This window comes from Crocodylus siamensis, chromosome 4 (genome assembly GCF_052110815.1).
Source record: "Crocodylus siamensis isolate JL-2025a chromosome 4, ASM5211081v1, whole genome shotgun sequence".
Classification (NCBI taxonomy): domain Eukaryota; kingdom Metazoa; phylum Chordata; order Crocodylia; family Crocodylidae; genus Crocodylus; species Crocodylus siamensis.
The window spans coordinates 96,900,535-96,969,109 of NC_143398.1; the positions used below are offsets into that span (position 1 = coordinate 96,900,535).

Consider the following 68,575-nt stretch of genomic DNA (forward strand, 5'->3'; position numbering starts at 1 on the left):
GCAACAAGCTCCACATGCCCAGGCTTAATGCAATGCAAGCTGAATTTTGCTCCTTAGGTGCTTCAGGGGTGTGTGTGTGCATGTGTATGCATACGCACATGTGTGTACAGAGGAGAGGCATGGCTCCATTGCTGGAAGGTGAGGGGTACTCCCAAAGTCTCCGAGTAACCCATACCATACCAGAAGAGCATAGGAAGGACCCTATCTTAGACTTTTGCTTTGCCCATGGAGAATGCTTTTTAGGTTGGTGGCAGCTGACAAGTCACATGGCCTGTGGGAGGCAAAGCAGCTGCATTAGTAGGGTAAAGCATTGTTTTTTGTTTCCGTGATGGGAAGTCCTCAGGGCCTGCAGGTAGGTTGTCCCGGTTACTACGGAGTGGAAGAAAATGGCCAGGCAACCAGCTGGGGTCAGTGACTGTCTCTTCTCAGGTTGTATTCATGTCTACATGTATTCACATACATCCTCCTGGCCCCAATCCCAGATCCAAATGTTTCATAACACATGCAGGTTAGAGTTACAGAAGTCTTCAGGCAACTCAGGCAGGTATGCGGGGACTTGATTTACAGATGAGCTGGAGCAGACTAAACATCTAAATTCCCACTGATTTTCACCATTGTAGATTTGGCTTTTTAGGGTCCATCTACACAGCTTCATTCCCAGCTGTTGGACTTGCCCTGGCAAAATAAGCCCTGTCCACTTGCTCCTACTGGGTGCACCAGAGACAGGAAATTAGACTAAGCAGATAACTCAGGGGCAGCTCCAAGTGACTTGAAGCAGACCTGAGACCTCTTCAATGCCCAATTTTAGGCTCTCCTGAGACACAGAGCCTGACCTTGGGGAGCATGCTCATGGCTACTCTAAAATGATTACTTGGCCTACTTCTGGCATGCCCAGCAGGAGTGAGCTGGTGGTGCTTATCCTGTCAGCATTGACCCCAGGCTAAGGAGAGAAGCCATGAAGACATGTCTGTGTCCTAGGGAGAAGCTCCCATTCCACACCCAGGGGACTGGAGTTCCCTGGTCACAGACACAGCAGGGAAAGCACAAACAGCAGGATTAGGAACTCCCTGTCTGCCACTTCTAGGCTAAAGAAGGCAATTCTCCATCCTCTCTGAAGCCTTTCAGCTGAGTCTGATACGAATGAGATTGTGGTGTGGGGGTTCGTGCATCCTCTGTCTGATGAGCTGGGTTGAAAACAGGTGATCACAAACCACTCTCTGATGTATTTATCTGCCTGGAGAAGAAAATCACAGATTCCTAGGCCTGAATGTGGCCAGGGGACTAACCCTCTTAGGGCCCAAATATAGTAGTAGTAGTAGTAGTTTATAATTATTAGCATCCATTATATAGATATATAAAACATCAAAACAAAAGTTCTGATATCACCACTTTGCTGCTTCTACCTCCAAACAAGTGGCCATGTGCTACCTCATCACAATCCATTGTGTCTGCAAAGGAGGACTTACCCCAACCTATACGCCTGGTGCTGCAGGTGGTCATCTCATAATCCTTTTCTATACTGCTTTGCCCTAGGTATTGTGCAACAATAGGAGACTGCGCAGTGGGGTATGGACCATAAAGTAGCTGGAAGTCTCTGGAAGTCTCAGCAGCTAAAAACCTCATGATTCCTCATGATCTCCTTTTCTAAGAGCTTGTGGCTTCTTTGCCTTTCTTTCTCTGATTGAGTGCACTTCCTGCAGAGACCAGCCTCCTCACTTCCCTCTGACTGAAACTCAATCCCATGGAGATAACAGTCATCATGGGGACACCACGACCTTGATGCCAAAAGCGCTCTATTGACTGCTCTAGTAACACCGAGACTCCGTGATCAGCTCCACTCAAATGACAATACCACTTTTAGCTGTTAATCTCATTAGCATGCTTCACATTGCATTAATATTAATAGTAACTTCCTTCAGTTGGTTCACGAGCTGCAGCGTCTGGTTTCACTTCTATGCTCCTAATCTGATTTTATTTTCAATTTGCCTCAGCGACTGTTACCCAACCCCCATACTGCTCATTCTCTGCCTCTGGTGCCTACCACCCCTCCTGTCACACTAGATCCTTTGCCTTTATCTCCAGACTGCCTACACAGGAGACAGGTGGTGCCATTTTCAAAGAATGGCACTAGCAACGTGGACAAGTCACATCTCTGCCTTGCTGGACCAATAATGGGGAACACACTGCAGAGCTTGCTGTTGTCTTTGGCATCCTGCCACCAGGCACACACCACCTCAGAAGTACAATGAGGAGTTTCAGCTGAACTTTGTGCTGTGTCAGCAGCAACAGTTTCAGACACATGTGCTTCCCACTACACAGCAAGTTAAGCCCCTGAGCAGTCTGAAAACAAACCAAGATGTCGAGTGTGAGGAAGGCAAAGCCAATGAGATTCACACTCCACAGAGCATCTGTTCTGGGCCTAAGAAGCTACAGAGGCAATGCACCAATATAAGACCTCCTTTGCCAGTGGAGAAATCTGTGGCCACAGCTGTCTCGAAGCTCCATCTCTGATGGTTCCTGGTCTGTTGCAAATCCGTTTGGTGTAGGCAAGTTGCCCATTAGGGTTAGTGTGATGGAAATATGTACCACCATTACAAAGATACTCCCGCAGCATTTAGAAGGGATGTAAATCCTCAGGCAGTTATTGAAGTCTTCACCCATGTGGGGTTCCTTAATTGCTCTGGAACAACTGATAGAAGCCATACTCCCATTCATTGTCCCCCTCCTCAAGCCTTGGGGCTCATAAATTGGAAGAGATAGTCCACCACTGGGCTCCAAGGCCTAGTCAATCGCTGTGGGCAGATTCATTAATGCTAATGCAGATTGGTTTAGAAAAGGACATGGCATTCAAATTTGCAGGAACTCTCCCCTGTTTTCCCTAACAAAGGACATTTTTCTGGGATTGCAAAGCACATGGCTATTAACAGCATGAGCTAGTTTTAAGGGTGAACAACTGCAGTAATTGCATGAGCCTAAACCCTGTGGTTGAGATTAAGTTAGAGCAAGTCACCTAATATGGGGAGGGGGAAAGGGAGAGGCTCATGCCTTGACCTTTGCTCAGGGCCACCATAAATCTAAGCCTGGCTCCAGGGGACCCTGCCTACTCTCTCTTGCAGTGGTTGAGAAAATCTGACAGTGGTCTTCTGGATGTCAGAAAAGAGTGGAGAAACTATTGCCCAAGCAGCCGCTGGATGACGGTACAATGCACCTTTTCAGGAGATTAATAGCTTGGTGCAAGCCTAAGGATGGGCAAGCAGCTCCTGATTGGGATTTGAACTGTGCTGTGTTCTGCACAACATCCTTGGGGCCAAGTCTAAAGGTTTCACCAAGGCCTGGCAGGCAGAGACATAGAGACCTACACAATTGTTAAAACACCCTGAATGACAGCTCACAATGGGATGTTGGCCAGGAGATCTCATGCTACATACCCGAAGGAAAGGACCTAATTGTCAGGGGTACAACCAGGGTATCAGCAGTCCAAGCTTGACCTCGGAGGGTCACAACTCAGGGGATCAGGAACAGGCAAAAGTCAGGAATCGAGAGTCCCCAGCTGGACTTAGGGGGATCAGAAGCAGGTGTCAGAAAGCCATGGTTTAGAATGGACCAAGATATCGGCAGTCACCCTGGATAGAGCCACAAACCAAGGGGGCCAGGAACAGGAAGCAGGAATCCAGACCAGAGCCACTAGCCAAGGGTCCAGAGCAGGAAGCTATCACTGTACAGGACTAAGTTATGGACAAGCTCCAAACTCAAGTCACAGGTCAGGAGCCAGTTGTCAGAGGACAGGGTCTAGACTAGACTCAGGAGTAAAGATAGCAGGAACCAGCAAGTCAGTTTGGAGAAAAGGGGTCCAAGCTGGAGTCTGGGGAACAAGGAGCCAGCAGCCAGAAACCAGGAAATTAGGAACAAGGACTATTTAGTAGCCTATTTAGTAGCCTCCTGGGCACTGAAAGAGCTACTGCTTATAAGCAGGCAGCCATGCCCATGCAGGCAACTGGGGCCAGCTCAGTTAGGCTGCTGACAGCCAAGTCCACACTGATAACTGAGGCCAGTCTGGGGGCAATGCAGTTTGCCTACTGCCCTGGCTCCTGGCACTAATGGTTTGATTTGGTGTTTGTGGAACTGCAGCCTGGGGATTCTGCTTTGGGAGCCCTGCAGGCAGCCATGAATGTTAAGCATCACGGTACCTCCCTTTCACCTTGGGGTTTCTATGCAGGGACTGCTGTGACTGGTTCCTGTGGGTTTGATAAATGCTGGGTATCTTCAGACCAACATTAACTCAGGCCTGTGTCCACCTTCCAGCTGGGTGAGGCCTCTGGTCATGGAGCAAGTAGAGGTCTATGAGACTGGAGCAGGTTAGAGGGCTGAAGAGGTAAAGTGGCTATTCTTATGGCTCTCCAACACAGTGGTGGACAATGTGAGGGCACAACGCTCCTCTCAGCCCTATGCAGTGTCTGCCTATGCCCCTGTTGCACACATTTTGCAATAGTGAGTTGCACCTCCATCACAGAACCGGACTGCTTTGCCTGTTCTGTCTGCTTGCCACTACGTCTGCATTTCTACTCCCACCCTTTCCCCTCCTCTTGCTAAGACTCCCATGCTACAACCAAGGCTTTCTCTAGGGATCTCCTTAGTTAAGTTGAGCCCCCTCTCCTCCAGCTTCCTGAATTTCAAGCTCTTGTTCTTCTCCTCCATGGAGAACTTTCTTCTTTCCTTCCACCCCACTCCTACATCTCGTCAACACCTTTGCAAGGCCCCCTGAACACCTCAACCATGTGCACTTTCTGGGTCTCCAAGCTCACCAGATGGTAGGCCAGCATCAGCCTGGAGCTCCTTGAAAGTCTGGAGGCTTCAGGTGCTGACCCTGAAAGGCTCATTGTTCAGTGCCCAGGTTCTCAGAGACGATGATTTTTCCACCTCACAACTTTCAGGATGCTTCTCCCAGAGCTTCTTCCTGGCCTTGGGAGCCCTGGAAGATGGGAAGAATTTATTCAGCTCCTTCTTTGCCTTGGAGGTGCATCAGATTTTACAGCTACTTTGAGCTGTGTGGGGCTTGACCTGCAGGTTGCCTGCTGCTTTACCATGTGTTTAATGTGAGGAAGTGGAGGTTACACTACTACACAAGGGGCAGAACTCTGGAGCTGGCCTGATGTGCACCACAGCTTTTGTGTAGCTCGGGTGACTTGGCAGACAGTTGTTTAGTTCTTATTGCTGGTATGGCATCAGCAATAGGGGCAAAGCTGAGCTGGCAAAACCTGGGTAGAGACTGAGTCTTCACTTCCATAGGCAGGCTTGAACTTAGAGAGCATGTCGCTGCTCTGTGTGACAAAAAAGCAAAGAAAATACTTTTGTGTGATGTCAAAGGGGAATCCTGATATGAGCATACTGCTGTTATTTAACAGTATGAGGCCTCCAGAGGTTGGGGGAGAGGGGGCATGGACATGAATAATATTCCAAAATTGCTTGGCCTGGTGTAAAATGGCACTGGATTGAACCAGACACAAAATGCCCCAATTTACATTAGATTCACCTAGATTCAAATGGATGCATAAAGTCCCAGTGGACACAACTTTTTTTGTATTGGGACAACTGGGTTTACTTTGGGGTAAGTTTATATAGCTGAGCCCTAACCCATCTCCAGTGGCTAGCTGGAGACTTAATGCAGTACTTTCAGGAGTTCATCTACCCTGCTCTTTCTGTTACTCAAAGGAGGGTTTGTCACTGGAAAGCAATGCAAGGTTTCCCCCTTGCCCCCCAAGCCTGCAAAGTTCCCACAAAGCCAGTAGAGCAAACGGTTAAGGCAGAACCTCCTTTTGGGTGTTGCCCCTAGCAGGAGGATGCTTTGCAGACTGGAAGTACCGGTTACGCATCTGAGCAACTGTTGCCAGAGCAACTGCATTTGTGGTATGAAGGAAGCCAACCCTAAGGCAGCAATGGAAAGCCTGCTGTGCCTGCAGCCAGGGTGTCCCTGTTACTGCCAAGTCAGTGTGCCACGTGACACGCTGTGAGGGAGATGTGCCCCATCTTTGCCAGTGTTGCAACAGGCCATGTTTCTCCTACCTCTCACTGCTCAGCCCTGCTGGAACTGCTTGTCCTGCAGGAGGAGAAAGGAGCTCCTTCTCTCTTATGCATTGGGTAGTTGGTCCTGATGCTAAGCAGCCCCCTTCCTGGCAGACTCAAGGGCTTCCAGCAATCTGGCTGGAGTGGTCAACCCATTTCAGTCCTGGAAGCAGGAGTCCTCCTAGAGCCTCCACAACTGCCACAGTGCAAACCTTGGCAATGGAAGAACAAAGTAGGCCAAGGTGGAGACCTCCCCTCAGACCCTCTTATTATGCACAGATGAGTTATACTGGAGACACCACCAAACTAAGGTTGAGCAGCAGCCCTGTTCTTTGCCCCATCTCCCCCTTCCTACCTTTTCTATTCCAGGCCTCAAGTTGAAAGCAAGTATCTACCTCAAGGGGAAAAAGTATGGCTGCTGCTTTTGGCTGAGGAACAGGATGTACTTACTGGGGATCCCACCTAGTCTGACCAACTGGGGAGAGGCTACAATGAGTCCATGGAAAGTCAGGCATGGCACCCTCAGCTTGTGCACATGCAGCCCTTCACCATGGAGGATGCAACACAACTGGAAATCTGGGTTTCAGAGCAAGGACTGCAGCAAGACACCACTTCGTGGACCAGCAGCAGCTGTGAAGCAACATGGCCTGCAAGTGGCATGAGTGTAGAATCCCACTGAGCTAGCAACAGGGATCTCTGTTACACTTGTTGAAGTGACATACAGTAGTCAAACATTCAAAACCTAGGCAGAGGTGGGCAGCCTGCAGCATGCATGCCATAGGTGGCATGGGCAGCCTGTGTGCACATGTAACAGATTGGGTAGGGAACAGAAAGCAGAGGAAGGGGAAGCCTGTTATGTGCACAGGCCTAATTTGTGACATGCCTCCTAAAAATGTTGATCCCTATTACCCTTGGACATGCCAGGATGCAGGTTGCCTGTACCTCAATCCCTTCCCCTCCTCTCATGCGTGTTATCACAGTCTTTACTGACTTGTTTGTACATTGCATCTCCTATGGAACCTTTGCCTCATTCAGGGCCCAGGATTGATTGTGCTCTGGGGATGCATGTGAACTAGGTAGGACAGGACACTGTCATCTGTGGGCTCCCTGCCTCATTAAGTGGCTCTTTTTCAATTTATGTAAAAAACAACAGGTAGGATTGCTGAGAAAGGGTGGTCTCAGTTCAAGGCAGCTGAATGTGGCTGTGAAGAACTAGCACTCATCTCTGCCTCTGCCATACAGCTGCCATGCATGCTGGGAACTTTTTGCAGGGGATCACCAAGTACATATGCCTCATTTATGGGGCTGACAACCCTGTCCAATTTACAGACGTGCTCAGCACTTAGTTTCAATCAAAGGGAGCTTGCCAAGTGCCAGGAAGGAGGCTATATTAAGATAGCACAGACAACCTCACTTCTGTCATTTCCTGACTTCCTAATGCTTGATTTTGCAACCCTGATGTTCTTACACGGCAGCTGTGTGTGGGATTTTCTAGATCCTTTTCTTTATTAAGGTAAAACTGAAAAACAATCCAGGAATTTCATCACGTGGTATCCTATCAATACTGACATGGGTCATCTGCTAGTTTGGAAACTTTGGAGCTCCACAACTTGAACCAAAGGGGTAGCCGATAGCAGTACCCTACACATGCTTATTATTAAAGGGGGACAGGATGCTTCAAATATTTGTAAATAAAGTATTTACTGATGGCAGTGGAATGGTGACTCTTAGGTTCCCATCCAGGTTTTGGAGAGGTGTACTGCAGCAGGCACAGACTTCTCCCCTTTCCCATCATACTTAACCTACATGCCCTACTAGTGGTCCCTGTCCTGTGCGACCTCCTCATTGACTCCAAACCCTAGCCCTGTTTCAAGCACCTTGTCAGCTCCAGGGCTGCGTAGAGCAACTGTTGAAGAAGTAAAGCGCAAAGATGATCAGTAAGCAACATGAGCAGCCCTGAAAAGGTCATTTCCAAGGTGAGGAAGGCTCAGGCTCCTTCAGTTTTGCACAAATGTTTAAAAGTAGGTGAGAAAGAATGTCTCAGAGATTTACTTAAGGTGTGGTAGTCCCCTTCCTTAGGATAAGTCAGGGTTTACTCTACCATGTCTCTGCCCCAGACTAACAGTTGGCAGAGTATCCACTTAGTGTAGTCATGCTTCCACAAAGCCCCAGATGCTGCAGTAGAGCTTCTGAACCAGGGTGCCATTGTACCATGAGGAGCTATGAGATTCACTGAAGGGGTTCCTTGGGGTGCCACACAATGCTGGTGCTGTTAGGTGTGCAGACACCTATGTGATTCACAAGACAAACCCAGAGATTTCAAAATGAACCTATCCTGTCAAAGACGTTCTGACCTGCTATGGTCTTTCTGAATTCTCTGCAACAGAAGAATTGCTCTATTAAAAAAAACAGAAAAAAGTGAAAGCTAAGAGCTGGTATTTTCTGAGGGGTGCCCTGACAATGAGTTGTGCTTTGACTCTAAAAAAGATTGAGAACCAGCGTTAGTGTTTGATTGAGAATAGCAGTGTTTCTCAATCTGCAGGTTACAACTCAAAAGTGGGCTGCAAGAATATAGGAAAGCGTTGAGAACAAATTTAAAAAATGGATCAACATCTCCTTTAAAGGAGAAAAACGTGGGAAACCATGGGTTTTCTCTTGCAGGCCATCAGAGTTCTAGGCTGCAAGGGACTCCTTGGGGCCTCCCCCACCCCACACACTGGGGGCAGCGGGTTAGGAGGGGTACTGGGGTGGGACTGGCCATTCATATTTACAAATGGGTCCTGGTACAAAAAAGGTCGAGAACCACTGGTCTATAGCCTTGACATTGCCTCAAACTAAAAGGCCAGAAAGAACCAGGAGACAAGCTGCACAAGAGCATAAGCAACCCACTCGACCTTGTAGACTGCTGCCTCGCAAGCTGGCCGAGCTCCAATTCTCAGATACCTAGCAGCGGTAACAAACAGTACCAGAATGAGAGGGGACAGAACCCAAATGGCATCCTGAATCCAAGCAATGGCAAATAGCAGCATAAACTTCCAAAGTATCATTGGGTATGCTTTGCTTGGTTAATCTGCAGAGACAACTTTCCAGAGAGAAAGGACTTCCCTTTTTAATTAAAGAATAAAGGGCTATGGAGAAGGAAGTCTGTGCCCCAAAGAACTATTTTGGCTAAGTCATCTTTGGCTTCCCCTTTTTTCCTTCCCCCACCAACAAATCCAGCATAACCACCCGCTCCATGCCAAGATGGCTGAATGAAGGAGGCCAATTCCAACTCACGCTCGCTCGCACTTTATTATCTCCAGAAAGACTGCGAGTGTCAGAGAACAACAACATGGGACACGAGTGGTGAGAGGCCCAAGGGCACTGTCCCTCACCCCTGGGACAACCAATCAGCATAATTTATACAAACATTTCAATAAATAAATAAATAAATAAAACTGTACGGACAAAGCAGCAAGGAATGATTTTCTGGGGCTGTGGCACATTCACAGCACTGACAATACCAATGCTACTCCACGCACAGCCATCTAGCAGCAGTGGGACAGGGGGACCATGGACCCCTCTCCCATCATCTCAGTGGCCTGGCCCAGAGACAAAAAAAGCTATACAGTTCACTACTGATGTGCTTCATTGTCTAGTCAGAAAAGCCCTTTCCCTACATTTTCCTCCCACCCACAGGAAAGGATGTTTGGAGATTGTTACTGATCTGCTATAAGTAGTTACAGCAGGTCTGGCTCATTATGGCACAGGTAAGCTAGGACAGGCTCCTGGTTCCTCATCCTCAACACCTCTACAAACACCAAATTAAGCTGGTGCAGTGACAAGAGTCAGAGCTGAGGACAGTCCCTACAGAGCAAGAAACCATACTTGTCTTCATTAAAAGGGCAGGGCAGACTCTCTCATTCATCATCCCACCTGACTCAGGTGCACTCCCAACTCTTTCTGGGTCCTAGGTGGGAAGCCCCACCACTGGGCACAGGGTGGGGGCAGGAGAGGTAATAAAAACAGCACCAGCTACTCCCCTGGCAAGGACTCACTGTGGGTGCCCGGGGGAGCACAACAGCTGCAGTTCAAAAACCAGTGAAGGACATAGCAGTAAAGGCCGCCACTGGTCACGTAAGAGAGAGAAAATAAGACATAACACAACTGGTCCCCACCCCAGGAGCAGGGAGGAGGGCAAACGGACACTGGTTTGGCCTGTAAATGCTACTCCCACCCCGTGCACACAAAAAGTTAATGAAAGACTCCCAACTCTCCTTTAGAGTCACTGGTAGCAGACTTGACTGAAGGGACAGGGTTTTATCAGCAAAATTCAGTACCTGGCAGCTTGGAGGAAGGACAATTCATACCATGCCTCTCCCCTCAAAACCCAAAGTACTGGTATGCAAAGAAACAGGAATGGAGGAAAAAGGCAGGGAGAGAGAAGTAGGAATGAGTGATGAAATGGTGTGGGACTAAGCTCCCTTCCCCCTTAAACAACTCTCTAGTCATCCAAGCCCGGTATTAAGTCTGCAATGCTGTCCACATAATAGTTGGGCACCAGATCCTTTGCAGCAGGGCTATCGCTGGCCATGTAGGCCTGTGCCTCCTCCAGACGTGACACGCCTGTCAGGGTCAGGACAGTGGCAAGACCACAGTTCTTGCCGAAGAGGATATCTGTCTCCAAGCGATCACCCACCATAAGGGTGCGGGAGGGGTCCACGCCAAAGCGCTCAACGATGCAGTCAAACATGTAGGTGTTTGGCTTCCCCACCACCAGCGCTTTGCGTCCTGATGCGGTTTCTACAGCAGCTGTGAGGCTCCCTGTCCCTAAAGGGAAGGGAAAGAGAGATGCCTGCACGTCAATAATATGTCAATGACTAAGTACCCTACCAACCAAAGCCAAGGCAGAAGTGCAGCAAAAGCACCTGTGGTGTTCCAGGGAGTGGGACGAGCTACGGGCCCTGCAGCTGGAAATCTCCTGAGGATTGCTGGTCCTTACACCCAGGATGCAGAACCACACCTCCTTTTGGGGCATCTAACTTTGGAGAGCAAACCCCACACAATAGGCACCTGGCCCACAACTGGGGATCCTAATGCCCCAGCCCTTATTAAAAGCAGGAGCTGCTAGTCTGGTGCACTGAGGACTACATTAGATGTGCTTTGCTCAAAAGCAGGGTGCCAGCAATTGAATCACTGGAATCTTATGAGGGTGAGAGGCTGCGTGTGGGTCCCTTGATGCTTTGGTGGGTAAGTGTTGCCTGTATGTGTTGAGTGTGGGTACAGGGGTCCGTATGTGAGGAGCACTGGGGTGAGAGGGTCAACAAGGAGTGTGTGGGGGAGTTCATAGTGGTGCAGGGAGGCTGGGAGTGGGTGTAGGGATGAATAGGGAGAACATGTAGGGAAGGGTATAGGGAGCATGTGTGGGGGGGAGGGGGTGTTGGGAGCAGCTGTAGGAATGAATAAGGAGGTGTGAAGGGAGCATATGTAGGAACAAGTAAGGGATGCATAGCATGGGGGCAGCTATGGGAGCATGTGCATGGAGGAGGGTGTGTATAGGAACCATGCGGGGCATGTAAAGGTGTCTGTGTGTGGGGAGGAGGTGCACATGTGCATGGGGGGGGCAGCCCCAGACCAGGGGGATATGAAGGGCTCCTCCCCCCCACCCGGAGGGCCCCAGGGCAGCAGCTCAGGGCTGGGATGGAAGTCCACCTGTGTACATGAGGAGAAAGTGCAGGCTGCAAGCGGGCCTCCCTCCCCACCCATCCCATGCAGCCCCTCACCCGGGGTGCGCTGCCCATCGCTGAGTGGGTGCCAGGGGTCGGGGTCGGTGGCCACCAGTAGGCAGCGCGGGTCACGCAAGTAGGTGCAGGCCTGGGCCAGCTTGGCGAAGGTGAACTGGTCATCGTAGCCCACCAGCACGGCACGCACTGCCGCCTCCTCCTCCGCCTCCTCCTCCTCCCCGGCCAGGCGCAGCCCGGCGGCCCGCAGCTCCCCACGTAGTCCCTCCCCGCCCAGGACGAAGACGCGGCCGGGCCCGGCATCCCCCGCAGCCCCGGCCGCGGCCCCGAGCAGGCGCTGGCGCAGCAGCAGCGCGGAGCAGAGCGCGGAGCTGAAGACGTGCTCGGCGCGGACGCCGCGGAAGCCGAGGCGGGCGAAGCGCCGCTCCAGCTCCGCCACCGAGCGCCGGCTGTTGTTGCTGACGAAGAGCGCGGCCTTGCCGCTCCGCCGCAGGCGCTCTAGCAGCTCGGGCGCGCCCGGCACGGCCCGCTCGCCGGCCCACAGCACGCCGTCGCAGTCGAACAGCACCCCCTGCGCGGGGCCCAGCACCTCGCGCAGCCCCGCGCCGCTTAGCCGCCGGCAGCCCGCCATACTCGCGCAGCCAACGGCCGCCCGGCGGGGGGGGGGGGGGGCCGGGGCCGTGGGTAGGGCAGGCCGGCCGGCGGGTTAGAACGCCTAGCGCGGGGCGGAACCATGACGCCACGCGCCGCCCCGCCCACAAGCGGAGAGCCGTGGGCCAATGGGCGCGCAGAGAGCGGGAAGGGGGAGGCGGTGAAACGCCGGGACCCAATCATTCCTGAGAACCTGTTTGATGGACACGTTGAGCAGCCTATGGAAGAGAAGGGAGATGAGGGGAGCAGCTCTGGGGTCTTGTGCCCGCTTTTCGGGGAGGGAGACTGAGGAACTGTTTGATGGACATCTGAAGCAGCCTATGCAAGGGAAGGAAGGCGGGAGCAACTTTGGGGTTTAGTGCCCGCTACCTAGGGAGGGAGGCTGAGGAACTGTTTGAGGGCCAGGGAGCGCGGCCTATGGGGGGGGGGGGGCGCGGAGAGGGCTATAGCCTATCACGTGCTGCCAGGCCGTGAAGTGACGGACTATACGTGGAAATGGCCAATGAGAGCGGGATGCGGGGCTAAGAGTACGGCAGGACGGCTGCCCTGTAAAATGCCTAGGAAAAAAAAAGAGGCGGGATAAAGAAAGATTGGTGGGCTGTCATAGAAGGCATAATGTGTGGCAGGGGCCCAAGGGCAGTGGGAGCCCACCTGCTCAATCTGCAGGCAGACATGCCCACCCCCCACCCCTGGGGCAGTTGGAAGTGGCAAAGTCCACAGACTGGAGCAGGAGTGGGAAACATGGCAGATACGGCCAGTAGCTGAGCTCCATTTCCTAGCAACCCCTGCCCCTCCCCCACATTGCTGTAGCCAGTTTCTGTGGAGACCCCAGTGGGGGCCCTGCAGTGACAGTGCAGGGTCAGGGTTTCCATGGAGACCAGCCCCAACAGCACCAGCAGGGCACCTGGCTGGGCAGGGAGCTGCTCCATGGACGGGGCAGGGATCTGGTGGCGGTGACTGGTTTGGAACAGGGGCACAGCCATGATCCACCCTGGGCAGGAGGGTGCAGGCAGCAGACCGGGGCTCTGCCCTGGCTCCAGACCACTCTGTCACCACAGCAAGATTGCAAGCCCAGCCATGGAGCAGTTCTCTGCCCAGCTGCCCACCCTGCCTGCCAGGTCTCCATGGAAACTGGCTGCAGCATAGCAGATGGGCTGCTGGGTAATGGAGTTCACAGAGGGAAGAGAAGGTAGCAAAGGGAAGTAAACAAGCCACCCTGTGAACCTTTGGTACGACAAAGCAGAGACATTTTCCTTAAAATAACATGTATTCATACAAGTATCTTGGTAAAGAAAACAATCCTGCAAAACACTAAAAATCAAAAACAGCATTTTACACTGTTCTCTCAAGTACAATTTAAGAGCCAAATTCAGCCACAGCAGAAGCAGACATAACCCGCTGTGCTCACTTTGATCCCCATTTTAAAAATAACTTATTCACAATATATTTAAAAAAACACCAGTTGTACCACAAACCTAACCAGACCAACGTCAGAGATTCGTACAGTGGGAGGATTTTTTCATGACTCAATTTAAAGTACTATTGGCCTAAAACAAAAAATGGCTGCTTTGCTTCTGTAGATGGTACAAACCTATGTACACCAACTTGTCACTCACGCGAGACAGTTCAATAATGGGCCCTTATGCTGTTGGCATAAATATGTTCCACATATCTGCTTATGTTAGGGATGACCCCAAAACATTTGGGATACAGCACATGATACTGTAAACCCCATTTTTAAAAAGGAGGAAGAGTCTTGGGAGCCTCAGTCCATGGATTTGAGGAGCCCCTTGAAAAAGGGCAATTGAAACCTCAGCTTGATTGAATGAGGCAGAAATATTCAGGGAGCTGAGGGGGGAAGTTGTTTGCTAGGCAGGAACCCAGAACCCAGGAAGCGTTTCCAGGAGCTGGAGGTTCATGTGCTCATGAAAAGTTTTTGGGGGTTGGAGGGTAAAAGGTAAGGAGCTGACTAATGATTCTGGGAAGACTGATAGGGAATGAGGTTTCAGTCACAAGGGAAGAGTGGAGCCACTGGAACAGTTGTGTAGCCCATGAGGGACAGGGATTGACAAAAATGAAGATGCACACAAAGGCTACCTCCAATTAGGTCTCCATGGGTGCTATTGCAATGCAAACAAGGAAAGCACTTGCATGAGGTGGGGAACACATTAAAGGACAGGCTGTGAACTACTTTCCCAGGAAGCAGAGTCCCATGTCCCAACCTGGCACGTCTTCATGAGATCCCACCTGAGCTGCTAGCTCCATGGTGTGCCAGATCCTGGAAAGCCACCAGTCCCTGTTTCCTCTTTCTCCCTGGACCCGTGGCAAGCAGACAGGAGATCTGACAGCTCCGAAGCTCTCTGTGAATCTCAGTCATTCACTGGAGCCTGGACTGCTGGAGGGGATACAGCTGGGGAGCAAGTCCCTTGCAGAGAGGATGGTTCCTCCTCTCCTGGGATGCAATCTGCAGCCATTTCTGTGTTGTGACCAGGTGAGGGAGGCGATTCAGCTGCACAAGCCTCTTCCCCCTTGGCATCCAATGGGACCTTGGAGGACAGCTGCATGTTGCAGCTCTGGCGTCTGGCTGGCTGGGGTGGAAGGGGAGGTGGCATGGAGGGGGCACGTGTGGGAGTACTTGCCATGCGGCGAGGCATGGCTTTGGGTCCACTGGAGTTCTCAGCCCCCTGAGGTGGGTTTGTAGGCATTGGTGCTGAGGTGCGAGGCTGTGCTTGTGGTGGCAGTCCTGTGGGCCGGGTGGGTGCAGCTCGCTTCCCTGTACAGAGAACAAGGAGGCAAAAGTCAGACCTCCTTGAACCATCTTTGTTTCCCATCCCCATGCAGCAGATCTGCCCTCTTGGTTTTCCCATCTTGGATCACCCCAGCCTGAAATCACAGCCCCTGGCCTTTCCTCCAAGGGGAACAAGGTAGGATCCAGCTCCGGGATGTATTTGTTTAGTGCCCCACTTCTGTGGCCTCATTACAGACCCCAGGGCTGCTGCAATACATATAATGATGGGGCTCCCCTGTGGCAGCCCTGGCCAGAGGCAGCAAAGGCAGAGTGGCAGGTTCTTCCTCACACCTGTGGAATGAGCCTTCTGCTCCCACAAGACTGAGAAAGGGGAGAACAGAGAAGCTTAAAGTAATTAAATCCTCACACAGCCAATGTCTTTGTTTCAGGAGGTAATTAGGGATTTCTGTGGCCTCAGGTTGCTCCCAAAGGCTGGGGCACAACCCTCTCACTACCCAGCCAGAGAGGCTGGCACTCACCTACCCTAGCTCAGTAACCAACCCTGGTTCTACCTCTGGATGGGATAAGATATCCCAAAGTCCTCCAGCTCGTGTTCCTTCCCCATATACCTGGGTCACAGTCTGAGGGACTGTTCTCACTGCTATGAGCTGCTAGTCTCCCTTTTATTCACAGGGCAAGCACAATCAGTGAGGCAAAGGCAGTTTTGCAACTGAAGAAGGGGTGTTGGCACCACCCAGGCAGTACCCTTGTACCAGCATATCCTGCTGAGGCCCTCACCACGGCTGAGATATCTTCCCCAGCAGAATGGTGACATCAGGCTGATGCTCCATCAGCAGTATGATGGTGACTGTCACATACCCCAAAGGAGAAGGTACACAGCAGACCAGGTGCACCAAGCAGGGGCTTACCTTTGGGGGCAGGGTCATCACTTCGAGGTGCGGCCAGGGGGCGATATGCAGCTTCAGGCAATGTTCTGGTCTCCTTTGGGGGTATCTCAGGGTCCTTCCTGCTTTGGAAAAGGTCAAGTCAAGGTCCCTTTCCTCACTTCTGTTGGCTATTAGAACCAAGTGCCACAGATAAATGCATCTGCCCGAGACATGTCTTCTATACGGCAGATGGGGCTCCCAAGGGCAGCTGGCACCTGGGACCACAAGCCTGGTGCCCGACCATGCCATTAGCTGCACTGGTCTGGATGTACACAGCTACAAGGTAAATGGTTCTAAGTGGGAGGAGGGCTTTGGGGCAGGGGGGATTTTAGATGAAGTTACTGAAGTCAAGTGACTGGACAGAGGACAAGCAAGATGGCCATGCCTCGCTCACTGCTAGTCACTTACGCTTCTCCAGCTGGTAGAGAGGTAGAGCTGGCAGGAAGGGACTCTGATGAAGGCTTCTCTGCTGAAGGGGCTTCAGGGAGCTTAATCTCCTCAGGGGGAGTGAACATGCCCGAGACATTGAAATCTATTGCTAAATAAAGCAAAACACCACAAATTAACATGCTGAAGAAGCTTCCTCTGCACCTGTTGTTCTCAGGCTGGGGGCAAAGGCATCTCTCAGAGCATGAGGGATTGACCCACTAGTGCCTGGCTCCAGTAGGCTTTGGAGGCCCCCTGTAAGGTCCTCCAGTAGGCCCCTTGACTCCAGTAGGCTTTGGAGCAAGCACTAGTGGAGAACAAACCAGCCTGCAGAGCCAGAGCACCTACCACAGTCACTGCAGATGGGGCTCCCAAGGGGTTTCTCTCTGTCCTTGGCTGCCAGATTCTGAACAGTGCCTCAGATCCCACAGTGTACCCTAGGGATCTCCTAGCCCCCAAGGTGTGGAGTGGGATTCCCACTGTATGCTGTCAGGAATTTGAGGACTAGTGATCTATTGCCTTGCTTTATATGCTTCCTCATGCTCTTGCCTTGTAGTTGCTAGCAGCTGAGGGGGAAAAAGACCTGGACAGGACTTCCCTCCTGGCCTCTCTGGGTCAAAGTCTCACCCCTTCTTATCTCATACACAGGTGTGCCATATCTGAGTCTGCAGGTTGCTCAGTCAAAACACCTGGCCATGCCTCTGACCTCACTGGCCTTGATCCAAGGGAAACTGGAGTGTGGCCTGCAGTACAGATGGGCCAACCCCTTACCCCCAGGGAAGAGACTGTCAGCATTCTGTATCAGGGCTTCCACGACTCCTACCACCTGGATGGAGGACACGGAGGCCAGGTCTAGTTGCAATGGGTCTCTGAGACAGGATGGGAGAGAGAAATAAAAAAAAAGCCATTAGGAGTGTTGTAAAACAGGAAATGGAGATATACAATTAGTGCAGCTGCTATCCTGCTGGTTTACTGGTCCCTGAAACCAGGATACATGACTGTCTGCCTGCCTTCTAAATATGGTACCTCTTCGGAGAGAAATCCTGGAGGACACTAGGATTAACTCCTTTTATGCTTGCTGTTAGTGAGGAGAGAGGCTCAAAGCAGAAGGCACAGCTGTATGGACCAGTGCCAGGGTGGGAGTGCACTGCCCTTTTATCTCTAGTAGCCTGGATTCAAACTCTGCCTTGTGTCATACATGCCATGAGTGTGCTGGGTGTCAGCCTGTCTTCAGGAAACATTTCCTCCCTTTTGCAAAATGCTGCCATATAGCAGCAGAATTATGGGGTCAGGAAGAGTGTATAACTGGATTAGGTCAGGACTGAGATGAACTGGCTGACCTGTGTGACAGGGATACTGGAAGGAGGTAGAATAATTTGGGTGGAGCCACACCAGGGTTGAAGGGTATTGGTGGTGTGAATGGTGGCACAAGGTGGGAGGTGGGTGAATTACTGAATACTGAGGTGCACTGGTAGAGCCAGGCAGGGGATACCTAGGAGTGGACTGGCAGTACATGCTCTAGGTTTAGGGAACAGTGCATTAAGGGAGTGGTGTTTAAGAGCAATGCCATAGGGGCCTGCGTGGACAGTCAGCACTAACAAGACCCTCTTAAAGGAAGTGCTCCAACTGTATTTGCTTGGTCAGCAAACACTAGCCAGGGCTTGTGATGAAAACACTCAGGAGTTTTCAGGAGGCAAACACTCAAGTACAATGGTGGAGAGGAGGGTCCCATCCCAACACAGGTACCCTGGGAAGCCCATGTATTACCCTGTGTTCTGCTGTGACCACAGCAGGTTGGGCCCCAGAACGATGGCAATGTTGCTAGGGCTCATTTTATTCACTTCTTGATGTTCAGCCAGCTTGGCTAAAAACTTGATCAAATACCTGTTGGAAAAAGGAGGCAGTGAACAGCAGGAGACCACACCTCCTGGGCACCTACAGAGCTAGCACTCTGCATGGCCACATGGAGATGGGAGAGCTGAGACTTCCTTCTGGGCCTCTCCCCATCAGACAAAGCAGAGCTGGTAGGAGTGTGGAGGGCAGGGCCCGAGTCCCAGAGGTACACTTTGCACTGCAATGAGGAGGCAAAAATTCCTTCCTTGGTCCCTCTCCTGCAGTGAGGAGCAGAGGGCACAGTGAAGGCTGGTCCCCCTTGTCTAAGGGATTTGTTTTGTGAACACCACTGCCTAAGATTTCCTGTCCTGGTCTATTGCTGCTTGAGAGTTATGCAGGAGTCATGGTCTTGGTGTTTTGGGAGGGGACCATTCTCTGCCTGTAGCACTCCCACAGCCTGGGTGGTGGGCATAGTACAAGGCCAAGATGCACTGATCCCTGTGCCAGACCTCAAGTTGTTGTAGCTGTCCTGAGGGAGCCGGCTGCAGGTGTCTCGGAGGCTCTGCACACGCTCCTCAGGCTCCTTGAAGCTGAAACAGAGGAGAGGGGAAAGGAGACAGTTTGTCTTGTATTTTGCATGGAATGAGGGGGGAGGCAACAGAGGAAGAGAGGTGAAAGCTCCCAACTCTTCCCCATGTTGAGGCAGGCTGAAGCATGGGTGTTGGACTTGCTGGGAGGAGAGGGCCAAATGTTATGACAAAGGAGGGCCTGTAGGTTGGATACAAATCCAGGACAGTACCCTCCCCCTCACCCAAATGGGCTGCCCACAGATGCCAGCAGAGGAAGAGTGCAGGGATCAAAGGGGAGACTATCAGCTTTGTACTCTTTCCTTTCCCTGTTCTTGTGAGTCTCCTCTGGTCTTTCCTCTGTTTTTAATTTGGATAGCACCTCTCAGGCTCAACCCAGCATGCTCCAGTCCCACCCTCATTCCACCCCCTGCAATAACAGCAATTGAACAATTGTGTGCTGATACTGGAGTCACTGCTGGGATGATCCACCAGTCAGGATAACAGGGGGACATGAAGTTCATCTCTCTGAAACCATCTCAGGTTGCTGGAACACTCAATCAGAGGCCACTGCATGGCTCATGCTCAGTCCACAGTTGCATGCTATCTCTGGAGCTAGTAACATTTATTGCTATAGCTTGACTTAGGACATCTGCATCACTGGCTTCCACTTACAAAGCTACATTCAGCCAGTTGTCATAGAGGTCAAAGGTCATCAGGGGCTGGGGCAGCTCTCTTAAGTAGGATTTTAGTGCACCTGAGAAGGAAGCAAATTGATGTGCTTTAGAAACAAGGTAGTCGGCTCCACCCACTGCATCCAGCTGGTGCCACAGCTGGTCCCCAGCACCCCTACCCTCTCCAGAATCTCCAGTACAGACCAGCAACAGCATGTGGGTCTGAGTAGAATTCCTCTAGGGCACTGGAGCCATTGGCCAGGCTGCACTTCAGCTTCCTTAGCATGGAGGCCCCCGCTGCCAACCTGAAGAGCCCCTAGAAGGAAGAGAGAGGAGAGAGAAGTTACAGGAAGATGGACTGTGATTTTCATGGTTGGGCAGAGGTGGGACAGCAAGTGGCACCTACCTCCTCCCTCATGCCAGATGCCAGCAGCATCATGACACAGGCTTCAATGGGGAGCGCGATCTCCCGACCCAAACTCCTCAAATGCTCCTCCAGGGGCTCCCCATAATACTTTGATACAGGGGTATTCAGAGGGACTGGGGACTCTGGAAAAAGAGGTGGGAGATCAGGAGAGAATACAGGCTAAACCTTCACAGGGAAGTGAGTGAGGCAACATCTTTCCCCTATGATTTCATAGACATTAGACATTAGGGCTGGAAGGAACCTGAGAAGATCATCGAGTTCAGCCCCCAGCCTGAAGGGCAGGAAGTCAGCTTGGGGTCATAGGATCCCAGCAAGATAAGCACGAGTGTTTCGGGTCAGTAGGTTGCATGTTTAGACAGCCAAGCAGTGACTGAATGAACTGAGAGCTGTCAGCCTCTTTCCTCACAGGACAGGGGACCACATCATAATGCCCCTGTCACTACAATCCGCTCTCTCTTGCCAGCCATCCCAGCAAAGGGGCTGAGCCCCCCTCTCACTCCTAGGTTTGGTCTTTCCAGGTGAGGCCTGGGGTACATTGGCAGGGGGCAGTCCACATGCAAATCTCACCTGCCTGCTCCTTGCACTGTATCTATGTTGTTCACCAAAGCCCAGTTCAAGGTGATGGAGAGACCCATAAGCAGCAGTGAAGAGACCCATCCCTTTCTGGTTACACCCCCCGACAGTCAGCTGGACTTCCACCCTCCAAGCCCAGCTGCCCCCCATTCCACCCAAATCAACGTGGACAGCTCTGCTTTTACCTATCTGACCGTGGGTTTCCCTCAGCTCTGCCAAGGCAGCGTCCAGTGATGCAAGAGACGTCTGGTGGTACTGAGCTTGGATTTCTAGCAGCTGTCAGAGCAGATGACATGCAAACACAGCTTTACTCTTCAGAGCATCTCCCACAGAAACCCTGGCTCCAAGAGATGTCACTGAGAATGATGCTTTCAGACAAGATGTGAAAGGAAAGCAGAGTGGGAGGTGGCAGAGAGATACAGAGGACTTTTCCTAAAGAGGTAGGATGACGGGGGGTGGGGGATAGACAAGGATACAAAGATGAGGCCAGTACCACATAGCAAACCCAAGAGATTTTTATGCAATAGGAAGGAACTGAGGAAGGGACCTGCATGGAACAGAGAGGCTTACTTTGATGAAGTAGTTAGCGTAGTTGTCCTCCTTGGTGGAGAAGTGATATAGGTCAGCCATGTACTCATCCTGGGGAAAGAAAGGCAGTAGATGTCAACCTTCATCCTCATCACTCCCAAAAAGAAAGACAATGCTTCTGTGGCGGCACCTACAGCAGCCCTCATTAATGCCAGTGGTCACCCATATAGGGTGCTCCTACAGCTAGGTCATAAGAACTGCCATATGGGGTCAGACCAAAGGTCCATCCAGCCCAGTATCTTGTCCTAACAGTGACCACTAGCAGGTGCTTTAAAGAGCATAATAAACAAGGCATCTGTAGGTGATCCATCCCTTGTCAGACTCTCTTCATCACCAGCAGTAGGTTATATTTATCTAGTCCCTATTGTACAGACCTCCACTACATCCTGTGACACCAAGTTCCACAAGTTAACTAAGTGTTATGCAAGAAAAAAAAAGTACATTTTGTTTGTTTTAAGCCTGCTGCTTGATCACTTCATTGGAGATCCTTTAGTTTTTGTGTTATGAGATGTGACAAATAATACCTCCCTCTCTCTTTTTTCTAGACCACTCACAATCCCAGACCTCTGTCATATCCCTCCTCTCATTCAAGCTGAAGAGCCCCAGCCTTTTCAGGCTCTCCTTGAATAGAATATGTTCCATAATCCTGGCCAAAAGATAGGACTGTATCAAGAGAAAGACAGCAGATGAAACAAACTGGGAGACAGACCTGTTAAAAGTTTCTGTGAAAATTAAAAGAGGAAAGATCTGCAAGGGTGATATCACATTGGTTATCCACTATGACCAAATCAAGAGGATGAGGTAACCTCCAAATAAATAACGGAAGTATCCCAATCAGGCCCTAATGCAGTGATTCTCAACGTTTTTAACTTGAGGTGCCCCTTGTTAGACTCGAGGTACCCCTTGGAAAATGCTAATTCATTGTTTTTCACTCATGTTTTTGAGTGCAGAAAAATAATAGAGCAGTTTTTCTGTTGCAAAGAACTTAGAAATCCCACAACAGGTCAGAATGTTTTAGACACTATGAATTCCTATTTTAAATCTGTGCATTCATCTTGTGAATATGTTTGCACGCCTAAACAGTGCTAACATTGCATGGCACCCCAGGGAAGCTTTGAAAGCGCCTCATGGCACTGCGGGTTGTGCTGCTGGCCCCTGGTTAAGAATCACTGCCCTAGTGTTCATGGGAGATTTAATTACCCTGATATCTGCTGTGATGGCAATATACCAGTGCACAGACAGCCCCCAACGAGTGTTTGTACTGTGTTGCAAGCAATTTTTTGGTACAGGTGGAGGAGAAACCAACTAGGGGAGAAACTCTTCTCAATATGCTGCTTACTTATAGGTAAGAACTGGTTAAGAAGCTGAAGGTGGAAGGCAACTGTGTGTGACAGGAATCATGAATTAACATAGTGCATGATGCTAAGAAGGGGAAGGAAGAAGTATAATAAAAACATTGGACTTGAGAAAAGCAGACTTTGATAAGCCCAGGGATATAGTAGGCAGAATCCCATGAGAGGCAAGTGTGAGGGGAAAAGGAGTCCAGCCAAGCTGGTTATACTTTAAAGAGACAACATTAAAGGCACAAGAGCAGGCTATTCTTCTATGAACATAAGATTGGAAGTGCAGCAAGAGACTGGTTTGGTTAAAGTATGAGCTCTTCAGTTGCCTGAAACTTAAAAAAAAAAAATCTGAAAAAGTGGAAACTTGGCCACAGTACTAAAGATGATATGAGTATAGTACAGAAACATGTGGAAAAAAAACCAGGAAGGCCAAAGTGGCCCAAATTGATGGTCAGCAAGAAAAGGATATAAAAGGCAACAAAAAGCACTATATCAGGATGTCTGAAGAAAGAGGAAGACCATGGAAAATGGAGGTCCCTTGCTGAAGGGGGAAGGGAAACTGATGTGGCTGAGGGCTGAAGTGTTTAATGTCTTTTTACTTCAATCTTCATAAAAAGTTGATAAGCAGAGCTAGCAGCAGGGGTTAATCATCCTTTTGTAGGAAAAGAACAGATTAGAGGTTAATTCGAGCCTACTTAGACAAGCTGGATTTTTAAATAAGCAAGTCCAGATGAGATTCACCCTAGAGTGCTCAAGGAATTGACGGGTAATTGCCCAGACATTGGCTATCGTCTTTGAGAACTGACAGATGTCAGGTAAGGTCCCTCCCAAACTAAAAAGGGAAAATATAGTGAAAAAGGGGATGGTGGGGAGAGGGGAAGAGAACCCAGGGAATTACAGATGAGACCAGCCAATGTAATATTAAATACTAGAAAAGATACTGGAACATATCGAAGAATCTATTTCTAAGCAGAAGTAGATAAGGATAAGAAAAAGCGATAAAGAGCAGCCAATATGATGGGTTTGCCAAGAGCAAAGGATAAGCTGCTTCTTTTATAAGTGGATGGCCTTTATGTATGGAGGGAAAGCTGTGAATGTGACATGATTTGATTCTATCCAGGCTTTTGACCCTGTTTCTTATTATACTCTCCTAAGTAAGGGAAGGAAGTCTGGTCTAGATGAAACTACTACAAGGTGGGCGCTTTACTGGTTCAATAACTATGTCTCAGGGTCTAACTGGGAGGAGGTATGGAGTGGGGTCCCTCCCAGGGGTTGGTTCTAGATTCAGTATTGTTCAATATCTTCATTAATGACTTGAAGGGTGGAACCAAGTGTATACTTCATAAATCTGCAGATGACACTAGGTTTGGCGGGGTGACAGTCACTTTGGAGGACAACATTACAATTCAAAACAACCTTGATAAATTGGAAAAATCGTTTGAAATAAATCAGTTGAAATTCAAAAAAGACAAATGCAAAATACCATATTTAGGACAGAATGATCAAAAGCACAGATACAAATTGAATGGTTTGACTAGGCTACAGTACTACAGATGTTGACAGAGAGTTACAGTGGACCAAAAATTGAATGAGTCAACAGTGCAATACCACTGGAAAAAACAAATAATACACTGGGATGTATTAACAGGAGCGTTGCGTACAAGGCAAGGAAGGTGATTTATTCCACTCTATTCAACACTGGTGAGACCTCACTTGAATACTATGTCCTGCTTTTGGGCACTGTACTTCAAAACAGACACAGAAAAAGTGAAAAGAACCCAGAAAGGAACAAAAATTATTAGAGATTTAGAAAACATGATGTGAGAGGATAGGTTGGAAGAACTGGGATTATTTAGTCTATGGAAAAAAGACTGAAGGGGACTATGGATAACAGTCTTTAAATATAAAAATGGTGGTTATTTAGATGATGGCAATCAATTCCTCTCTGTGCTCACAAGAGACAACACGAAGTAATGGGCTTAAATTACAACAAAAGAAACTTAGGCTGGATACTAAGGAAAACTTTCTAACTATGAGGGTGTAACTTAAGGACCAGAACAGCCTAAAGAGGTTGCAGAATCGCCATCACTAGAAGTTTTTAAGTGCAGGTTAGACAAACATCTGCCTGGGATGGTTTAGGCGGGCATGTTCCTACCTTGAATAGGGGGCTGGGTTATATAACCTCTTGAGGTCCCTTCTATTTTTTCTTGGTTCTATACATCTCTCTGTGGCAGTCACTCCAGTGATTTTACTAGTGAGTAAGGCTTTCTCTGGTTGGGCTGCTTAAAGACCAATTTTTTCACTCCATGGAGTGGTTGGCTTCTGGGAACTTCCAGCACACAATAGCTGAAGATAAATGTGACCCTGGCCCTGGAGACCTTTCTCCATTTTTGGCTCATCTTGTCTTTCTCCAAACTGAGGAGGGAGGCTGCCCACTCACTTTGCATTGCTCCACCCTCCTCTTTGCCTCCTCTTCTTCCTCCCTCAGGTTTTCCAGTTTGATGGCTGCAGATGATGCTCCAGGGCCAGTAGCAACCCCAGCACTGTTACTGGAGTTCTTGACAGCTTGATTCAACCTTTGGGTTACAAAAGAAGAGTCTGATTAACCACCTGGGTTAACATGAGCAGAGGAGGGCTGCCAAGGTGTTCAGGGGAATGGAGAGCCTGTCTTATGAGAAGAGACTGGAAGAACATGGCTTGTTTTGTCTGGAAACAAGGGCTGAGCAGGGTTACGATTGCTGCCTATAACTGTATCGGGGAGCATTTTCCTTCAGCTTAAGGGCAATGCTGGCACAAGAACCAAGGGGTATGAACTGGCCATTAATACATTTAAGCTGGAAATTAGAAGGAGATTTCTAACCACCAGAGGAGCGATGTGCTGGAACAGCCTCCCAATAGGAGCAGGGGAGTCCAACAGGCCTGCTGCTTCTAAGATGGAGCTGCATTCGCTTATGAAGGAATAACACAATGATGTGTCATCCACAGTATCAGGGGCCTGGACTCAATGACTCAGGGAGTGCACTCAAGCCCATGGTTCCTATTTAAAATGAAGGGCACCAGCTCCTTAAATGAAAGCATGAAACATCTCTCCCTATCCTTTGTCCAAGTCAGGAACAGTGTGCAAAGAATATTGGGAAACACGTGATCCCAGGAGTCACAAAGCTCTGGATGCTCTTAGAGCAGTTGTTGTGGGCTCTACTTTGCACTCCTGTTCCAGACAAGAAATTGGTCATTCAGAGCTAGGAAGAGTGTGAGTATAGACAGTGTCAGCACCACCCTGGGACCAGGCCCTGCACTGAGGGGATGTGGGCTAACAGGCAAGTTGACCAACACTCAGCCATCGTGTCAACAGTTATTGCTTTCTGTGCTGCCCTAAGCCTCTGCCTGTTTTGCCTGTACAGCTGATTTGAGCGTGCCTTTACCAGAAAGGGCCTGCATGAATGCGTGGAGCATTCTTGCCTGCCAGTGACTTAACCAATCTCAGCTTTCAGGGAGAAGCTCCCTCCCCTCCCCTGCCCAGCACCTGTCAGTGCCCATTCTTAGGGGGCAATCATCTGGATCTCAAAGTACATCACTCTACTATCTGGCTGCAGCAGTTGCTCCCTCTCCACTCCCGCTCTTCCCCTGCCCTTCCTTTGTACCTGCTCTTGATGGAGTTCCAGTCTGAGATCAGCTTCTGAAGGGTCTTCTTGCGTTTCAGGATAACAGGCAGTTCCTCCTGAGAGAGATTGGGGTGAGATTTAATCACAGATCCTGCCTGTGGGCCTGGAACAGCTGTTTATGCTACATGAAGCAAGGTGGGAGTGAGAGAGCAGTTCCAGAGAGGATGAGCAGGCAGGGGAGATACAATGAGTGAGAAAGGGTGGGAACACAAAGATAAGATAGAGAATGAAGGAGAGAGGCCAGGGCTACCTCGCTCAGTTTGTTCAGGGGCTGTAGGACCTCTCTCTCCAAGGCGATTTCAAACTCAGCGAGGACTTTGGCCAGATTGCTCTGTATGAAACAACTCATCTCTAGTGCTTTCCTGCAGGGATGGAGAGGAGAGAGAATCACTGCAGGCCCAAGTGACCTTTCCCCTACACCCATGTCCCCACTTCCAGGGGTACATCACTGGGGAGGCAGACAGCGATGATCTCTAAAGTGGTTCTCAGCTCCTGCTGCACTCGGAGGTCCTGAACACAAATCCTAACACTGGTGCTGGGGGAGCTGGGTGGATGACCCCTATCACCAGCATGTTGGCAGGTAGATCCTGGCAGCAGGCATCCCAGGATTGGGGCCGTGGAGTGTACATGATTTGGGTTCTATGGAGAGCCCTTTTTCAGGGCTCCTTAGCTCCTCTCCTCCAGGCACTTACCCCATGCTGGAATCAGTGTCTAGTTCTTTGAAGCTCTCAGCCATTGTGATGGACAGAGCCATCAGAGGCAGTTTCTTCTGCACAGAGCCAAGGAAAAAGAGAAGAGAGGGAGACAATGAGTAGACTTGTCTGGGCTTGAAGACCTGGATTTGAATTCCATTTCCAGTATGGGCAGAAAAAGCCATGGGATGGGCAGGGAGGCACTTACCACCCGCTTGTCCACCTCTGAGCCACTCTGCCCCTGCAGACATGCCTGAAGCCTCTTGGACACATTGTGTGCTGCCTTCTTGGCCGGCTCAATTCTCTGCTCAATCTAGAGGGAAAGGGGGAGGACAGGCTGTGGGCAGGACTGGGGGAATCCCTTCCCCTGCTAGCTAAAAACCCCTCCTCTCACCTCATTCTGGCCTAGTCATAGGGACTCCTTGACTTGCTGGGGTTGTCTAGCTGAGACAGTGGCTCTGCTTTAGGGGAACAGAACCTCCCCCTTCTCCCAGCATGCAGGGACCTGGTGTAATGCCCAGTATCTGCTGACATCCCATCACATCCCTCTGTGGTCAACGCCTTGTGGTCATCTATTGTTTTTCCTGTGTATGTAGTTGGTTCCTTACTCAAACCACATGCTATAGTGCATCTGTAGGGGAGCAGGTTGAGCAAAGCAAATGGCAATTGCCTCCCGATTTGCTGTGGGAGACACAGCCCTGTGTCCAGAAGTATATGTGGGGGGGGGCTGGGGCACCAAGAATGAACCCGTGGAGTTCATGCTGGATGGGCTGCTGCACCAGCATGCAACAAGCCCATTACTCAGCTATAGCAGCCAAACTCTCACTGCTCCAGTAAGTGCTGTAGCTGTAGTAGCTGCAAGGGCAGGTAAGATTCTGCTCCCCCTGCCCTCCTACTCCCCAGTGGTCAGTATATCCTGCCCCCCTTACCCCCCCACGTTATGAAATACCTTGCTACACCACCTCTGTCACCTACATTATGGTTGTAGCACACTTGTGTCATGGCCTTATTCTCGTCCTGACTGGTTTGACCTCCATAGCCTGGATGTAGGTTCCTAAACATGGCTATAACACATTTACGGACAAAACCAGGCCATGTGCTAATGTGATTGGAACATGCTGTAACTGAGTCCTCCAACACGACTGTTGCTACGCCACAGACCTCAAAGCCTCGCTGGTACAGCACAGCCCACAAAAGAATGAGCGCCTGAGACCAGCTCTCTCCACTGAATGGGACCATGGTATAGTCAGCCAGAAACCCTCATCCCTGTGCCCTGGCCGTGGAGAAACCTAAGGTGCTTGTCCCAGGACTATTGCCATTGTACCCAGGCATCATTCCAGGATGCAGAAAAACCCAGGCCAAGGCTGCTCTGTGACCTAGGCATTAATGCTATACAAGCACATGGCCCGTCCCACATACACACAGGCACAGGCATGTACAAGCCTGTGGGCCAAATCCACATCTTACCTGCAGCAAGTCATCAGTCAGAAGCTCAGTTGCTTCTTGGCTTCTGAGGAAGGAGTGGGAGAGACAGACATATCAGCACAGGCGGAAGTATCAGCACATACTGCAACCTCTACTCTGCTGCCTTGGGAAAGCAGGCACTTGACCGTCACCTCTCCTGTCTGCTCACAGGGATAGAGGGCAGAGGTGGGTCCTGGATCATCACATCTAAGGCTCTCAGGAGGCTTTCAAGAGAAGCTTACAGGTGAAGAGGATGTGAGGAACAGGAAAGGCACCCTGCCTGTCAGGTTGTTCTCAACACATTAAGGGAGAGCAGATAGCACAGCAATAGCTCAGGCAGTGAGGGCATGCTCCAGCACCTTCACAGATGAGCATAGGATGTAGGCCAGGGGTGAGCAAAATGAGGCTCAGGGGCCAGATGCGGCCTGCCAGGCCATTCTATCCGGCCTGCGGAGCCCCTAAAAAATTTAGAAAATTAATATTTATCTGCCCCGGCTGCCTGTCATTTGGCCATTGATGGCTTGCCAAAACTCAGTAAGTGGCCCTCTGCCCACAATAATTGCCCGCCCCTGATGTAAGCCAAGATCTTCAGAAATGACTAGTGAGTCTGGGACCCACCTTAAGGTGCCTTAACAGTCCCAAATATCAGAAAGTGCCAGGCACCCACCCTCTGACAAGCAGAGGCGCCTTAAATCAGAAAATACCAGTTCTGCTGGCTCCAAAACATTTCATTCAAAGCAGCTGGGGTTTGACAAGTCTCCCGAGCCATTGGTGTTAGCTGCAGCCTCTGGGGAGCTGCCTGCAATAGGTCGGTGTGGCAGAGCTCAAGAATATCCATTTCATGGAGCAGCCATGGAGTGCCAGGAGTTTCCAGTTTGAGATAGTTTGGTTTTGGTCCAACTCAGTTTAAACCAGAAGCAAATTTCAGCCAGAGAAAGTTCCCTAGGACTGGGATAGTCTCCTGTTTGGCTGTCTCTCATCACTGGTCACTTGGAAAAAATCTTGGCCTTTGTATTCTGCCCCTTCTCTTCCTACCAGGGCTGCAGCTTGAGCCGGCCCATTTCGGAGACTGCACCCAGACTGACTGCCATTGAAGAGGCGCAACCACAGGCAGCCGGGGGTGGCAAGGCTTAAAGAAGGCTGAGTCAGATGGGATTACAAAGCAGGCCACAGAAAAGAGGCTCTGAAGTCAAGCAGTGCCATAGCCAGCTTGGCACAGGCTGAAGACAGCCATTGAAGCCACACCTGTTGTCAGTCAAAAGTGTACCTGAGCAAAGCTGAGGCATGCTGGGGGTGGCCATGGCCATGGTGACAGCTAGACACATCTCTGGAGCTGTAGCAAGAGACCCTACTAAGTGCTCTCCTGCCTTGCACCAGCAAGCCTCTTGTATTAGGAGAAATCCAGGGAGGCTGTTGCTTTGAGGGAAAGGAAGGTGAGGCTATGGCAGTGTGAAGGAGATGGTTGCCTGTCCTTGGGTGAACAAGGAGACAAGTCTGGGCTGATCTCAGCCTCCTGGCATGAAAGTGTGCATGTGTGTGCACATGCAAATGTGTTTGCACGTGTGCATGTGCAGAGAGCAAAAGAGAACCGAGAAGAGAGGGCCCAAAATTTAATTTCTCGTTTTTGCAAGGGAAGAGCTTTGGAAACTGGAACAATTTAGTGAAGAGGGGGAAAAAACCCAACAAACCAATGCAGCAGAGACAGGACCAGAAAAATCCTCCGAGGGGGAAAGGGAAAGGAGCCTCCCTCAGACAGCCCTTCCTTTGTCACAGGCACTTCCCAAAAGCTTAAGGAAGCAAGGGGAAGCTCCCTTCACCTCATATGGGATTCAGCTTCTGCACTGGGCCTTCTCCACCTCGGAAGGGAGAGTAGCAGTGGGAGTGGATGCTCCTTCATTATTACTCCTCTTCCTGGGGTCCCTCCCTCTCTCTTGCTGGTAGAGTTGAGGAACTTCCCCCCACAGCACCCCATCCCTGCATCACAGCTGCTGCCCCCTCTTATCTCCCCACAGGACGGGTTAAGCTTCAGCAGGGCTTTCCCTTCATAGCCCATCCAGCCCAGCGCTGCAAGCTACCCTCGTATGCTGCGATGGCAGCCGCATCATGGAAGCTGAGGGCCTAGGTGCATCGGAGGGCAGCACCACATGTGCCGCAGCATCTCTGCTGATCAGGGTCCAGCAGGTCAAGGACAGCTGGGTGGCACTGCTTCATCCCCTCAGCTTCCTGAAGGACCATGGGGAGCTGCTCACGGGTGGTTTGGTGCATTTCCTGCCCTCCCCGATCACCCTGTCTGCCCTGGGGCAGCACTGGTTCTAGGACAGCTTTAGCAGGACCCCCAGGATCCCCTTCCCCAGCCCTCCACTATCCCCTCAGCCTGGCATGCCTCCGGCCCGCAACCTCCAGGAGGCTGGGACTTTGCACAGTGCTCTCCTGCACAGCGTCTTGGCCTTCCCTCTGCCCCGAGCCCGAGAGCTGGCAGGACGTCGCCACTTTTGGGAGACAGCGCGAAAATGGGTCCTTACCGTCCCGCAAGGCCAGGATAGGTGAGCTGCTGCCGCATCCGGTGAAACTGCCTCTTCATCATCTTGGGAGATGGGAACGGGGCTGTGCCACCACAGCCACCGCTGTGACTGCGGCCACGCTCAGCGCCTCCCGCTTAGCACCCACCAGCTGCGCTCAGCGTGGTCAGAGATGGGGGCTCCCCTGCCTCTTCCTCTGCTAGACTCCACTGCCCCTCACTTGCAACTTTCCTCTCTCTTTCCCTCTGGTCTCTCCCCACCCTGTTTTCTCTCCTTCCTTCTCTTGCCTCCTCACTCAGAGCTTCAGGCTCCCGCCCTCTCCCCTCTTCCGTTTCCCGCACCCTCCTCTTCTCAGAGGCGTCCTGCTCCTTCTCCTCCTCTGTTGCCTCCTCTCTGTTCGTCTCTCTATTTCCTTCCTTATCTGACCCCCCCCCACGCCCTCGTACTGATCAGGTAAGAGCAGTCAGGGTTCTTGCTGCTGCTCTCTGGTTGTCACCACCCCACAATATAAATAACTTCAGCCAAGCCTTAAAGGGGAAATATTATTACAAGCACCTAACAAGGCAGAACAAGCACACACTGCTGCTGCATCAGAAGAAAGAGCCCACGCTCCCCTTGGCTTGCAGCTGGGGTGTCCCCATCCTGTTTCGCACAGCCGCCTGGGGACTGGGGGCAGCGAGAGGCCAAGCCGTAGTGCTGGTAGAGGGGTTTTGCAACTGCTCTACCCCGGCCCCTTGGCCATGCCCTGCTGCCAGTGTCTCTTGCTAGTCCCAGCCTGGCCCCACAGTTCTGTCAATGCTCCCTTTTGCTCCTCCAGCCTCGCCTGCTGTGTCGCTCAGGCCTGCCAATACCTCTCAACAGCTATCAGCAGTATTCCCCGGCTCTTTGTCCTTCACTCCCCGCTCTACAGCCCCTCTGCTAAGCCAAAACTGGTCCTTCCCTGTGTTTGTACAGCACCTAGCACAGCAGGCTCCCACGCCCCAGCTTGGCCAGCCTCGAGGCCCTGTTGGAACAGCTCTAGCAATGCTCCTCACTCTTCATCTGCAACTTTGCCAGCTAGCCCAGCCCTGAGATTGTCCCCTCCTCATTGCAGCTACTTTGCTTTGTCAGCACAGAGCCCCTGGTGTGCACCTGCAGGATGGTGAGAGCAGTGGAGCAAGGGAAGCCTGCTTCCTGTGGGGCTGTGTGTGACCCTGTAGGTAGGGAGTTGGCAGCCTTGGCCGCTTGCATTGGGGTAAAGTGCAGAGCAACACCTCCTACATGCAGCTGCCTGAAGCTCGGCTGTAGCAAGGGACCACAGAGCTGCCTGCACTACGTTTCCAGGCATAGCAGGCTGCCTAGCGCTGTGCTCTGCGACTGCTCGCACTGCCTTCCTGCCTGCAGAACCCAAGCTTGCAGGGACGCAGGGCAGCTGAAGTCCTGCTCTGCACTACAAACCAGCTCTTACCAGCTATAGGGTGTTAGACTAGGGTTTTCTTTCTTAGCTGCAAAGAATCAAATATTGCCTCCCCCCAACCCCTGCCAAACACACCCAAATTTAGCCTTTTCTGGCATTCTAGTAGTGAAGAGAGGTGCTGTGGCTAGGTTGCAGGGTGAGTGGGGGAACTAGCACAAAAGCCAAGACGGGAAGTGGTCAGCTCTTGTGTGTGCTAAGCAGCATGCTCATTGCAATGGTAAGCAAGAGGGCAGGAAAACTGGCTTATATGCCTCAGCTCCTCCCCCCAAAAGCCTCCCTATACACACCAGCACACTGAAAAAACCCAAACTGTTCTATACCACTGTTTCTCAGCCCCATGTGACCTCTTGAGCTCTCAAGGCAGGGGAAAGGGCATCAACCACATTTTCCAGGCAGGGACACAGATGACCATAGGGGGTTGGGATCATAACTCAGGTCTCCCCACATGCAAGTCAGCATCCTGCCCCTGGTACCACGCGTGGCCCCCAGGCCTAGAACTGGGCTTACGTAAAGCCTACAGCTAATGATAATGGCCAAGGATGCCGAGTTCTGCGGACTCCAAGGTCATGTGCTGTAGCCAGGACCTTGGTGTTGGAGGACTCCTTGCAAAGCCTGCCCTCAGTTTACCTACCTCTGTAAAACAAAGGGCTGAGCCAGTTTGGCTGGGCCCATCCAAACCCAGAGCTCCAGGCTGGGCATTTCCAAGATGAGGTTTGGATCCTTAGCTGGCCTTCCCCACCTGCTGAGCTGAGGTTTCCTTTTCTCTCAAACAGGGTCAGTGCAGAACTGCATGGTACCACCATGACTGTCTTCTCATGAGCTCTCAGCCAGAATCCATATGAAGGAAACCCAGAGCGCAATCAGACACCTCCAGATTCAGTGCCTCCCAGGAACCATACAGAGCAAGGGGAGAAGAGCAGAGAGCAGTAGAAAGCAAGTACGTAGTAAATACAAGCTGGTCCCAGAACCCGTTTAACACAACCAGATCTTACTGTCACTCCCAGCCTAGGAGCAGGACTCCAAATAATTTACAGCATAGGCTTGGGAGGTGGGGATTTGGATATTGTTTTTTTAATAGAAGTTTCTAGCAGCAGACAGACCTTACACCAACTACAACTCCTGCCTCGCAAGGAAAACCAGGGCTGTTCTCACTGCTGAAAGTGACCCATTCAACCCCTGCATACCACAGCTTGCTATATCCAAGATAAGTTCCTCCCCAGGCTCAGCCAACACATAGGGCCGTGCAGCACAGCAAGCCAGGGGAATGAATTCTGGCAGTGAGTGCAGAGGTTCCATAGAAAGCCCCAAAGGAAGAAGTTGGCACCGAAGCATGCATGTAGCAAAGCTACCTGGGTGCAAACTGTGCACCATATGGATGGGAGCAGGGAAGAGGCCTCAGCCTTCATGTCTGGTCCCTGCAGCAGAACCACAAAGTCACCCTTCCCCTGCAGCAATGCCTGGCCCTGGCTCCTGCTGCAGTCCCCCTCCATTGCAGGAGGCAGTTAACACCCTAACAAGCCTGGGAGTAACTAACACACCGAAACAGGAATTGAGTAGACACTAGGGGACTTCCAGGCCCGGCAGGAATAGCTATTCTTCCCGCTCATGAGAGCTAGCAGAATGCAGGTCACGGCAGTAGAGAGCCTTGACTTTAGCTTCTCGTGGGCTGGTGCTATGCTCCATCTTGGCTGTGAATGGAACGTAGGAAGGGGCCCAAGCTTCACAGGCTGAGGTAACACCTACTTGAATGAGACAGGGCAAGTTTGGGTCTGTGGGCAAGACTGTCACATACACAAAGCAGCTGGAAGACAGTGTCTAGCCCTTTACTTTCCAATAAGGGTTTTGTGCTTTTAGACCAGTTTACAGGTCATGGGACCGTCTCCTTCACACTAGTACCACTTCCTCTTTGGACTTAAGTGTGCCAAGACAACCCCACCCCCACCTCCACTCAGAAGGGGATGGGAATGTCTCCTCAGCACCAACAAGGGGCACCCACAGCAGGGGAGAAGAGGCAGTAGGGACACTGCCAAACAGAGGAGTTCCCAGACATACTCCATCCAGACAGGCTCTCACCCAGGCACAGACATGAGGAAAGAACTCTTTATTTCCCATAAATACAGCAGATTTCGCGCCGGGCGGTTTTCTTTAAATTCTTTTCCATTTATAGAATTTGCACTGAAAATATATACAAGTCAGTTCTAGAACCAAGCAAGATCTGCAAAGAAAATCCATACAAAACCCTGAAAGAGACCAAAAAAGAAAAATAAGACACAGCAGAGGCCCAGTTCAGGGACCTTCCCTCCAATCACGGGGTTCAGAGACTTCCCCCAGGGCACAGTACAATGGCACCGGCTGGTCTCTGTAGCATCCAGGCAAGGCCTCCATCCGTGCTCTTTTTCTCCAAGCCCTTTCTAGGGAAAAAGTATTTCCTCATGATTCAAACCACTGTACTCAGATGCAGTCATCTTAGAGTTCAGAGCCCAGGAGGTTCCTGGGCAGGGGTAGAGGCATCACTATAGCCTGCAAGCTGGTCAGCAATGTAGTGATAGTGAAAGGTACAGCTTTGCAGTTGGGCTGTTGCTGCCCTTATTGTACCAGCATTATGTTCCAGCAGATACCAGTTGTGTCACAGTGATTGAGCTGCTGGAGTCCCCAAAGCTGGGAGAAAAGCCTGCTCTCATACAGCTGGAATCTCTACCAGGAACAGTGCTGTCTGCCCCCAAGGAAGCCATGGAGGAGCTAGGGCCCCTTATCAGTAAGCAACCCCGAGCCAGTTCTGCAGAGACCAGCATAGAGAAATGCCCACCCCCTACCCCCGGTACAATAAAAATAGGGGATTGCAGGGAAGCAGGATCCCCCTCCTCATTGCCCAGGTGCTCCTCCTGGTGGTGACCTCAGTGAGAGAAGGTCTCATCTACTGGTCTTTTGGTTCACCTGGGTGGGGACAATGAAGTGAAAGAACCAAGAAAACCCCAAACAGAAGTTCAGTTAGTGGGCTGAGTGCGTGAACTCCTTCGCACATCAGGTTCCTGCAAGGGGTGGGGAGGGAAGGCCGGAGCAGCACAATCCTCCTCCAAGGGTTACAAAAGGCCACATGTCCCTTACCCACCTCTGTGCCTGGCAGGCCCCAGCCAGGCCTTCTCACAGAAGGCATCTTGGCCCATGGACACAGGGCTTGCTATGGATCCTCACTTCTTGTGGCAGCAGGACAGCCCCTTCCTCGATTCAGTGCCAGGATCCAAGTCCCAGCCTACAGGTCACTAAGCTGAAGCACTAAACCACCACACTGATCCTCTGGCTCTTCACTACCCACCCCCAAACAGCTCTGGCCATGAAATCAGAGCAAAGAAACCCAGCAGACCTCCACTGCCCCAAGAATGGATGTCTACTTTCCAGCAAAGCAGGTCAGTATCCCCAGCTTCACCCAGGCCCTGTTCAGTCTTGGTCTGTGCCCGCTTCTCAGCATGTCACAGGCATAGAATCATGACAGGAACCAGAATAGAAGATTAGAGCACAGCTGCAGGAGAGAACTCCCTCAGCTGTGGACCAGGTGAGTTAGTTTGCTGGCAACCAGGGAACAGGAAGCAGCTCAGGGGAGGGAGCAATGCAAAATACCCCATGCACCCACACCAGGAAAAGAGTAGGTCCTTGGCTGTGTGGTCAGGCTGGGGCTTGCTGCACTACCCTGTGCTGATCCCAGCTCCACTCTTGCAGAAAGGGAAGCGGGGTTAGGACAGGAACAGGCTGTAGAGCCAGAGCAGCTTTGCCTTGCCTCCCTTTGGCTCTGAGCCTTCCCACCATCCTTCATGTGCTCTCCGGCCCCAGCCCTTCACAATCCAGTGCCAGAGCAGGAGAGCAGCAGCATCAGCTGAATACCAGCCCCAGATGAGGCCCCTGCCATCCTGAGGGGAACTGGAGCAGGGCACCAAAGAGCCACCAGGATTCAGAAGCAGCCCACAGGCTGTAGGACCTAGAGGTTCCCCCAGGACTCTGGAGGGGGGAACTGGTCCACATCCCCCATCTCGTTGTAAGTCTGCTCCCCCATGGTGAAGGTCAACTTGTATCGTAGCCTCACTTTCTCCTGGGAAGGAGAGAGACAGGAAATGTGGTCAAGAGATGTGTTGGAGACCATAGTTTATGAGAGAAGCAGAGGACTCCCCATCCCCAAGGCACAGCATGGTAGGGAGAGTGGGAGCAAGCATGGGGAAAGGAAAGAAGAACAGCTCTAGTTTGAGTATCATTGGCAGGCCCAGCCATGGGGAAGGCCTGTGTGTGGCAGGGAGGCACTATTACCTTCTGTGGGTTCGCAAGCAGCAGGACTTGGGTGATGGCAGTTGGGTGGACGATGGGGTTAAATGCTGGGAGCTCTGTCCCTGAGGGAGGCTGCAGCTTGACTTTCATCACCTGGGGGATCATGAGATCTCTCAAGTAGCAGCAAGTAGTTTTGTGCCCCCATGAGAGACAGGTACCCTCCTCCTCCTAGCTCTTGCATGGGATCCTGCTCTCTCCTCCCCTCAGGAAGATGCCCTGGCTCCCCAGAGGGCACTCAGCCACTTGGCTATGGAAGAGCCAGGAGGTGGTTCTTGTTGTCCCACTGGTCTTGGACTCCCCAGGAAAGGAACACATCCCACCCCCACATTCTACAGAACTGAGGTGAAATGACTTGCCCACAGACACCCAGCAGAGGTCAGTGGCAGAGCTGGGAACAGGACTTAAGCCTCCCGCCCTCTTCCTCCCCAAATCTGTAGCATTCTTCTATGGCCCAGAGCAGTTATTTTCAACCAGGGTGCCATCCTTTGAAGGGGGCTGTGAGGCAAGAGGGGATAAGTACAAGCTCAGACTTGCCCCTGCCTGGCCCTCCAGCCCCACTGTCCTTTCCCTTTTCAAAGGCACACACTGCAATATATGCATTACTTGTGAAATTACATGCCACCCAACTCACAAAAGTTATGGAGGGGTGCCAAGTCCAAAAGGTTGAGAATCACTGTCCGAGACAGAATGCAGCTGTTAGTTGTGGGCATGTGGTAAGAGGAACAACCCTCCCAGGCTCCACTTGGAGCTTTGCCTCTTCCCAATCCTATCTGCCAAAGGCAACTGGAGGGGAGCATGTGGGGGTGTGGGTATCAGGTCCCTCTGCCCCAGAACTGCTGGCCAACAAGATCCCTTGGTACTGGGGACAGCCCTTACCTTAGGGACAGCTGACTGAAAGACAATGTTGCAGATAGGGAGCGGGGCCGTGCTGAGCATGGAGATCACCACCACCAGCACATCAGGCCGCTCAGGCAGGGAGTCACGGGCGAAGTGGAAGAGGACACGGAAGCCATGCTGGTCATAGACCGTGACGGGGAGGATGCTGCCTGCACAGTGGCAGAGGGGAGCAGAGTCAGTAGGACCAGAGAAAGAAGCCCTCAAATGGAGCTTCCGCCCAGATGAGCGGGTGGAAGAACCCATTCCCCGATTCCCAGTGATGAGGAGAAATCTTCTGGACCCTTCTCCAGGCACTCACTTGGCTTGATCGACTCCAGAGGCACCGTGATATTAGCCAGCGAGATCTCCTGGGGTGACATAGCAGCAGGGGACCCGACCAGGGCAGCAGCAGGGACAGCTCCAGTTGGCATGGGAGCAGTTGTTGGGAGCGAGGTGGAGGAAGGCTGCTCCAAGGGAGAGGGCTGGGTGGTGGCAGGGCTCAGGGAGATGTTGCCGAGCAGGGCTGGAGTGCCCGTGATCTTTACTGAGGCACCAGAGCTGCTCTTGTTCTGGAGATCCCGCAAGGTGAGTCGTGGGGGTGGCTGCTTCTCCCTGGGGACAGAAGGCATGAGGCTGTAGAAACAAGTGTGCCAGACAGGGCTCAGGAAGGTGGGAGGAATCTCACCCAGAAATTCTTCTAGGTGAAGTAGGCACACAAGACCCCTTTTTGTTCCTACAGCATCTTACCACCGGACTTGTTGAGACTCTGGAGGCAGTGACTGTTGTAACAGAGTTTTCCCCAGCAGGTCCAGGTCATCCAGGCCACTGGTGGCAGAAGAAGTCTTTCGTCCAAGATCTCCCACATCTGCTCGGGTTGCTGAAACAGCCGTGTTGGAGGGGATGCCAAGCTCACTGCTGTCTGATGACTGCAAGGATGATGAGGGCAGCCTGTAGGGGCTGGACCTAATGGCTGAGCCCTGCTGCCTCTAGGGCACTGACTTCATCACCCCATGCAACCATGAACTCTGGGTATGTCCTCCCCCAAGCCCAGACAGTGATGGGACCTCCCCCACCCACTCACTGCTCCAAACCCCTTACCTGAAAACTGTTCCAGCCACTGCTGCCCATGCCCTGTGCAGAGGGGGGTGGTGGGTCATTCAGCCCTGGAGAGAAGGGAAGAAGTCAGAAAAGGGCCCTGCTGGTAACTGGGGGAAAGGGTGTATTTACAAACAGCTTGACCAGGGCAGGGAGGTAAGGGACAGGAGATTCAAGAGGGCTGTCCTTCAGAAGGAACACACTGGTGCCACCAGACTTCTATAGTACCACGATGAATATGAAGAAAAAAGTCTCTTGAACACATTTCAATGGCATAGAAGCCCAAGTTCCTGTTGAAGATGGTCAAAATACTGCCTATGATTTACTCCATAGTAAAGGGCCTTGCTGACAGAGAGGGTAACACCTCTTGCTCTGGCTTCCGAAGCACAAAACTTGAGTCTTTCTCTGGCTGAAACAGCTCCAGCTTGTCTCACTGTTCACCTGAGACCAAGATCTGGCAAGGGGTTCACAGCACTGTAATTTCTCCTTTGTGTCCCAAAAGCAGCTACCCCCTCTTGGGTTTCATATGAGGGACCTGCTGGGGCATGGGAAGGAAGGCATTTAGGGCATCTTGCTGCAGATTCAGAGATGGCCACTTGAGGCTCGTTTTGGAATCACACTAAAGGCCACCCCACATGACCCAGCTTGAAGTAGGTATCAGGAGAGTCTGAGGTAGCCAGACATGAGGGTAGCCACATTGCTGCCTTGTGTTTTGCTGGCTGCACACAACTGTGCTATAGCCATGCTAGCTCAGTGGGCAGTTATGTTCAGAAGGACCTTTGTTTGACCTTATGTTGTGCATCCACCAGCAGACCACAGCATTTTATGGAAAGTTCCTTCTGTGGCAGGAGCACTGGTGCAACAAATACCATGTTCAACCACAGTAGTGGTGAACAAGGTGCAAGGCTGGGACTGTCTTCCCTAATTAACTCTTCAGTCACTCTCACTTCTAGGGAAAAACAGTTGAATACCGCAGCTTTCCTCAGGCACCTGAAGATCAAGACTCAGAAGTAAACTGGCAGTGAGGAGCATTCCCTACTCCAGCCTTCATGCACTGTCTGGCTTTCCAAGCTCCAGTCCACCCCACTGTAGGTTCTTCATAAGGTCTGTACTTTTCCAATTGGGCATCCCACCATGTTAATGAGTAGATGGCCAAACACTTTCTGTACCTCTCCCCTCACCTAAAGACATGAGCTCATCATCCAGCAGGGAGATGGAGCTGGCTTGGTCAGGCACAGGGACTCCAGTGCCACCTGAGAGGGTGGGTAAGGCTGGGTAGGAGGGGCCTGTCACCATGTCCAGCCCAGACAGGTCCAGGAGTGCAGAGGTGCTCCCTGTAGGTAGGAAGAAGTGGTGGTGGTCAACAAAAAGCTTCAAAACCCCCAACCACCCCCTTTCTTCCTCTGCTGGGAACTGTGCCCATCTCTAAGCCCCACTTGGGTCATGTGGTGATCATGACTTATCCCCACCGGGGGGGAGGGGAGGGGGTGTGTCACATAACCCTAGTACCCATCTTTGCTCTCCCATTCCAAAGCAGCAGGACAATACTCAGCCCTTCTCTCTGCACAGGCTGTCTGCTAACCTCCTTCAGTACCAAGATTGCACACTTCTGCTTCTCTGTTCAGGGTCTCCTCACCTCGCAAGGGGCTGACTGCCGCTTCCCCTGTGGTATATCCCCCTTAGGTTCCCTCCCTCTGGAGGTCTCCTCACCTTGGAGGGGGCCAGCCACAGTCTCTCCATTGATCTCCTCTCCTTTAACAAGCTGCTTGTACAGGTTGATCACCTGCGTCAAGTTGTCATTGGCTTGCAGGATTTCCGCTGAAAGAGGAGGTGTGGGGGGACATTGTAGACAGCAGAGAGGTAGGTGCCTACTGACTGTTCAGCCACAGGCCCTGGATCCCCTTCTTGTTCCTTGTAGAGTCTGGACACTACATGTTTACACTGGAGTAATTAATGTAAATTACACCACGATACGGGAGTAGACAAACGAACAGATAATCTCAAGGCACCTGCACACAGTAGGCTGCTATTACAGTAGCAGAGGAGGAGGTAACAGCTTGCATGCCTCGAGCAACAATTAACCCAGGCTAGCTGTGGGCAAATGACATGTGGGTGTAGTTTTACCCCAATTAATTCCCCCCCGAGACTTTTTACACTAAACTCATGCAGATTACTCTGGGGTAGGGCTGTACAAGGCTCAGAGAGGGGGTCATGTCAGACGCACCAAAACTAGCAGCCAGCTGTTGCAAAGGCATCTGTCATTGCAAGCTGATGTTCCAGGCATGTGCACACTGCCTTCAGCATTTACCGTGTCCCTGCCTGCCCCCTCCCTGCTGCACTTGCAGTGTTTTTCTCCAACCCCATCATGAAACAAGGGGCACATGGCAGAATGCCTGCCACCTCCCAGCCACCACCACAAAGGTTGATCTGCTGAACAGCAACCCACAGTCTGAGTGGGGCTGGGGTGCCATCTAGTGGCTGGAGAAGAATGCCAGGCTGGAAGAAATAGGTGGGGAGGGGGGAAGTGGGGAGCACAGCATGTGCATAGTAGCCAACTCTGCTCACCCAGTGCTTCGTCATTGTCCTCCGTGTCGCTGGCGAGCCGGAAGAGCATGGGCCTCATTCGCTCGCAACGCTGATACAGCTCCTGTGGGAAAGAAAGGGGGCTGAGGCAGACAACAGTAAGAGGTGCTTGGCAGGTGATGGGGAAGCCTGAAAGCAAGCACCACCCTGCCACAGGCTGGGGGCACTGGAGGCCTGGTTGTGAGGGAAAAGGGAGAAAGGACTCCTAGCACCACCCTCCTCACCTTCATGAGGTCCTCATTGCTTTCTGTTGTCTCCCCTTTGGTGTAGCTGGTCACCATCTCAGTCAGCAATTTCACGTTGTTGTTCACTTCCTCAATAGCATTCACCCTCTTAGAGATCTTCTCCATTCGCTTCTGGTCCTGATGCACAACAAGCAGAAGTGGGCATAGGTGAGGTAAACCAGGAAGGGGGTCTGACCTTCCTTCCCCCTGTCCCTGCTGCAAGGCTAGGAAAAACACAATTAAGTCACCCACTTCAAATGGCATTTAAAGAGACTAGGCAAGTGTCACTGTCCCCAAAACAGCTCATCTGAATGGACTCTTCTCTCCTGAGACTGTCAAGCAACCAGCTGGGCCACAATGAGTCCCAGCACCTGGCCAAGAGGCTGAGAATGCTCCAGCAGTTGGTGCCGTGGCCACTGTTGCATGCTTATCAGCATTGAGCTCCCAGACAACCAAAGTGAAAAGTCATTTCCAAGTCACCCTATCAGCCCTTCCACTGATGCAGCATGAAATGGCCTTTATTTCCTGCCACAACAGTGCAAGGTGTCAGGCTGACTGGTCACTGGCTCCATCCTATCCCACTACCTCTGGCATGGTGTTCCAGGTTTCTCCACCCTGCTACAACAACAAGGAGACCTGGCCACTGAGCACACCACAGACATTACCCCCTCCCAGCAATACTACATGAGGCAGTGGGCCCACCTCCTGGACCATCTCCTTGATGAGCTTGTTGGCAGCTCGGAGATCCTCAGGGTGGGAGCTTTTCAGCAGGCGAGCCAGCATCTGCAAGAGAGATGGGGAGACATGGGGACTAGTCAAATGGGACTAATCCTAAACACAGCCAGGTGGAACCAAGGGTCAGTCCCACAAGAATAGTTCTCAAACTGTGCCATTCATGTGGAATGAAGATTGGAAGGATTTCCAATAAAAATCACATCCCTCCCTCCCTGAGCACAAGGTAACTCAGCCACAGAAGTGACCTCAGAACTGCCTGGCAAAGCCTGTGCCCATTTTTTGCTTTTCTGATGAAAGATTTCAGAATCTTTTTTCCTTTTTTTCAAATCTCCACCCTGGCAAGGGGGGGTGGTGGTGGTCTCCCATTAGAATTCAGCTTCACACCAGGCACATTCCAGAGCTGAACAACCCTAGTATCTAGGCTGGCAAAGATGTGCAAAGGCTGGACTGCGGAGGGACTTTGAGGTCTGGCCTACTCATAGTTTTTGAAGTTAAAATAGTGCAACCTCTAGTATGTGGGTTTGACTGGACCCTATTCATACAAAGAAAGTACAGCACGTTAAAATGGTTGGCTGTACCACACAGCTGCTCTGTGGTAACTCTGTCTGTGCACTCTTCACCGTTTAGCTTTCCCCTACCACAGAGGGAGAGAAGTCACATGGGCAGTGAGCAGAGGTTTCTGTGTAGTAACCCAGCTACAATGATGGCTAATGGCTCAAGAGATACAAAACAGTTGGGCAATAAGAGGGTCACGGTGAGAAGGAAGAACAGGAAAAGAGGGTGTGAATTGAGCTGGAACCACTTTATGCCATGTGGCAAGAGGCTCCTGTGACATAGGGACTGTGTGTCAGAGTTGCAGCAGCTGCTGGGCTAGTGACAAGGCTTTGCTGAGCTATGGTCATGAGCAGTGTCCTGTGGCAAGAAGTTCCATGGTTCAAATGGTAAGTACGCTCTCAGCCTCCAAGGGAAGCCTACTAGATAGAATCTTCCTGTTGACTTTCTTTGGCTTAGGCCCTCCATGTATCCATTTTTCTTTTCAGTGAGGATAAGTACAGGGAAGAGATGTGCCATCCCTGCCTAGAGGTCTCAGAGGAGAAGACACAGGCTAGGAAGGCTTCATCCTGCTACTGAGCTCTTACCTTGGACTTCTCCTCATCATCAAAGATGATGTTTTTGGGCCGGGGAGGAGGTGGTGGGAAGGGAGCATCATCTGGCAGCTTTGGGTCGCATTTCACAATGCCTGCAGGGGAAATGAGCACAGAGGTCACTATGTTTAAGGCCTCACTTCACCAGAGCAAACAGATGGCCGCTTTCTGCTCCCCACTGCAGCCCTGCTTTGTTCCATGTGATGGCATCCCATCCCCTACCACCAGTCAAATCTAACCACGGGCCAATTAAGGCATGCAAGGGGCAGATCTTCCTCTTGCCTCCTTCTCCCCCCAGTGACTCTCAGCCAGGTCCTCTGCAGCATCTCCACCACCTAATAGCAAGTCACTCTATGCCCAGTGGCAACCTCTGTCCTCCACCTAGCCTTTTGGAGGCCAAGCTACCAAGGGTAAAGCAGGTGTCACCTCCTGCTACACTATTCTACCAATTCAATATGCCAAGGACACCCTCCATCTTGCTTGGATTTCCAAGGTAACCCCATTCAATTTCTCCAGATTCTGAGTTGGTCAACCTCCCTGAGAGGCCAGAAGCAAACAAACCTAGAATCCATCTGGTCTCCATTTCCTTCACCACAGATGGCTGGAGGGAAGAAGAAAGGCTCCTGCCCCTGAAAGTTTGAGGCTCTCACCTTGTTTTTTCAGCATCTGGTAGGCCTCTGTAATCTTCACCTCGAGAGGCAACCCCAGCGTCCAGCTATACATCAGCTCCAGGATCTTTGACTTTACCTTTTCTGAAGTTCGGCTGCCAAGGTACTGAGGAGAGGGGGGAAAAGAGGAAAAGGTGGTGAGCTGATTTGGAAGGAGGCAGGTTCATCACCTTGCACAGATAAATGAACTGGCTTCCAACAGCATGGGAGAAGTGTAAAGGAAGAACAAGAACCCACATGGCTCCTTGCAACATGGCCCAACTACATTTGACTTCCAGCACACCAGAGGGTGGGTGGTGTACCAGAGCAGAGATCTTATGCTCAGATGGTAGCCATGCAGCGCCAGGCAGTGAGGGGCATGTCAGTGACACAGGGAAGGCCAGTCCAGACTCTGCATCCTTGGAAAGTAAGGGTGCATATTGGTAAGGGCATGGGCCTGGTCACCAACTGGCCCAACCAAACACAGCAGGAATCAGAGCACCCCTTGGCAGGAGGGGCACTTTTACTGTACAACCCAAGGGGGAGCACTTTCTGACAGCGGAGGCGGGGGGGGTGGGGGGAAGGGGAAGAGACCTTTCAGCACCAGGGGCAGAGGTGGGGGGAGTTTGACCACTGGAGGGCAGGAGCAGTGCACAGGAGGGGGAATAGAATCTTCCCTGCCCCTGCTCCCTGCACTTGCGCAGCAGCTGCTACAGCTACTGCAGATAAGGGGCAGACTTGCTGTACAGGCAGTCCTCGACTTATGGCATTTCGACTTATGCCGATTTGCACTTGTGGCACTCTGCCATTTATACCCATGTTATTACTTACAGCGCTAGATCCTTGCACTTACGGCACTACAGGGAAATTTACAATAAGAAAATGAGGGCAGCAAAACAAACATCCCTGGATCAGTTTCTCACAAGGCCATTAAGTGGCCCTAAGTCTCCACAAAATCTCCCCAAAGAAGCCCTTCTGAATTCCATGACCCTGGTGAAGGTGTTCCTTCACCTTCTAATTAAATAAATTTTTTTGTGATTAGTTACTGTATTGCCCTATTTAATCAATTAATATACAGTACACTTTAGAAAGCTATACACTGTACAGGGTATATCATTTATAGTTGATTTAAATATGGTGTTTACAGTCATTCCTATAAAAAGTTGAGCATCAGGCCCTTGGTCAGGAACACAACCCCTTATTATAATATTGTTTCTACGCAAAAATCAGATTTAATTCCTTTAGACTTACAGGGCCTTTTCTAGGAACATAACCGGCCCTAAGTGCGAAGACTGCCTATACTCCGATTCAGCAGCCCAGTGACATGGGCTTCTCAGGGGCTGCAGCTGGGGCCCCATTCGCTCCCTCCCCCCCTCCCAGAGACACTATGGCACAGCCTTGCAAGGGCCCAGGGAGTACTGTCCACTTGCTTTGCTCACCTCCCTCCCCCACAGATGCACTATGGGACTTCCTATTGCTGGGCTGTCTTTGCTGTGATAAAGACCTGTGGGAGGGGACCATGCTGGCTCTCCCTCAGTCTTTAGCTGAGGGGGTGAGCAGGGCACCACGCCCAGGTACACTCTTGCTTCCTGGCGATTGGCTGTGCTCCTTCTCATTTTAGTTCAGGGCAGTGGAGGCAGATGTCACCCTGACATGAAATACTGGAGATGCTCTCCACCTCACCATGGATACAGGGATGTTACCCAGCTCCCAAACCAGAGAAGAGCAGCGGCAGTCAGAGTGCAGGCAGCAACACTAGGACCCAACCCAGGCCACTTGCTCCCAGATACTTTGACGACTCCTCAGCCAGCCTGCCACTGGGCCACTCTCACAAGCTGGAAACAGCCCTCGAGGAGGAATGGAAGGCGAGTCCTCACCCCATACTGTAGCAGCTCATGGAGGATTTCCCACCCACAAGGCCACACCCCTTCTGGTGCTACCTTTGCTCTAGCCCAGGAAGCTCAGCCTCCTTGTCTGAGGGTTAGCTCACTTCCTCCCCTCAGGCCCATCAGTGCTGGACCCACCTTGGGGGACACCACCTTGATGAGCTCGTTGAGGAAGCGGAACTTGCCCACCTCATCATGGAAGCGCTTGCCACAGTTCTTCATGCAGGTCTCCAGCACCTGAGAGGGAAGGCAGAGGCTAAGCCTAGGGCGGAGGTCAGCACACTGAGGAACCAGATCCACCCCCCCACCCTAGCAAGGAAATGCCTGCGTGAGGTAGAGGAAAATGAGGCTCTGAACCTGGTCCATGAACCCCTAGTTTGCCTGCTGTGGCCACCCCCACTTCTAATAAGACAGGAGGGAATCCCCTCCCCAAGCTTGCCATCATAGAGGGCGGGGAGCAGAGGAAGCAACACGACTTCGGTACATGCCTGAAACGTGACAGACTGTGATAGGGGAGAAATAGCTGGTGGGACTGTCACCACCCAGCCCTACAAGGGCAGACAGTGAATACAAATGTAAGAGATGTCACAATGTCATCAGACCACAGGTCCACATGGCTCAGTGTCCTCTCACAGTAACGAAGAGTGAATATTAAGAGGAACTGTACGCAGGGCTTGTCCAGACTAATCCACTGGCCATCCCTCTGCCTCTACAGCCTCCAGCACTCAGGAATCCCCAACACATCCTGGGGGGTATCCGTCCGTGTCACAGGGGAATCAGAGACTCAGGAGCCTTCACCTAGTAGGGCACTAACCCAATGCCCACAGATGTCAACAGAAAGACTCCCACAGACTTCAGAAGACTTTGGACCAGCCTATGAGTCGGGTGAGGGAGCCCAGAGTGAGTCTGGGCTTTGTCCAATCCAGAGGAATGCACTGGAGTCCTGAGCCCTTTCTCCCCACACAGCCCTGGGGCACTCCCCCACCACCCAGCCCTTCCAGTCTGGAAATCTTCCCTCTTACCGTCAGGGCCTGGATAGCTTCCCACTCCTGCGGGGATTGGATCTTGTGAGCTAGAAGCCGGGTAGCAAGTGGGGGGCTGGGAGGGAGCAAAGCAAAGTGGTTATGGGAGAAGAGCTCAGGGTCTGGGGTTTCCAGAAAGGGAACACTTTTTACCCATGAATCCGTGTGCCTTTTGCACTGCCCCGCCCCCACCCCCCCCAGTTTCTACAGCTCATGGCAACTTCATTAACACATCACTGGAGTTTTGCCAGCCCCAAAGGACAATTGATGCTTCTTCCAAACTTTCCAGGAGTCCTTTGCTGTAGCGTGAACGCATCTGCCTCTGAGGTGAAGCCTACATGACCCCACACATGCATGAGCAAGATGCTACAGAGCTGCAAGAAGCAGAAAAAAGGGTGATCTCTGTGCCAGACTGGAGCAGAGGGCAGTGGCCTCCAGCAGCAGCAGGGTGGGGGAAAGTGCGCTGAAATAAATGCTGCTACTTGCTCAGGGATGGGCCAGCACTTCCTACCAGATGCTGCTTCTCTCTGCTGTCCAGCCCTTGCCCCAGCACCTCCCCCTCCCACATCCCCAACCCTGGCTTTACAGCCCGGAGAAACACTGCTCTACAGACTGAAGAATGGGGGATCCTGGGACTGAGGGGCCAGTCAGTGCAGCAGGGCATGGCCATCCTGTCACCGTATGGATATGTCCGGCCCAGGGAGCTCCTGCAGCTGTGGGGCCACAGGACACCCCTGCACCTCCACTGTACAGCTCCTGGGCCCGCAGCGCAGGCATCTTCCTGATGTCCTGGAGGCCTCAGCCTGACACAGATGCAGGGGTCCCTCAAGGCCTGGGGCTGCACAGGCATGCAGGTGCAGATGTGTGTATACGTGTCTGCACCCACACACACACACAGGTGTGTGCACGCCCACGGGCATGTACACAGACATGTGTGTGCAAGTGCGTGCGTACGCAGGTGGCAGCGCCCAGGCAGGTGCTCACCCCTCCGGCTCCTTGTTGAGCTGCTGGCAGAAGGCATCGATGCTGTCCCAGTCCAGGCTCTTGTTCAGCGGGTTGGTGGCCCGGTCTGCGGGGAGAAGGGGGGAGAAGTCTCGTGAGCCCGAGGGCCGCCCCGCCCCTCCCCCCGCGCCGTGTGCACGGGGTCCGCAACCCTAATCCCAATCCGGATCCGGGGGGTGGGGGAGGGGCCCCGGCCGCCGCACTCACTGATCCGCGCCTCCAGCGCCTCGGGCTCCATGGCGGCCCCGCTCGGTTCAGCAGGGCAACGTCCCCCACAGTCCGGCTGGCCCGGCGGCGCGGGGCCATAGAGCGCGGCCGCCGCCGCCTAGAGCGCCGCCCCGAACACTATAGAGCGCCGGAAGTCGGGCCACAGGGGCCTGCTAGAGCGTCGGTCACCCTCCTGCGCGCCAGCCCCCTCTGCGTATCATAGAGTGCCGCTTCTCCGCCCTAGAGTGTCGCCGGAAAACCAGCGAGTTGAGCAGAACGTTTCGTGGCTCGAAACTTAGAGGCGCAACAGAAGAACCATAGAACCCACGCGCTCGCTCTAGAGCGCCGGAAATAGCGCCAAGGAAAGCTGACTTCCGGGGGGGCTCCTTTGTGCCGCGTTTGGGGGCGGGCTTTTCACTTTAGCCACTTCCGGTGACGAACGACTCGGAAGAAAGGGCCCTTCCGCCTCGAGACGTCCTTTAAGAGGGCGTTTAGAGTGCTGCTAGGTTCTCCGGTGTTTACGGCCACTGTCTCTACGCCCCCTAATAGAAGCAGGCGGGGCGGGACTAGCCCAGCCCTCCCTGTCACATGACCCCGGGGGCGGTTAAAGGGTGCGGCCGCTGGCGCATGCGCAGGTCCGTTGGGGCGTTTGGGAAGGGGTGTCGCGAGTTATGGCTTTTTCAGGCGAATCTCGCGAGAGTTCCAGTGGGCATCGCTGGCGTTAGTCTCCCACTTTCGAGCTCTGCAGTCACAGGCACCAGTTCTTCCCCATGACCACTCCGCTGCGTGTCCCGTGGGTGGCAGCACCCATGTTACAGCGTCCCCAGGAAGGCAGCTGGCCAGTAGGACCCTGTACCCCAGGGGTCCTCACCCAGGGGTGCCCTGAGGTCTTAAAGGGACCTGCCCAACACCAGCACTGGTGGGTTTGTGCACTGCAGTGATTCACAGCATAAAGTAGAAGGCAGGGTAGAGTTGTATCTTTTGGAGACTAACCAAAGCAGACTAAACCTTAGAGACTAATGAAAGATATATCTATCTCTGTTAAAACCTGTCTATCTATATAGCACAAACATTCACGAGCTGCAGCTTGCTTGATCAGATGCTGTGAAAAGACCAGCAGAAAGTGTCACTAGACAAGCCCAGAGATTTCCATATAGGAATCCATCGTGTCAAAGCTGTGCTGCTGTGCTGTGGGCTTTCAGAGTTTTCCGCAGCACTCAAAAAGTCTGAAAACTCAGAGCTGGCGTATCCTGAGGGGTGCCCTAAGTCTAAAAATGCTGAGCGCCACTGCTGGAGCTGATGCCCTTTCACTTCTCCCTTGGGCACCATAATGCCAGCTGGGTTGGTTTAGTGCTGGATATCCGCAGTGCTGCAGGTGTAAGCTGAGTTAACCAAGAGGAAGGGAAGGCCTCTGAGTAATGCCAGCTTGTCCACTCCGAGCCAATCTATTACAGCGTTAAAAGTTCACACCATCTGCAGGGCTATAAAATGACATCTCCTGTAATATACGTGCATGGGACTGAGTCCCAGATGCTGCTGGAACCTTAAAGGAACATCCAATTGAAATCTAATCAATGTAAAACAAGTTAGCATTAATTCCAAAGCTCAGTCTTGCCTGCAGCCCCCAACAAACTGCCTCTCTGATTGCATTTCCCTCTTTTTCTAAACAGTTTGCTCCCCTGTTGCAATAATAAACCCGCACGGATAGCAAGTTAAACTGACAATTGGTTGTAAAGCCAGCTGTCCACGAGGGGCTGTCAACTATGTAAAGAAAGCAGAATGAAAAGGGGATGGTTTTATTTTCCTCGCCTATTTCAGCAAGGAGATTTCCTTGGCTTTCATTTTAGTACTCTGTGGTGTTACCTATAAACTCTTTAGATGATTATTTTCTACCTTTTATCTTTGAATCCTGTGTTCCTCATGGATTTACTCTGTTGTACAGAGGGAGAGCTTTGTGTGGGACGTGACAATTAAAAAATGTAAATACCAGAATGTGAGCTACTTTTCCATCCCATCTCCTCTTTTACAGTGGCTGGAAACATTGCTAAGCCAAAATCCTTTCTTTTTTTCTTTTAGTTTGGAACATTCTTTCTTCTTGTTTAAATAGCTGCTGTGGGGGGAGGAGGGTGAAGGGGGGATCCTAAAAAAACTAAGATCTTTAGGTATTTAAATTCAATTTGTCCTCTTTCTCCTTACTGCTTCAATAATCCAGCCTTGGTCTAATTATGACACTTAATAAGCATTGCTTGTCTTTTCTGTGCTCTAGTGGTCTTGGAGGGAACATTATGTGTTCTCCACACAGTGATTTTTTTTTTTAATTTAGTGCTAGTGAAAGGTGCCAATTTGACAACCTTGGAGACTGAAGTCCTCTACTTGGGGTGGAGCTGATACTGCACCGAGTGGACAGGGGCCCTGCTGTCCCATATGCCCTGGTTGGAAGCCCCCTCTCCTGGCCCCCACACACGCAGTGCAAAGACTTCCTTCTGTAGGGTCTATCAGTCATTCAGAGTCTAACCCCAGAAATAGGCATGGGAGCCCTTTTAGTGGCAAGCATGGGCAAAGTAGATTGCCAAGTGCTTGTGGAACTGGGTGCAGAACTGTCAGAGATGGAAATGGCATGGCCAGATCTCAGTCTGTCTCACCTGTACATCATAGGGTTGTTCCCATGCTCAGTCAAACTGATCTCAATGCCTCTAGCAGTGAAAAAAGACTGCCCTGTCTTGCTACTAAGAAATATTTCTTGATTTGCCACCTTAATTTTCCTTTTAATTTTACCCCTGGCTCCATTATATCTTGTGGGATCTTCTCCCTTGTTATGTGCCCCTCAAAAAGCCTGTAGACGTAGGCTTTGTCCTTCTTCCAGGTGTGTTCAGGTACACAATAAATTATTTTAATATTTATGAGCTGGTTTCCTCCAAGTTTTTTCCTAATACCTCTTCTTTTTCTGAAAGTCCATGATACCTTTATGGTACTGAGTCCTCCCAACACGAAACTCATCACTTAGTTGCCTCAGAGAGCTATAGAGCACCTGTACCCTCTCCCTGCTCTATGTTGGGATGGTGAGCTTCTATGCTGCAGTATAGAGCTGAGCTACCCAAGTTAGCTCAGATACTAATAGCATCCTAGCATCAGTATGGGAGCTCAGTGAGGCTAATTCACCTGATTTTTCATCTCTGTGCAGCGGCGACTAAACTTCTCCTGGTGCCTGAGCTATCTCACAGCTAGTATGGGCATCTGCAGTCCGCTGCAGTGTGCGCTGCAGATGTATCCTGTGCAGGCAGCTCAAGTTTGCTGATACCGTTTCAATGTGTGCATCGCAGCATTTCAGGCATCTGTCTGACTTGCTATTTAATGCCTCTGGCAGTCTTTGAGCATAACTGCTTTTCTCAAGTGTCTCCTTTCCCATTAAAGCTCATGCTGGTTTATTCCTCCAAGACGCAGGTTGGTATTGTCCTGCTTGCAACACCTCTGCTCACATTTCTTGTCTCTTTCTGCCTTTATATTATTTTCCTGTCCTGACTAGTGCTTACAGCTCTGCCCAGTATAGCAGCATGTGCAAACTGAACCGAATGAATCCAGACAGTACACTGACATTTGGGGTATCCCATTGCATGCTTTCTCTTTTCTCCAAACTCAATGCAGTACAGTATTTTTCCTCATTAAGTCTTCGGCTATAGCTTGTAAAGTTCATTCTGTGGGACCCCGGCCATATTTAAAAATGAAGATAACTCAGTGGCCTGTCAAGAAATGGAGCTAATCTCTTCAGACTTACAGTGGTGGTTTATGTGATGGAGCTAGGGAAGAAAGACAAAATCCTGACTCCCTCCTCAGACCATTTTTCCCAAGCAATCAGGACAGCTGTAACTTTCAGCCAATGCTGTTCTGGGCCAGAGCTGCTCTGCTGCTGAGGTGAAAAGTTCCATATTAGCATTCAGGACTCAGAGATGATAGCTTTTATTAGACAAACAAGATTTTTGCAAAAAAAATCTGGCATTAGCATTAACCTGTAAAACATTGGCTCTAATGGAACAGTATCATGGCTTATTCTTTTCGGTTGCAGTTGTTAGAGAGAGGTGTGCCCCAACACACACAAGTTAGAAGCCTCTTTGGCTTGTTCACCATGTAATTATAGCAGCAGAGAGTTCATACTTCAGAGCTAAGGCTACTGCAGGGCCTGGCATATGCTTAGGCAGATCTTCCGCGTTCTGTCCACCAGAGAGCAGTGGTGGAAGGCAGGAGATGCCAGCATTTATCACCCTTCCTGTACAGCTGAATTGCAACACGCTGCATTCAATATGTGGAATTCTCTCAGCTGGCTCTAGGGACCAGATGAAAAAGGGGCCTCTTACCTAGTAGCAATGATCTGCCTGTCTACTTTCTCTTGAGTCAGCCAGTGCCACCTCCCCCTGTGCTCTTTTAGCGTGGAATAGCACGTGTGTAGGTGTGTACATGCACCCTATACAGCATCGCTGGTCACCACCTTGGTTGTGCCTTCTCAGGCTTCCCTCTGTGCTGTGTGCAGAGTTTCTGAAGTTAGTCTTTGGGGTAGACTCTTCTCCACTCAGGTTGGCCTTGCTTGGCAAAGCAGGATGCTGTCGGTGTTTCCCGTCCACAGAGTCCGTATTGCGGTGTCTTTGTTCTTTCTGCTCATTTGCTGACTTTTGCTGACTGCAGCAGGCAGTTCCTAGATTTTTGGCTGAGCTGCTTCTGCTACTTTCCCTTGACACTGGGCCAGCATCTCTTCTCCTGACATCACCTCTGTCCATGCATCGTTTGGACTGGAGACTACACTGCTCCCTGACTTTGGCTGTCCCCTCACTTTTGGAAAAGTTATGTGTGCTTTGGCTGAATGTGTGTGCCTGTGTGTGCATGTGCACATGTGTGTTGGGGAGTGATGTTACGAAGCCAGTGATTGATTCCTGGGACGTTTCAGGTGCTTTCTGCTCTTGTCTAATAGGAGTTTCGGTTTTCTGTTAGTATGCAGTGCTTCACTGGTGGCCAATGTATAGCGCAGAGCATGTCTACTGTCTGCCCAAACTTGTTTTCTTTCACATCGTTCATTCTTAATTTTCTCTCCATACTATAGTCTCTGCATACTACATCTGAGACGGTACTACAGCCATGCTAGCTTGCAGTTGGTGTGTGACTAGGGCACTGGACTGGGGGTCAGGACACCTGGGTTTGAGCCCTGCCCTTCCAGCAATTTTGAGTGAGTCAGCTGTGCCTCTCAGTGCCTCAGTTTCACCCTCTGTTAAATGGGGATGATTGCACTTCCTGGCTCAAGTTGCTTTGAAATCATGATGAACCCTCTCAACTGATTTTTGTCATTTTTGAGTAACAAGTGGGCCAGAGAGACAGGGAAGCACGAAAGCAAATGTCACAGGCATTTGGAAATGAGCATCAGCAGTTTCCTTGCTCCTATGTACAAATCTTTCCATCAAGCCATGTATGCACCCAAGGCATGGCCTAGTGGCTTTAAAGGCACCTTGCAGTGCTCCTTCTTAAGCCTGCCTCTTAGGCCTGTGTGAAAGGGAAAGTTTGGGCATAGGGGCTGCTTAGATTTGTCAGTATATGGACAGGTTACAAGGGTGGGTGGACGAGAATAGGATGGGATTCAACACAGACAAGTGCAAAGTGATGCACCTGGGGAGGAACAACCGGCACCATACATACAGGTTGGGGAACTCCCCTCTTGTCAGCACAGAGGTGGAAAAGGATCTTGGAGTCATAATTGACTCCAAGATAAACATGGGTCAGCAGTGTGGGGAGGCAGTCAGGAAGGCCAACCGCACCTTGTCATGCATCCACAGATGCATCTCGAGCAGGTCCAAGGAGGTGATACTCCCCCTCTATGCAGCACTGGTCAGGCCGCAGTTGGAGTACTACGTCCAGTTCTGGGCGCCGCACTTCAAGAGGGATGTGGACAGCATGGAGAGGGTCCAGAGGAGGGCCACTTGCATGATCAGGGGACAGCAGGGCAGACCCTACGAGGAAAGGCTATGGGACCTGAACCTGTTCAGCCTCCAAAAGAGAAGGCTGAGGGGGGATCTAGTGGCCTGTTATAAACTAGTCAGAGGGGACCAGCAGGCATTGGGGGAGTCCCTGTTCCCCCGAACACTGCCAGAAGTGACCAGGAATAACGGTCACAAGCTGGCGGAGAGTAGATTTAGGCTGGATATCAGGAGGCGCTACTTCACGGTCAGGGCGGCTAGGATCTGGAACCAACTTCCAAGAGAAGTGGTGCAGGCTCCTACCCTGGGGGTTTTTAAGAGGAGGCTAGATGAACACCTTGCTGGGGTTGTTTGACCCCAGTAATCTTTCCTGCCATGGCAGGGGGTCGTCGGACTAGATGAGCTACTCAGGTCCCTTCCGACCTTAGAAACTATGAAACTATGAGCCCTATAGAGGGTAGTGCACTGGGCAGGTGCTTTAACAGGGGAGATCTCATCCTGTTGAGAAACAGACCCAGTAGCAGGGTCAGGGAGCAGCATGCAAACCTGGTGAAAACTCAACTCACAGATTCAGCCTGGGGACAGTTTAAGACTGCCTGAGAGCCAGGAATAGTTATGTTGGTAAAGCAGAAATGAAATGAGGAGAGCAACAATCTGGCTGGTTGAGGGAATCAGGGCCCAAATTTATTAGAGCTAAAGGAGTGTCCTCTGAAGGGCAGAAACCCTGTACAAAGGCAGGGCCTGATTCTGCAAGGTAAAGTCAGACTCAAGTCACCAAAGCATACAGCAAGTGGCAGAGCTGGAGCCCTGGAGTGGAACAAATGCCCTGGCAGCAAAGCGCTCACTGCAGATAGAAAATGCAATGGGAGGCTTTTGCAAAGGTAAATGGGTTCAGGGTTGAAAATCAGGAGGCTTCTGATGGGGTAGGGGCTGGTGCTTCTAAGGGCCTTTAGCCCCACCAGCCAGGTACCTGTGAGGTTTCATGCTCCTGCATTTAGGGTCAAACCAATGGTCAGGTTTGGGGTCAGGAAGGAGTTTTCCCCTATATCAGATGAGCTGGGACCATTGGGGATTTTTTTGCGTTCCTTTTCTTTGGATCATCTGAGCCAGAGGGCTAGCAGGGCAGCTCTGTGCCTGATGCAGCCATGATGCATGGGGTAGTGCCAGTTGTGATGGGGCCGATGGTGACAGTGTGGTCAGCCACCACTGCAGCAGTGGCTATTTTTGCAACCCACTCCCCCAAAGGCGCACCTGGAGTGGCTTCCCTGGTTGCCCTGCCTTCAGTTCTGCTGCTGATCTGAGCATAGATTACCCCACAAACACCCTGTCAATGGAGTGACCCAAGGCATTGGCAGTAGCCTTGTTTCCCATACTCTTTAGCTGTGGCACATTGTAGGTGGTTTTTCACTGGAGCTTTGAGTGAAGGACAGGAGTAGATATCCCTTGGACAAACGTTTGCCTGTAACCACAGCGTTCTGGGCTCCATAGCTCAGGATGCCCCACTTCCTTATGACTTTCAGCTCTGCCACTGTCAGAAGGGGGAAGAAGTTATCAAAGAGAGTGGGGCAGCATCAGAGCAGTTGTGTCCATTGATTGTATTGATTGATGGTTATTTTTGCTTTGAGGAATGATGAGGAGAAGGGGGAGTTCCTATTGGGAGGGCATGTTTCCAGGAAATCAGAGATGTCGCCTGCAGAGAAGACAGTCTTCAAGGCATGGATTGTGGAACAGCATGGGAAGCCTGAGACCAGCCAGTCCTCAGGCCTGGGTGGCATGTACATACATCGATGGGTTCTGGCAATGGTAACATGTGGGAAAACAGAGCTTCAGGGAGGGATGTTGACTCCAGCACCTGTCTGGGGTGCTCATAAAGTCAGCTGTCTGCAGCCTCCCTGTAAAAAGGGAGCTTAGGAATACGTTAGGAGTTCCCTTCAGATGCTCTTGGTTGAATGCAGAGTCACACACTGTCTCAGCTGTGTCTCCATTATTAGCTGCTGGACATCTTGATTGGCAGTCCTTGGTTCCAGCTGGGAAGCCCACCCTGTTCACAAGCCTGGTTTGGCCTGCACTGTCCAAGGTTCCCTTAGTGTTGGGTTAAGTTAGGTGTATTAAACAGCAGGAAGAGGCTATGCCATGGCTGCCAGCTGCATCAGTCTTGGCTGCTTTGTGGTCCATTGTCCTTCTAGTTACCACCTGCATTACCCTTGCATGAGACAGTGGGGATCTGACCATGCACTGAAGAGGAGACAGCTCAGCAGTAGGAGAAGCAAGAGATGTGGGAGTTGGGGAGACAAAGAAAGCAAAGAAACCTGACAGGAGGCAGGGCCACCAAGCCATTGCTGCCCTCTGCCCATTGCCTTTGGAGAACTGCCATACAGAATGGAAAGCCCTTTGTATACCCCTGGAAATTGAGCCATCCCTTGGGTGCTGTCATGCAGCCTATGACACAAGGGTCTTGATTCCACCTGCCTTACATTGCGGGCTCGCTATGCATATGGGTGGGGGAGCGGGTCATTTAGTAGTGGGGACGTGGTATGGGAGACTAGCTTGGGTGACTCCAGGGCTGACCCCATTTCAGTTGATGCCCTCTGACAGAGGGATAGTCTGACCAATTAAAGACATGATCATCAGGTACAAACATTAGGCTGAATCTTCAGCCACTGTTCATCACTAGCTCCACTGACTGGTAGGCTGTAGCACAGTGCTATTTCACCCCTGTGAGAGATTTAACCCACAGTTGTCTCAGTTATAGTGTACTGCACTTTTATGTGAAGCTGTTGTCTTCTGGATCTCAAACCACATATTTCCCACTGCCACCATCATCAGTAAGCTATAACCTGGGAGTCCTAGTTATAGACCAGCAACAAGGTGTTGGTCTGTGCCCCAAGCAGCAGACAGTGAGTAGCCCCTGAGCAAATGGTACCTTTCTCAACACCGTCACTCCCTTCAGCTTGTGCTTTGCTGCTTCCTCCACCCAGATCTCTCATTCATAGAGCCCAAACTGGGGTTAAAGTGACTAGGGTGTGTGGTGAAGAGCAACACAGCTCCCCTTCCTCTGCCAACAGTAGTGGGAACAGCTCTTTCCTCCGCCTGGATTGGGTAAAAAACATTGCCCTCCAATACCCTGCTCTTTGTTTTGTGCAGTGTTCATCCTTTTTTAAACACCATATTCTGTTACTGCAGCAAGGTCGTAGGCTGCTATTTGGCTCTGTGTCCAGATGAAATGGCTGAGAGTTTTAGTTATTATGTGGCTGGAACCGCAGGGAGGTGTGTCTCCATATGGTGTCTCAGAGCTGTTTAGGGAATATTCTCACCCTGGTACTAATGAGATGTAGTAGGTAATAGAGCTGTCCCTCAGGGATTATGTTGTAATAACGTGCTACACTAGAGAACAGGTCTCCACTTGCTCTTGCTCACTGTTGTACATGAGACAGTGATGTATGTCCCATCTTGACAGTAGAGATAAGCTATCTCTGCAGTGATGGGAACCGTCTTGCGTTTAGTGTCACCCTTCCCTTCACCGCTTTTATCAGATCTCCAGGCTCGTGAGTTTGTTCTCAGGTGAATGGCAAAATGTTTTAGGCTGCTTCACTTGGGATTTGATAAAATTTGTCTGGCTCAATCTGTGCTCAGGCATTTAACTTGTAATACTCTTTGTCCTCTTCCCTCCCCTCCCCTTCTCAGGAATGAGTGTTTTCCTTTTAGGAGCTTGAATGCAGTAGAAGCAAAGCATCCACCTCAGCGTTCAAAGGGCTTGTAGTAGCTTCTCTCTTATAAGAAGCACTTGTTGCTGCAAGATCGGATCCTGCCAAGGGCGTAGGATGGTTTCTACCAGTGCAAGAGTGACGTGGCAGAAAGTGTACTGAGGGGGGAGGAATACAAGGGCATGGACAGGTGACATATTTAGATCACTGTAATCAGCATTTGCACTGGTGTAAACCAGGGTGAACCAGGTAAGTTCCCTGAATCTGGGGGAAAGGTTGCCCTGGGAAATATCCCTAGTCCAAATGCAGGTGTTGTCTGTCTGCTTTCAGTGCAAACAGGCCATTGCCTACTGCCCCACCACCTGGTGGGTGAAGCACTGGAATAGTAGCCTAGTGTAAGCAGCCACTTCAGAAGACTCCATGGACTGTTTTCTCTGGATAAATGTGGCATCTGTCCATGCCCCAAAGCATCTTAGCTTTTCTTTCTACCAGGAGCTGCCATGGAACAGCAACACCCAAGAAGCAAATGGCGAAAGGCTCTTGCCAGCACACTTGGGCAGTGCTCCTGCTGATGGATTTGAAAGCTGTCCTGCCCTGGCAGAAACCCAGAGAGAAGCCAAGGCTGTTCCCAGGAGAGCAGTGGGGATGTAATTCACACCTCCCGGCGCCACTTTCAGTGAATGCAGAGGTTGCTGCATGCCCTCAAGGTCTCTCTCTGAGGTGATCTAATGAGGTGGTTGTTTCTGGAAGGCTCCCCTGGTGTGTGCAGCACAGGCTCTGTTTGTTCCCCCATGGCTTGCTGTAAGAGTCCATCCATTTAGTGCTGCTGTTTTACATGTTCATGGGCTGCATTGGCCTGAGTTTTTCTTAGTTCTCTTTTACATTTACAGTTCTCTCTTAAGAAGTCCGTTCCCCAGCACTAAGCCAGTCATTTGGGGATTTCAGCTCCCTGTTTTTAGCAGCCTTTATGTTCAGTTTCCATCTGGTTTGAGTTGTGCTGCTCCGTTCCATAGGCAATGGCAGGGACTTTGTTCTCATTAATTTTGTAGCGGCATATGGTTTCCACTTGATGTCCCCTCCTACAGTCCTAAGCCATCATTTAGGCCCAGATCTGGATGGGTGCTGAGTGCCTTCAGATTCTGTGAGAGCCAATGGATGTTGAGGATGCTGGGTCCTCTTCAGAAAGCTTTCAGCACCTTGCAGGATCCAGCTCTTTGGACTTCAGTGATTTGATGACTTGGGAACAGACATTTTTTGCTCTCCCTCTTTCCAGCTCGTGAGCTGTAACTTCTTGTGGCTTTTCTAAACTGGTTATTTCTACTTCATAAACTTCTCCTTTTCCCCCCCCTCCCTCTCTCCCAGCTGATGAGCCATCCTCGGCATCTCTGTCATGTGCCTCAGACATCCAGTTTCTGCTTGTCTTAGAGATTGCACCGAGGCTTCCTATTCATCTGGCCTGCCTGATATCATTGCCATCCTGGTATGATAAGTAGTCGGTGCTCTCAGCATCATCCCCCTAGTGCATCTTCCTCTTAAGTGCTTGGATATTGGCCTTGGCTAAGGCTGGGGAAGTTTGACTGAGGTGTACTTTTATTTCTGCCTATACTGGAAACCCAGAGCCTGGAGAATTTCGCTTCTCTGCTCAGGATCACACTGATCACCACATATGGGGTCAGGAAGGAATTTCTTCTCTAGGTCAGGTTGGTGTGGGCTGCAGGGCATGTGCTTCCCTCTCTAGCATGGGGTATTGTCATTTCTTTAGGATGTTCTATGTGTATATTAACTAGCTACTTTCCTGTTGTTGTGGTGGCAGGGCATTGGCCGTGCCCTTGTCTCCCTGCCTTTTCCCTGTGCCATGTTATACAGTAAGGATTGGCACCCAGATCTGACCTGTAAGATTTTATCCAGCCCACCAAACACACCAGAAACTGATGTTAGCATGAAAATGTATATATCCTGCCTAAGTTTTGCAGGATGAGCTGTCTAGTGGTGGAATATCTAACTTCCCCCTCTGGCCCACCTTAGGCCCAAGCTGTGCTACTTCATCTCTCTGCTAGTGAAAAGTTGCTGCCTTCTGTCATTGGGTGTTCTTAGTGTTTCTGACACTGTTCCCTGTAGCCGTGGGTGAGGGTTTGATGCAGTGCCTTTTGGGAGTTCTTGGGTTAGTGATGGCCTTCAAACTCCAGCCCTGCCCTAGGTCCTTGGTTCATGCTCCTCCCTTCTCTTCTGACCTTTACTCTGCTCCAAGCCCTGGAACTAGTTGGTTTTCCCACAAGGTCTTAGCTCCTGCATTGGGCCCAGGTTCCCTCCTCTCTTCCCTGCTGCAAGTCCTGGTCCCAAGGAAAGGACAGAGGAGTTGGATCTATTGGACACTTAAGAGGTCACTGAATGATGACCTGCCAGTTCAGTGGCTGTAAGTCCCTTCAGTATTTCCTTCTAAACTCACAGGGCATGTACCCATGGCATCTGGAGACACAAGTGGGGCACCTAGTAACACCATGTTCTCCAGGGCTCTGCCCAGTTTGATAAATGATCCAAGTGGTGCCAACTCCACCTCTTCAGGGGCAGCTCCACAGCCCTGTGAGTCTCACGTCTGACCAATTCCTCCTTTTCCCTGGCAGCTTCCACCCACCAGACCCATGTACCTGCTCTCCACTCTCCTTACATCATTATCTGGCTCTGCTAAGCACACTTTGTTCTTGTAATGCTCCCCTGGCAAGCTCTTGCTCCCTCTCTCCTTAGTCAGCTGCCTGGGTTTGACAGTTTAGTTAGGAATACAAGCTGGTTAGGGTAGAACCAACACCTCAGCAAAAGTATAGCTGTGCCTGGCTAGCCTGACAGGGTATTTTTGTGAGAGGAAGGGATGAAAGAGAATTTCAAATAATTTCAGAGGAAGGTGACACCCAGGAGACAAGAGCATTGCCTGTAGCCTTTCTATAGTACCCTTTTATCTTCAAAGCTTTAAGTTCCCAGGGGATGATGAGGGCCATACTAGGACAATTAGAGCCTGATTTTCTCAGGGGCTCAGCACAGCTTTCACTACAACTGGGCAGGCCCAGGCCCCCCACTACAGCCCTGTGAGATAGGCAGGACATTCCTACCCCATTTTTATGGTTGGGGAAACTGAGGCGTAGAAACTATTTTCCTACCCTCGCAGAGGAGAATCACTGTCAGTGGCAGGAGATCTGAGATTTTCCTGGTTTTCAGGCTTTGCTTAAACCATGTGGCCTTTTTGTTTGTATGGTTTAAATCACCTGCTAAAGTCCTCCTTCAGAGACTGTCTAGGGTAGGTTTGTTCAGTTTCATAGTTAGTAGGGTCGGAAGGGACCTGAGCAGATCATTGAGTCTGACCCCCTGCCATGGCAGGAAAGAGTACTGGGTCAAATGACCCCAGCACAGTGTACATCTAGCCTCCTCTTAAAGACCCCCAGGGTAGGAGCCAGCACCACTTCTCTTGGAAGTTGGTTCCAGATCCTAGCCGCTCTTGGGCCATACGTAGCCTGTGAGGGGTTAGGTTGCTGCTCCTGGGCTCCTGCCCAGCTGCCACTTCTCCTATTGCTCTGGCTGCAATAGCAGCTGGAGCCTCCAGACTTCCCCTCCCTCCTCTGACTTTCACTGTTTGCCTCTACCCCAGGGACCAGGACAGTGCAGCATGGCACAGGGCAGCTGGAGGAGAGGAGGGGGAAACTGGGGCCACGTGGTACAGTAGCTGGGGAGGTAAAGCCCATGAGGGTGAGGGGTATAGTGGTGGGGAGGTGGGGCATGGATGCATGGTATACTATGGGTGGGGTGGGGCAGGCCACCCACACAGTATATAGCCTGACGGGGCTGTGGCTCACCTTGATGTGGCCTGGGGGCATGTGGCCCCCTGCTTGTGTAGGCCATGGGATGTTTGGCTTCTGGCTACTTAGAAGTTGGATAACCTTGATCTAGGGCAATAAATAGCTACTGGAAAGCAATGCCTGTTTGGTACGGAGCTGCCATTGTTTTATATGCTAGGAAATACTACTGTGCTGAATGGCTGTTATTCCAAGCAGGAGTGGCTTTCCTCTCCTGCTCTTTATCTTGCATGGAGAGTTGGGTCTGCCTGACACGCAATACTCCCATCATATTTATTCTTGGCTGCTACTTCTTTGCTACAAGCTAGTTAGTAGACCAGCTGTCTTAGGGCTGATGGTCTACACATTGTGGGGCTGATGCCACCATAGCTGTACCTGTATTATTATTGGCAGAGGCCCCTAGTGGAGACACCATGTTTGGCAGCAGAAAGGGATTTTCTGCTGCCGTAGCTGTACCATCTCTTAAGACAACACTAGCTATGCTACCAGAAGCCCTTTCCTGCCAGCCTAGTTGCATCCAGACTATTGGGAGTTTTGCCAGTCTAGCTACATCAGCTAGGGGGAATGTTTTTTCCTTCCACCTTGCTGACATAGCTAAGCCCAGAAAACATTGTAGGACGGACCAGACCTTAGGGAAGCAACAGTGCTGGTGAGCCTGTCCCTCAGACCTGGTCCTTAGCAGAATGCTAGGGGTGGCATGTGTGCACATGCATGCACACACACACATATGCCTGCTTTCTTTCAGTAAGAAAACAAAATACCTTTGGCATTGTCCATCTTTTATTGACTTCATAGGTCAATCATCTCTTCCCTATTTTAAATGGGCTCTGGCATCACCGAGGGCTCAAGGATCAGAGAGAGTGCCTTGACTTGGCAGGACCCAGCTCTCTGCCTGTTTTCTAAAACTACTGGATGTCACACACATGGTTGTGGTTGTGATGTCAACAGCCCAAATGACCCTGACAGTTATGACCATACCAAGAAGCATGAGATTTTGCAAGCCCTGCTGAGGGCCTCAGAGATCTTCCTGACCCTGGAGGCGCGGCAGGATTGGTGGGTAGGGCTGCAAACCTCAGTGCTGTGACCCAGGTCTGATATGGTAAGCACAGTCCCTGCATTCCTATTCAGAAATGACATTTGTCTTCCTTTATTCTCCTGAGTTATTGTTTGGTGCTGCCAGGCACTGTGAATCTGCTGCCCTTTTCCACCCTGCAGGTGGCTGCATTTCAGTGACACGATTCCCTTATATGCTTTGTGACCTCGTTGGGATAAAAGGAGCTATAAATGTAAGCTGGCATTATTAGTATTCTATTAACTCCCAGAATCTCCTCCATATGAGCCCCCACCCCTCCAAAGAGAGTCCTGGTTTAAATACACTCAAATCCTGTTTAAGGCCTGTTTTGTCCCCAGTGGGCATACACCCTTGACAGCTAGCCCCTGCTGCCCGTGATCAGACCTACAGCTACAAAGCATGAATCACAGAAAGTTAGGGTTGGCAGGGACCTCAGGAGGTCATCTCGTCCAACCCCCTGCTCAAAGCAGGATGAACCCCAACTAGATCATTCCAGCCAAAGTTGTCTAGCTGGGTCTTGAAAACCTCCAACACTGTCTCAGTAAAACATGCAAGTGCAGCCTTCAGGCACCTAAGGAAATGGGTGTTTGAAGATCACAACATCTGCGTGCATATGTGCACATATGTGTTAGAATCATAACTTCCCCTGCTAATGGTAGATGATTCCTTCCAAGTCTGCCACCCCACCCAGGTGCAGGATGGTCACACACACACACACACACACACACACACGACTGGTGCCTCCTGAATCTGGGGGGGGGGGGCACCTGCAGAAGCCGCCAACAGCGGTGGCCAATGTCTGGAGGGGGATTGTGGGGGAGCATCAGCCCTACTGATGGCATGAGTGTTGGCTATTGCATGGGGGTGCTGGCCCCACCGGGGGGGGCATGTTCACCCCTGTGTACCCTGACCAGTTGCCTATGCGCACACGTGCACACACACAAACACACACACACGCACGCTCCCTGGTGCCTGGGGAGAGCTTGTTCACTTAATGCTCCCACCCACATTGCCTTCCATCGGGGGAGGCTTTGTTTAACAGAAAAGGGGCATTGCCCTGTGGAGGCTTCTCTGGAGATACCAAGATACAGGTCCCCAGGTTTATGGGAAGTCTGCACTGTTGTAACCCTGCTTTGGATAGATGCCCAACATGGGGAAGGGGGCTGCAGCCAAGGCTCTGCTGGAACAGAGGATCAGGATATCCTCCAGAAGCTCTTACCTGGTCTCCTTCTTTCCCCGCATACACCTTCTTCTCCTTTCCTGCTCTCTGCTCAGACCTTCTTCCTCCTTTGCAAGTGCCCTCAGGCAGACTTTCTTCTCTGTGACTCATCTTCAGAATCACTGAAACCACCTAAACAAGATTACCACTTGCTGCGCTTTCTTCTCAGAGAAGCAAATCTACCCTGCTTTCGACTTTCTTCTCAGGCCAGAAGCTTGACCCTGAAACAAGGTAATTGCCATCTCTGTGCCAGAGACTGTGCCTTGCACCATACTTCTCACATGCCAGTCAGCAACTTGGACATGCTGTGCTCTAGAGAGCTGCCTAATGCTATCTACCAAATGCTGCAGAGGCCTCACTGCTGCAGTGAGCTTTGCAGGTGCTGAGGCTAGTGTGGAGCCCAAGAGGGTAGGCAATATGCCTCACATAGCTTGTGGTTAGCTTGGCCCTTGGTGCAGGACAGGGATGCTGGGATTTACACCAGCGTTGCAACAACCTCTCTAGACTAAGAGGTCCCAAAGTGTGACATTCAAGGCCCTTTGAGGCAGCCTGCCACCCAGGACTGCCCCTCTGTAAAGGCCCTTCACAGGCACAACTTTGGAAACCCCTGTCCTAGACAAGCAGGAGCCAACCTTTTTGCCTGTCATTCCAGAAACTAGCCCTAAAGTCTCCCCAAGCACTACCTTTTCCTTACCTGATCTGCTGCTCTGTTTTATGCTTCCTGTCCCCCCTCTGTTTTATGCTTCCTGCTCTTTCTGCCACTATACCACTATGCTGCCTGTCCCCTTCCCAGTATGCTACCTGTCACACACACAGAAGCTGCCTGTGACACTTGTGGCATGTGTCCTACATGTTGGCCACCCCTGCCCTATCATCATGCCAAATGGCTAGCTGGGGTGGTGAAATACTCCAGCACCTCCCACTCAGATGCACTCAGATGTCAGTTTGTTCCAAGGATGCACAACTGGATACACTAGCTGTGTTGGAGAGGCCTTTCATCCCTGGGCCTATGCAGCAGGAAGGAATTCCCCTACAGTGACCCTAGGCATACTCCTGCTCTAATGCCACACAGAAGATTAGTATCACCACTGAGACTGGAACTGAGAAGCCCCTGTTTCCCTGCCTGGGGCTCACAGCATGTGGCACTCCTTCAGGTTTGTGCTGAGACATCTTGCAAGTCCCTCAGATATACACGCATAGCTCTGTTCATACCAGTAAGGTCATTCATGTGAGTAACTGTTCACTAGGTGTTATTGGCCAGGCTGCTTGTTCTTCAATACACAGAAAAGCTGAGTTAATGGGGAATTTGTCTGGGGAGGAGGAGGACTCCATGACTCCTCTCTTGACCCAGCATGGTTTCAAGTTTGGACTTCTCCCACGTGGCTCTCAAGGGAGTTCAGTACAAAGCATTTAATTAAGAGGCTGCACTTGGAATACAGTCAATGGTCCTGTCGCTGACGCCCAAGCCAAACCAAACTCTGGCCTCCTCCCCAGAGTTGGGCAGCTCCTGTTGGGAAGAGGCAGCAGCTAAACCCTTCATGGGTCCCTATACTTAACAGATCTGGCCATGATGTTCCCATGGGGGTGTGCTGAGTGAGAAGGGCCATCTGCACAAAGCCATTCCTCTGATCAGTATGGCCTTCCAGGGGGGTGAAGCTTCACCAGCAAAGGATGCTGTCCCCTGTGCATTATGTCTGTCCCAGTCACTTGTCCGTGTTACTTTGTTATTTTAGCCTGTGGTTCCCCGTTACACTGCTGAGCCTGTATTTCAGCCCAAAGCAGGTCCCCACATTCAAGTAACAAGTGCCCTGCATTCCTGTTTCTATTCATAGATTCATAGATTCATAGATTCATAGATGCTAGGGTCGGAAGGGACCTCAATAGATCATCGAGTCCGACCCCCTGCATAAGCAGGAAAGAGTGCTGGGCCTACATTACCCCAGCTAGATACACATCTAGCCTTCGCTTGAAGACCCCCAGGGTAGGGGAGAGCACCACCTCCCTTGGGAGCCCGTTCCAGACCTTGGCCACTCGAACTGTGAAGAAGTTCCTCCTAATATCCAATCTAAATCTGCTCTCTTCTAGCTTGTGGCCATTATTTCTTGTAACCCCCGGGGGGGCCTTGGTGAATAAATACTCACCAATTCCCTTCTGTGCCCCCCTGATGAACTTATAGGCAGCCACCAGGTCGCCTCTCAACCTTCTCTTGCGGAGGCTGAAAAGGTCCAGTTTCTCTAGTCTCTCCTCGTAGGGCTTGGCCTGCAGGCCCTTAACCATACGAGTGGCCCTTCTCTGGACCCTCTCCAGATTATCCACATCCTTCGTGAAGTGCGGCGCCCAGAATTGCATGCAGTACTCCAGCTGCGGTCTGACCAGCGCCCGATAGAGGGGAAGAATCACCTCCTTGGACCTATTTGTCATGCATCTGCTGATGCATGATAAAGTGCCATTGGCTTTTCTGATGGTTTCGTCACACTGCCGACTCATGTTCATCTTGGAGTCCACTAGGACTCCAAGATCCCTTTCCACTTCCATGCCACCCAGCAGGTCATTTCCTAGGCTGTAGGTGTGCTGGACATTTTTCCTCCCTAGATGCAGCACTTTGCATTTCTCCTTGTTGAACTGCATTCTGTTGTTTTCTGCCCACTTGTCTAACCTGTCCAGGTCTGCTTGCAGCTGTTCCCTGCCCTCCGGCGTGTCCACTTCGCCCCATAGCTTAGTGTCATCTGCAAATTTGGACAGAGTACATTTCACCCCCTCGTCCAAGTCGCTGATGAAGACATTAAAGAGTATCGGTCCAAGGACCGAGCCCTGCGGGACTCCACTGCCCACACCCCTCCAGGTTGAAACCGACCCATCCACCACGACTCTCTGGGTGTGACCCTCCAGCCAATTCTCCACCCACTGGACTGTGCAGTCATCCAAGTCACAGCCCCTTAACTTGTTCACCAGTATGGGGTGGGATACCGTATCAAAGGCCTTCCTGAAGTCCAAGTATACGACATCCACCCCTCCTCCTGCGTCGAGGCGTTTTGTGACCTGGTCATAAAAAGAGACTAGATTGGTCAGGCATGATCTGCCTGCCACGAACCCATGCTGGTTTCCCCTCAGCATAACTTGCCCTGCCGGGCTCTCACAAATGTGAGCCTTGATAATTTTTTCAAAGATTTTGCCAAGGATGGAGGTGAGACTAACTGGCCTATAGTTGCCCGGGTCCTCCTTCCTCCCCTTCTTGAAAATGGGAACCACATTGGCCCTTTTCCAGTCCTCCGGGACTTGACCCGTGCACCACGAGCGTTCAAATATTCCCGCCAGTGGCTCTGCAATGATGTCGGCCAGTGCCTTCAGTACCCTCAGATGGAGCTCATCCGGGCCTGCCGACTTAAAGGCATCCAGTTCTTCCAAGTGACCCTACACCACCTCAGGGTCCACGCATGGAAGTCTGGTGCCTTGCTGCTGCCTCCCTACACTCCCAGTGAGAGACTTGTCATGCCTCTCGCTTAGGAACACTGAGGCGAAGAACTCGTTGAGGAGTTCAGCCTTGTCCCCTCTGTCCGTCACCAATTGTTTCTGCCCATTTAGCAGAGGTCCTATTCCTCCCTGGGCCTTCCTTTTACTCCCTATATATCTAAAAAACAATTTCTTATTGTCTTTTACTTGGGTTGCCATCCTCTGCTTCCTTTGGCTTTTACACACCTGTCATGCTCCTAACTCTACAGCTTCCTTGCAGATCTCCCCTCTGTCCCTCATACATACCACTTTCGCTTCTGAACAGCCCTAAACTCCGCCTGGCAACAAACTCAAGAGACAAAACCCATCACTCCTCCTGACACATGAGTGGTATGGTAGAGTGCTTATTCCTTGTTAGGATCTCTTTTTCTCCATCTTGCCCAGTTTGCAGTGATGTGTTGTGGGGAGCTATTCTGCTGGTTAGGATGCTAGTCTGGGATGTGGGTAGACCTAGCTTCAAATCCTTGCTCTGGCCCAGGCTTCTTGTATGGCCTCGATCATGTCATTTAGCCTCTCAGTGCTCTGGATGTAAAATGGAGGTGGTGGTTGTACCCCCTGCCTCACAGGGGTGTGGTGAGAGTAAAGATGGTGGAGATCCTAGATCCAGTGGGCTGCTGAGTGTTTCATGTAAGAACACAGGGTAGGGGGTGACTGTTCAGCTCCTACACTTCTCAGCAGTAACACACTCCTGCCATAGATGTGCCTAAGCCAGTGTCTCTTGCCTTTCATAGTGGTGCCCAGCCTGCCTCTTGCCAACAGCAGCACGATAAGAAATGCATCTGGTCCAGTTCTCAGCACTGACACCCTGTACCTCAAACCCCATGCTAAACTAGAAAAACTTTTCAATTACTGCCATGGTAGCCTCGGCCCTTTGTGCTGGTTGACAGAAGAGAGAATTTGCTAACCCTCATGGCCTTTCAGTCCTGCCCTCATAGCAAACACCTCCTATGGTAAAGCGTTTATCATCAGTGCTAGTAGCTGTGCCTGTAGCTTAGGGATGGGCAAAATGCGGCCCACAGGCCATATGCAGCCCACCAGGCCTTTCTATCCGGCCTGTGGGGCCCCTAAAAAATTTAGAAAATAAATATTTATCTGCCCTTGACTGCCTGTCATGTGACCCTGGATGGCTTGCCAAAACTCAGTAAGCGGCCCTCTGCCTGAAATAATTGCCCACCCCGGTGTAGCCTATATGCTTTTGTATCAGAGCAGATACCCTCC

General features: G+C 51.2%; 3 protein-coding genes across 4 annotated transcripts; all 3 read right to left on the reverse strand.

Moving 5' to 3' along the window:
- Positions 1–9,332: 9,332 nt before the first annotated feature.
- On the reverse strand, positions 9,333–12,472 carry PDXP (pyridoxal phosphatase). Its single transcript, XM_090043066.1, has 2 exons — positions 11,823–12,472; positions 9,333–10,869 (listed from the first exon to the last, which is right to left on the reverse strand). Exons 1-2 carry the CDS (start codon positions 12,409–12,411, stop codon positions 10,544–10,546), a joined length of 915 nt encoding a protein of 304 aa, XP_089899192.1. The 5' UTR covers positions 12,412–12,472; the 3' UTR covers positions 9,333–10,543.
- Positions 12,473–13,667: 1,195 nt separating this feature from the next.
- Positions 13,668–31,839, reverse strand: SH3BP1 (SH3 domain binding protein 1). Of its 2 annotated transcripts, none has more exons than XM_090043067.1 (18): positions 30,877–31,839; positions 28,358–28,400; positions 27,099–27,203; positions 26,891–26,967; positions 26,449–26,560; positions 26,178–26,254; positions 24,977–25,112; positions 21,176–21,244; positions 20,791–20,881; positions 20,012–20,154; positions 19,810–19,921; positions 19,607–19,688; positions 18,875–18,955; positions 18,300–18,416; positions 17,304–17,401; positions 16,515–16,644; positions 16,089–16,189; positions 13,668–15,204 (listed from the first exon to the last, which is right to left on the reverse strand). In XM_090043067.1, the coding sequence occupies exons 1-18, from the start codon at positions 30,936–30,938 to the stop codon at positions 14,801–14,803; spliced, it is 2,040 nt and encodes a 679-aa protein (XP_089899193.1). In that variant the 5' UTR covers positions 30,939–31,839; the 3' UTR covers positions 13,668–14,800. The 2 variants fall into 2 exon arrangements, with proteins under 2 accessions (XP_089899193.1, XP_089899195.1); XM_090043069.1 differs by having other exon boundaries at positions 16,089–16,186; positions 30,877–31,834.
- Positions 31,840–34,398: 2,559 nt separating this feature from the next.
- On the reverse strand, positions 34,399–48,510 carry GGA1 (golgi associated, gamma adaptin ear containing, ARF binding protein 1). The gene is made up of 17 exons (XM_090043070.1): positions 48,063–48,510; positions 47,838–47,922; positions 46,854–46,929; positions 45,970–46,068; positions 43,949–44,072; positions 43,293–43,393; positions 42,121–42,201; positions 41,419–41,556; positions 41,177–41,258; positions 40,322–40,429; positions 39,793–39,945; positions 38,615–38,679; positions 38,264–38,442; positions 37,836–38,128; positions 37,517–37,686; positions 36,623–36,733; positions 34,399–36,410 (listed from the first exon to the last, which is right to left on the reverse strand). The coding sequence occupies exons 1-17, from the start codon at positions 48,091–48,093 to the stop codon at positions 36,300–36,302; spliced, it is 2,007 nt and encodes a 668-aa protein (XP_089899196.1). The 5' UTR covers positions 48,094–48,510; the 3' UTR covers positions 34,399–36,299.
- Positions 48,511–68,575: the final 20,065 nt, after the last annotated feature.

What these genes read in the sequence shown, in the direction of transcription:
- PDXP (XM_090043066.1), bottom strand. Translation starts at nt 12,411, where the DNA reads ATGGCGGGCTGCCGGCGGCTAAGCGGCGCGGGGCTGCGCGAGGTGCTG. An exon ending in CGATGGGCAGCGCACCCCGG is followed by an intron (nt 10,870 to 11,822) that starts GTGAGGGGCTGC and finishes CCTTCCCTTTAG; the next exon opens with GGACAGGGAGCCTCACAGCT.
- GGA1 (XM_090043070.1), bottom strand. Translation starts at nt 48,093, where the DNA reads ATGGAGCCCGAGGCGCTGGAGGCGCGGATCA. An exon ending in TGTGGCTGGCCCCCTCCAAG is followed by an intron (nt 39,946 to 40,321) that starts GTGAGGAGACCT and finishes TCCTACCTACAG; the next exon opens with GGAGCACCTCTGCACTCCTG. An exon ending in TGATGAGCTCATGTCTTTAG is followed by an intron (nt 38,680 to 39,792) that starts GTGAGGGGAGAG and finishes CCTTCTCTCCAG; the next exon opens with GGCTGAATGACCCACCACCC.
- SH3BP1 (XM_090043067.1), bottom strand. Translation starts at nt 30,938, where the DNA reads ATGATGAAGAGGCAGTTTCACCGGATGCGGCAGCAGCTCACCTATCCT. An exon ending in TGACTGATGACTTGCTGCAG is followed by an intron (nt 27,204 to 28,357) that starts GTAAGATGTGGA and finishes CTTTCCCTCTAG; the next exon opens with ATTGAGCAGAGAATTGAGCC. An exon ending in GGAAACCCACGGTCAGATAG is followed by an intron (nt 20,155 to 20,790) that starts GTAAAAGCAGAG and finishes CTCTTTTTCCAG; the next exon opens with AGTCCCCAGTCCCTCTGAAT.